The sequence below is a fragment of the Psittacula echo genome (genome assembly GCF_963264785.1).
Source record: "Psittacula echo genome assembly, chromosome: 8".
In the NCBI taxonomy this organism is placed as follows: domain Eukaryota; kingdom Metazoa; phylum Chordata; class Aves; order Psittaciformes; family Psittacidae; genus Psittacula; species Psittacula echo.
Window position 1 is genome coordinate 1,290,801 of NC_137744.1, and position 70,976 is coordinate 1,361,776.

The following is a 70,976-nucleotide window of genomic DNA, read 5'->3' on the forward strand; positions in this document are numbered from 1 at the left end:
TAGGCCTGTGGATTCAGGGGGAAAGAACCTGACACTCCCCAACACCCTCCCAAAAAAACCCCCATGCACTGAAGTTATCTGCACCGGGGAGCAGGGAGAAAAGTGGGAAGGGTGGGGTGAGTCCTGCAGCTATTCTTGAAGGCTCTTCTCTACTTGGGGGCTGCTTTTAAAGAGAAAGAAAGGGAGAAAAGTGCAATTGGCCTCCCCGGTTGTGTGTTATTCAAAACAAAAGGCAGAAATGAGTTCATTTCATTGCCATTTATTGCAGGCATCCCAGAGGCTGAAATCCACTGAAACTGAGAGCCTATTAAACCTGGGAGGAAGATGGGGTTGACTCAGCCAAGTGAGAAACACCCAGACCCACCTCTAATGGGTGGAAAGAGCATCCTTGCTGCTGCGCTGGGACATTTCAAAGGACCTGGAAGGGAGAGGAGGAGGAAGGTGTTGAGCGTCTCTGGAGCCAGGGGCTCTGGTGCCCCACACGCCTGGCAGAAGCGAGGGCTGCGGTGACCTCTCTCTGTGCCAAACCTTGCATGGCCCAAAGACAGAACAAGACCCTACAAATGGCTGTGGGTGCGATACTGGTTCCACTGTATCTCAGGATGGTTTTGGCTTGGACAAAGAGAAGTTGCCTGAGGTCCATGAGGTTGTGGTGCCCCACGGGCATTCCCTCAGAAAGCTGGCTGAGCCCAAAGGCACCCACAGCATGGCTGAAATCCAAAGGGCTGCAGTGAAGGGCTTCTTCCCTGTGAGGGTGCTGAGGTGCTGGCACAGCGTGCCCAGAGAAGCTGTGGCTGCCCCATCCCTGGCAGTGTTCAAGGCCAGGTTGGACACAGGGGCTTGGAGCAACCTGCTCCAGTGGAAGGTGTCCCTGTCCCAGTCAGGGGGTTGAAACTGGACAAGCTTGAAGGTCCCTTCAACCCAACCCATTCTAGGATTCTATAATTCTATGAAACCAGCAGGAATTAAGGCTTAAAGATGCCAGGCTGAGGCCATGAGGGAAGAAATCTGTGGGGAGATTTGAGCAGGGACTCAAGCGCCTTGCTGGATGGAGACCTCCACGGAGTTACCCACTGAACCCACTGTGAAATCAGGGGCTGCGATTTCTTTTCTTTTCTTTTCTTTTCCTTTCCTTTCCTTTCCTTTCCTTTCCTTTCCTTTCCTTTCCTTTCCTTTCCTTTCTTTTCTTTTCTTTTCTTTCCTAACATTTTTCCTTTTTCTTGGTGGCCAGTAGCTCCCACATCTGTAACAAATTCTTTTCTCTCTGATTTAACACTGAATACGTTGCTCCTGTACCCACTAAAATTCCACTTTCTTTCCTCTAGTCCCTAGTTTTAATTTAACCAGTGGATCTGCTAGAGGAGATTCCCCAGGTCCCTGTCAGTCTAGTTCCAATTCAGTCACTGGAGCCACCCCATGGCGCTCCCCCCACCAGGGCAGTCTCACTTCCAATGTGCAAATTCCCCATAGCACGCACACCGATCTCGTTCCACAGAAGAGGAGCCCACTCCCCCACCTCTGTCCGACATTCCTCATCCCACACTCAAACGCAGGAGCTGCGCGAGCTCCGCTCCTTTCCCTCTTGGTTTTTTTTTTATCACCCCCCCTGGGAAAATGAGAATGGGGTCCCTCCCCTGGAGGGACAGACACTCTGTGATGGGGCAGCATCTGCACCGTCCCCTTCCCTCCATGGGGACAGGGGCAGGCGAGCCTGGACACAGCCAATGCCTCCCCCCTGTGCTGGGTGAATGCTCCTCCTGCCCAGGGCAGCAATCTGGGAAGGGGGAGAGGGGCTCCCTGGGATGAGTGGAAGGAGGTGGTGATTCAGGTGGGAGCCACACAGAGACTGGCCCATTCAACCCAGGACCTCAGTGGCTCCCTGAGTCTGAGCTGAGGGTTGGAGTCTCACTGTGACCCATGTCTCGTGTCCCCAGCTCTCCTATGGCTCCTTCATGGAGCAGGGATTCTGGAGCTCTGCCTGCTCCCGGCTCCGTCCCCCTTGGGCATCCCTGGGGTCTCCCCTCAGCTCCCCCCTGCCCCAGGAATACCCTTCACCCCAGGGTCACTGCTTTGGCTGCTGCACAGCCCCTTTCCCCTTCCAACCTGACTTTCCCACTGCCTGCAGCACAGCATGGCCCTGCCCCAGGCTTTCCGTGGCCCCTTGGGTCCCGCTTGGAGCAGAGGAATGTGGCTCAGCAGCCTGGGGGCTCTTTGTCCCAGTGAGTGACCCTGGAGGGGTGTTGGGGTCAGGATGCTTGGCACAAAGGCAGACACTGGTGTTGCCCCCATCCAGGCAAGCCCCTGAGCTCAGCCCACCCAGGCAGGGCAGCATGGACCAGCAGCAGCTGTGGGGAGCATCCCTGGACTGCCGGGACATACCTGACTACTGTGGGAATCGCGGAACCCCAGCCTGGTTTGGTTGAAGGGAGCTTAAAGCTCCTCCAGTTCCAACCCCAGCCATGAGCAGGGACCCCTTCCACTGGAGCAGCTTGCTCCAAGCCCCTGTGTCCAACCTGGCCTTGAACACTGCCAGGGATGGGGCAGCCACAGCTTCTCTGGGCACCCTGTGTCAGCGCCTCAGCACCCTCACAGGGAAGAGCTTCTGCCTCAGAGCTCATCTCAGTCTCCCCTCTGGTAGGTGAAAGCCATTCCCCTTGTCCTGTCCCTACAGGCCCTTGTCCAAAGCCCCTCTCCAGGTTTCTTGTCAGCTCTTCTGGGGGACCACGGCAAGGGATGGATGAGGGTTTGTGAGACCTGCAGCAGAGCATCTGCTCACCACGAGTCTGAGCATCACTCCCCCACCCCGCTGGCTCTGCCTGGGGAAACCCTCTGGCTGTGCTGGAGCTGGGACCAGACATGGAGTCCCTCCACCTCCGAGGCATCACTTGCAGCTTGAGGGCTTCATTTTGGGCATGTCTCCTGTGCCATGCACTGGGTGGCCGTGCAGAGCAAGCGCTAATGGGGAGGTGGGATGTGCTGGGGGCAGTGAGGGGTGTCGGGGGGGGGGTTGCAGCCGTGGGGCAGAGCCTCTGCCTCAGCTGAGGAAGTGAGGAGGTGAGAGAAGGTCAGGGAAGTTTTAGCCTGGCCCAAAGCGCTGGGGCAGGAGGGGCTGAGCTCCACGTAACCACTGTTATTTAATTTGTTTTTTCTAAATAAAACAAAGGAAGGAAGTTAATAAATAATGGAAAGTGGAGAATGCATTAATGAAAGAGGGAACGAGGTAGAGAGGGGGAGAGAGGAAGGGACAGGGCAGAGGGAGAGCGCGGGGCGGGGGAGAGATATTCCTGCCTGCATCGATGGGAACCTCATGCCGGTGCAATAGGAGGGAGAGGTGCCCAGTGCTTCTCAGGAGCTCCGGCCCGGCAGCTCCTCTTTGGCTGCTCTGAAATCTTGATGTGGGGCAGCGGGGGCAGACGCAGGGGAAACACCGTCTGGTGCAGCCCCAGCATCTTGCTGTTGAGGCTGCCCTTGCTGCCCGCTGCCAGCATTGCTGGCAGGTGCTCTGCCGCTTGCCCACCGCTCCTCAGTGTGTGCTGAGTGCCTGGGGCCTTGCTGCTGTTGGCTGCACGGACAGTGTCTGTTCTTGTTTGTGCCCCTGGAGCCCTGCTGTGTGCTGGGTCCGGCCGTGCTGCTGGCTGCTAGCGGGGTCCCTGGCTCCCCATCACAGGTAGCAGCCTGCAGCACCTGCTGACAGCTCTCTCTGACCGAAGTGGTGCCATTGTCACCAACGGTGGCAGACGGAGTGTCTGCTCCTGTGTTGTCACGCTCTTTTGTGCCCCAAGCCCACATCTCCCACAGCCCAGTGCTGGCAGGAGCGGGAGCAGGGGCAGGGTAGGGGCTGGCAGGTCGAACGCAACCTGCCACAGCACCTGCTGGATTGGCATGCACAGCCAACAGCTCCGAGATAACAGATCCCAAGTTCCTACATGGGGGCTGGAGTGCTGATAACATGCTCCTGACATCATTATACCTCTGGGTGCAGCACCTCCCGTGAGTGGCTCTCCCCACCCAGTTCAGCCTGTGCTTTCCAAACACGTGCAAGTGCACCTCCTCCATTGCTCCCATAATTTAGTTCCTTATCTCTGGCCTTAGTAACTCCAAGCCTCGCTCCTTATTCTCATATCCCTTCTGCATCCCTCTCATTCCGGTCACTGGGCTGCAGCACGTAGCAGGCTTCAAAAGCCAGCTGACGTGGGAGCCACTCCATCACACACTGTTTCATCCCATCGGGATGCGCTTTTCCTGCATGGGCAGCACACGCTGCCAAGAGCCAGCAGGACTGCAAGCTCATCAGCTGGGAAGTGCTGCAAGGAAAGAGGTTGCTCCGCAGGCTTCTCCACTACTGACATGAGGGAAAACCTGGCAACAGCATGCAGCATACTCCCCTTTCAAAGCCAGCAATGCACAGCTACAGGACAAAGTTATTTAGCTTAGAACAGTCTGACTTTATTGCTGCAAAGATCAGAACTGTAGCTGACTGGCAATATTCTCATGTACTCAGAGGAAGGAGTCTGAAGGGGAAGGGGTGCACACAGACAGTGGCCCCCGCTGCCCTCCTCACACCTATTGTGGTGTTTCTTTTCCAGAGTTTAGTCTTCGTGGATGTTGAAAAGCTTTGCTACTTCAGTGAGATCATCGTGCTCCTCCCCATCTTTGATGATCTGATGGAAGGAAGAACACAGTAAAACCTGTACATACATTAAAGAACCAGTGCTGCAAGGCTGTACCTGTCACCCATCAACACAATGAATTCCTTAGATCTCTGAAGCTCTGCTGATGATAACTTAGGCAGCCCACAACACAACAGTACTTACTACAGCCAAATTTATATGGGAGTCTTAAACACATTATTATCTGCCTAGAGGCTGGAGTTGAAACAATCTCACTACCCCTGTAGGATTTCTTTCCGATGCCTGGGTTTCCCTTTACAGATCCGAAGAACAAGTACCTTCAACAAGTGATTCACCTCAGCTCTGAGAGGATGAGCCAGCTTGGCTCTTTGCATGACTTAGAGGAGCCCATATAGATGGCTTAAACTTGCAAACCTACCTTTTAGATGATGAGATGAAGAGGGCAAGGTACACACTTGGCCCTCTGATTTAGAGGAATGGCTGCTACAAGAAGGAAGGAAAGGATCTCTTTCATGGGGATGGAAGTAGTAATAGGTTTAAAGTGCATCCTGAAGGCTTCTGATTAGGTACCAACGGAAACTTCCACCACTAAGAATAGTTCATTTTGGGACAGATCACCTGGAGATGGTATGGAATCTCTCTCAAAGTACTGAAATTCTCCAGATGTTAACAAGTGACCTAAGTATAGCTGATCTTACCTTGGAGGATGGAGACAGACTATGGGGGATGGAGACCTACTCCTAAGCACCTACTCAAGGCTGCTCCTAACCTGACGTTTTATGGCAGGGTATCTAGGATGACAGTTTAAGGCTGTTTTAGACACTTGTACATCAGAAAAAGCAGCAGAAATATAGGACTTTTCATGCTGATGCTCAGCCCATTGTGATTCTTGCCTGTACTTACTACAGGCCTGAAATTTCAGCCCTGCAAAGGCAAGGCTTGAAACATAAACCTGACTCAAGGTGGCTTTTGTAAGACTTTTGAACAAACATGCAGAAAAGCACAAGGACATCTCCCATAATTCAACAAGAACAGACACTGTCCGTGCAGTCAACAGCAGCAAGGCCCCAGGCACTCAGCACACACTGAGGAGCGGTGGGCAAGCGGCAGAGCACCTGCCAGCAATGCTGGCAGCGGGCAGCAAGGGCAGCCTCAACAGCAAGTTGCTGGGGCTGCAGCAGACGGTGTTTCCCCTGCGTCTGCCCCCGCTGCCCCACATCAAGATTTCAGAGCAGCCAAAGAGGAGCTGCCTGGCCGGAGCTCCTGAGAAGCACTGGGCACCTCTCCCTCCTATTGCACCGGCATGAGATTCCCATCAATGCAGGCAGGAATATCTCTCCCCCGCCCCGTGCTCTCCCTCTGCCCTGTCCCTTCCTCTCTCCCCCTCTCTCCCTCGTTCTCTCTTTCATTAATGCATTCTCCACTTTCCATTATTTATTAACTTCCTTCCTTTGTTTTATTTAGAAAAAACAAATTAAATAACAGTGGTTACGTGGAGCTCAGCCCCTCCTGCCCCAGCGCTTTGGGCCAGGCTAAAACTTCCCTGACCTTCTCTCACCTCCTCACTTCCTCAGCTGAGGCAGAGGCTCTGCCCCACGGCTGCAACCCCCCCCCCGACACCCCTCACTGCCCCCAGCACATCCCACCTCCCCATTAGTGCTTGCTCTGCACGGCCACCCAGTGCATGGCACAGGAGACATGCCCAAAATGAAGCCCCCAAGCTGCAGTGATGCCTCGGAGGTGGAGGGACTCCATGTCTGGTCCCAGCTCCAGCACAGCCAGAGGGTTTCCCCAGGCAGAGCCAGCGGGGTGGCGGAGTGATGCTCAGACTCGTGGTGAGCAGATGCTCTGCTGCAGGTCTCACAAACCCTCATCCATCCCTTGCCGTGGTCCCCCAAAAGAGCTGACAAGAAACCTGGAGAGGGGCTTTGGACAAGGGCCTGTAGGGACAGGACAAGGGGAATGGCTTTAACCTGCCAGAGGGGAGACTGAGATGAGCTCTGAGGCAGAAGCTCTTCCCTGTGAGGGTGCTGAGGCGCTGGCACAGGGTGCCCAGAGAAGCTGTGGCTGCCCCATCCCTGGCAGTGTTCAAGGCCAGGTTGGACACAGGGGCTTGGAGCAAGCTGCTCCAGTGGAAGGTGTCACTGCCCATGGCCGGGGATTGGAACTGGATGAGCTTGAAGGTCCCTTCCAGTCCAAACCAGGCTGGGATTCTGTGCTTTCTCATGCCATGGGTGCTCATTTGACCTCAGGGCAGGGCAGTGATCAGGGACATCACCTGTAGTCTCTATTGCTGCAAGAACTGGAATAGGCACCTCTCCTGGAAGCAGGTGGGTTATTCTCCTTGCTTTGGCCTCGTCAATCAAGCTCAGCATTTCCTTCCGTGGGGGCTGCTCCCAGGGCTTCCCTGACCAATAGGGAGAGCCTTGGGATCTGCTCACCGGGAGCTGCGGCTCCCCGCTGCCGTGTGGGCAGGGATCAGGCAGCTCTGCTTTCCCACTTGCAGCAGCATCAGAGGACGCAGGGGCAAGAGCCGGGAGCTGCCACTGGGAAGCCTCCGGGAAGCGTCCCCAGGCAGAGGAGCGGGAGAGGAGAGGAGCAGTCGTCAGGAAAACAGGCTGGGATTACCCCCAGCGCTGCATCAGGAGCACCGGACCTCCTCTCCCAGTACAGCCTGAGCCGTTCTCACAGCAGGCACTCCTGAAGGGCTGTTGGGAAAGCAGGGCAGTTCTGAGCCATGTTTCCCTGGCAGATGCTGACGTGTCATCCTACGGAGCTGCTGGGGGCCGGCTGGGTGCTCCTTGCAGGTAAGCAGTCCGCAGGCTGGGCTGGGTGCTGATGCTGTCTGCGTCCAGATCCTTGCCTGGTGCAAGCCCACAGAGAGCCTGAGGCTTCAGCAGAGCTTTGCAGATGAGCAGGGGGATGTGCGGTCAATAGGAGGCTTTTTAGAGGGGACAAATGCTTCACCTGAAAGGGAAGGATGTCTGCTTCACTGTGCAAAGACAGAGAAGGCAGAAGCAGCCCAAGAACCAAGTACAGTGCCAAGGCTAGAAGCCTGCTGCAGATTTATGCTGGGGCTGATGTATGTAATAACACAACATTTATTGCAGTTTTACTTATGTGAGAAGCCTCAGTGTGGGCCTTATATATGCAGTGGCTGCCTTGAAGTGCACAGGCACAAAGAGTTTTCAGGGTGAGCATCTAAAAGAGAAAAGAAGCCTGTTAGAATGTACGTAGATTTCCGATGCTGTGGTGTTAGTGAGCTCCAAGTGCCTATTGGATGAGCTTCGGATATTGCAGTTGTGAAAGCTGCCTGCCATGAAGTGTTTCCTCTTCCCTTCTGCTGGTGGTGCCGCATTTTCTGTATGAAGAGTGTTTTCCTAGAGCGAGGGGACCTTTAGCCATGAGGCTGTTTCTTCCTCTCAGGCTGGGTAACAGCGGGTAGCGGCAGGAGCCGTCTCTCGATGCTGTGGGGATGAGAGATGGAAGGCATCAGGTGAGCTGGATTCACTGGTTCCTTTCCCACCTGCAGAGCTGCCGGGAGCAGCAGCAGGACGCAGGGGCCGCTCTCGGGCTGTCTGCACGGGCAGCAAACACTCGTGAGCATCCACTGATGAGGCGGAAACGGGGGCACCGGGAAGCAAACAGGGTGTGTGGGGAGCCAGGGCGCCGTGCCCCAGCGGCCCAGCGTCCCAGCGCTGCTGGAGCCTGTGTCCCGGCGGGAAGGCTGGCTGCGGGGCTGGGGCTGGGATGGGCTGATGCTGGTCCCTGTCTCTGTGAGCCTCGGAGCTGATGCTCCCGTGGAGCAGTTACACGGGAGAGGAGGAGCTTTAGGAGAAATCCTGGCACTCCAACAGAGCAGCCCCCCAGGAGCACCAGGAACATTGCTAGCAAGTAGCTGGACCACTGCCTGTGCAGATAAACACCTTTCCTTCTGCTTCCTCTGCTTGAGGCTGGCTCCTTGCTTTAAACCCTTTACATTCACCCTTTAAAACATGTATCTTTTTCCCAAACCAGAGCTTTAGTTGTGATTCTGCCTGGCTTTTCTAGAAAGCTCTTGTTGTTTTTTTTTTTTTTTTGGGGGGGGGGAGTGGACAAGAAACGAAGAGGGGGACACTATGACTTACTCCTCCTGAAGTCCCCAAGTGCCTCTTAGAGCCCAAGTCACGACAAGCCCAGAAATCACCCTGTGATGTGGGGGAGGCAGCTCTTCTGGGAGTGGATGGACACCTTCAGCCTCAAAGAGGCTGGGGATTGGGAATGAACCATGGAAACTAGGCCAGAATTAGAAAATTTGTTTTTGGCATGGACTGGTAGGGAACTCCACATAAAACACGCACAAAAGTGGAGTAGAACAAGCTTGCAGCGCTGCAAGCAGAGCTCCAAGCATCCTGGGCTGTGTTTCGGCATCTGTATGTGCTCCAGCTGGAATGTCTCCCTGCCTGGAAGTGTGATGGGAGATGGCTTTGTGAGAGGCTGTGACCAAGTAGTCCAGGTACCACGTGTGTGCCCGTGGCATCCGGGTACCAAAGCCTCTCCTCAGCCATGCCAACCTGCTCCATCTCCCCGGCTCATCTTCTCTTCTCCTGCACTCCAGGGCTGCTGGTGCCTTTGCAACAGGCTGCAGAAGTCTTGGAACCCTTCCAGAGTAAAGTTGCTGCTGTGGGATCACCAGTGCTGCTTCCTGGGCTGGGTAACATCACACAGGTCTACTCCATGCAGTGGGAATACCTCAATGGCACCAGCTCCCACACCATCCTGCAGTACTACAGGGGGTCCCACAGCCCAGCCATCCACGTGCCCTACGCAGGACGAGCTGTTTTCCATCCATCCAATGGATCCCTCCTGCTAGAGGGTGTCCAGGAAAGTGACAGTGGCATCTCCAAAGTGACTGTCAACATGGGAGACAGGGAGAGCCTGAAAATGCTGCTGGAAGTCCTCAGTAAGTGGTGAGCATGGGAGGAAAGAACAGGGTAATGGGTGCAAGCAGGGCAGGGGCGTTACCTAGAATCATAGAATAGTTAGGGTTGGAAAGGACCTTCAGATCATCAAGTTCCAACCCCACTGCCATGGGCAGGGACACCCCACACTAAACCATGCCACCCAAGGCCTCATCCAACCTGGCCTTGAACACCGCCAGGGATGGAGCATTCACAACCTCCCTGGGCAACCCATTCCAGTGCCTCATCACCCTCTGAGTAAAGAATTTCTTCCTTAGATCCAATCTAAACTTCCCCTGTTTAAGTTTGAACCCGTTACCCCTTGTCCTGTCACTACGGTCCCTGATGAACAGTCCATTCCCAGCATCCCTATAGATCCCTTCAGATACTGGAAGGCTGCTCTGAGGTCTCCACGCAGCCTTCTCTTCTCCAGGCTGAACAGCCCCAGCTTTCTCAGCCTGTCTCCATACGGGAGGTGCTCCAGTCCCCTGATCATCCTCGTGGCCTCCTCTGGACTTGTTCCAACAGTACCAAGTCCTTTTTATGTTGAGGACACCAGAACTGCACACAATACTCCGAGTGAGGTCTCACGAGAGCAGAGTAGAGGGGCAGGATCACCTCCTTCGACCTGCTGGTCACGCTGCTCTTGATGCAGCCCAGGATACGGTTGCTTTCTGGGCTGCGAGCACACACTGCAGCTGGCTCATGTTCATTTTCTCATCAACCAGCACCCCCAAGTCCTTCTCTGCAGGGCTGCTCTGAATCTCTTCTCTGCCCAACCTGTAGCTGTGCCTGGGATTGCTGCGACCCAGGTGTAGGACCTTGCACTTGGCATGGTTAAACTTCATAAGGTTGGCATCAGCCCACCTCACAAGCATTTCAAGGTCCCTCTGGATGGCATCCCTTCCCTCCGGTGTATCAACTGAACCACACAGCTTGGTGTCATCGGCAAACTTGCTGAGGGCGCACTCAATCCCACTATCCATGTCGCTGACAAAGATGGTGAACAAGACCGGTCCCAACACCCATCCCTGAGGGACACCACTCGTTACCGGTCTCCAGCCGGACACCGAGCCATTGACCACAACTCTTTGCATGCGGCCATCCAGCCAGTTCTGTATCCACCGAGTGGTCCATCCATCAAATTGATGTCTCTCCAATTTAGAGACAAGGATGTCGTGTGGGACAGTGTCGAACGCTTTGCACAAGTCCAGGTAGATGACATCAACTGTTCTGCCCCCGTCCATCAGTTCCATAGCCCCATCATAGAAGGCCACCAAATTGGTCAGGCAGGATTTCCCTTTAGTGAAGCCACGCTGGCTGTCACCAAGCACCTTGTTGTTTTTCATGTGCCTTAGCATGCCTTCCAGGAGAATCTGCTCCAAGATTTTGCCAGGCATGGAAGTGAGACTGACTGGTCTGTAATTCCCTGCGTCATCCATTTTCCCCTTCTTGAAAATGGGGGTTATATTTCCCTTCTTCCAGTCGTCGGGAACTTCACCTGACTGCCATGATTTTTCAAATACGATGGACGAACTGATAACTGACTGTTTATGGACTATCAGCCTGTCATGCATGGAGACATCACCAGGGAGACTCTGGGAAGAGGTTCCCAACATGTCCTAGGGGAGCAGATTTGGTGATGCTGCCCAAGGAGACCTTCCAGGCTGTGACAGAGGGCTGGGCTCCATCCTGGAAACACAATTCCCTCCCTTTCTTTCTATTCTCAGTGCAAGGAGGGAGGGACTTGGGGGATGCTGTGTGTCAGTGCCTGCTGCAGAGGGTACTTCCAGCACTTCTGGAGGGCAGACCAGGATGAGCCCATGGAGCTTTATGGAGAAGACAGGACAAAGTCCTCGGCCTCAGGCCGCGCTGTCTGATGGTCTGTTTGCAATCTGCAGGTGCCAGATGCTGCTGCAGAGATAAGAGCGGACTTGAAATAACACAGAAGTTCCTCCTCGATATCACTCCCAGCAATTTCTTTCATTTACTTTGGCATTATCCCTTCACTGCTGTCATAATGCTGCTGCCATAATGCTACCACAGCCCTTCACCACCCACTTCTTCCAACCACACATAAATCGGAATGGGATCAGCATCTTTTTCCTCTTTTTTTTTTTTTTCTTTCCCTCATTTCCTGACATGTTTTAAAATGCCCTTTATTTACCCAAATGCAATAAAAGCAATGACTCAGCTAGCAATAAACCAGCCCAAACCCATGAGCATGGCAGCCCCAGGGGCTCCCAAGGAAAATGCACCCGTGGCTGCACTGCTGCAGGCACACGGATGCTGCGGTGACAATCGCAGCCCATCACCGATGCTCCAGGTGATGTCTGAGAGAGGTTCTGGTATTCCTGTCCCCTTCCCAGAGCCCGTGTCTCGCCCCAGCTCCGGAGCAGTGCTCTCATGGCCCAGGCCACCGGCGAGGTGCTGTGTGAGGTGGCAGAGGGGAGGGTGGACACCATCACCTGGAAGAAGGACGGGCAGCCCCTGCCCCCGGACAGAGGCTTCCTCCTCTCCAGCAGCCGCAGCGTTCTGTACCTGAGGTCAGCGGGGAAATCGGACTGCGGCTCCTACTCCTGCAACGCCAGCAACAGGATAAGCTGGGAAGAAACCTCCCTGAACATCACGGTTACAGGTGATGGCTGCTGTGGTTTCGCCTCCCATCACTCTTCCTTCTCTCACCCTTCCCTGGGGATCCCTGGGTGGTTTCATCCCATGCCTCTGCCTCCATCCCCCAAGGTTCAGCTGCCCTCTCATGAGGTTGTGCCCCACGTGCTGTTAACAGGAGCTCCCCATGGTAGGATGATCAGCAGCAATTCCCAGTCTCTGATCCCACCAAAGCACAATCCTTGGCAGGACGGATGGCAGGAGATTGGCTGCTCCCTCTCAGAGAAGGTCCCAGGTTGATGGCCCTTGGCCAAGGTGATGGTGAGCAGAACATGGGGGGTGAGGGGGGGTGGCCAAGAAAGCCTGTGGGCAACACTTGTCCCAGGTTGGACATTCCATGGACCACAGCCTGCAGCACAAAGCGCTGATTCGACACCAAGTGGCAAATGAATTGACTGTGTCCTGGTGACAGAGAAGCCCCATGGCCCACCAGAGCCACCCTTGCTGGGCCCAGCGATGGTCGCACTCCCAACTCCTCGGGTTTGTGTTTTCCAGGTCTCTCCCCTCCCTTGCAGGATGTGCTGAGGATCGCGGTGGTTGCTGTGGTCTTTGCTGCTGTCTCAGCATGGGGACTGATCATTCCCGTCTGCCAGTCTGAAAAGCTCCGGATAAGTGAGTCCAGTCAGGGCAACTGAACCCTCATGTGGTTTGTGTTGGAAGGGGCCTTCAAGCTCATCCAGTTCCAATCCCCTGCCATGGGCAGTGACACCTTCCACTAGAGCAGCTTGCTCCAATCCCCTGTGTCCAACCTGGCCTTGAACACTGCCAGGGATGGGGCAGCCACAGCTTCTCTGGGCACCCTGTGCCAGCGCCTCAGCACCCTCACAGGGAAGAGCTTCTGCCTCAGAGCTCATCTCAGTCTCCCCTCTGGCAGGTTCAAGCCATTCCCCTTGTCCTGTCCCTGCAGGCCCTTGTCCAAAGCCCCTCTCCAGGTTTCTTGTAGCCCCTTTAGGCACTGGGGGCTGCTCTAAGGTCTCCTCTTAAGGAGCCTTCTCTTCTCCAGGCTGAACAAGCTTGGTTAGATCCTGGTACTTCCCAAACATTTTTATTCCAGGCAGTTGAGGTGCTGACTGACACCTTTGCGGAAAAAAACATTTCTCGGGATTTTAATTTTTGGTTTTTGTGGGGTTTATGTTTTACTATTACAAGGCTCCACTTTCAAGAGGTTGTGTTTAATTCTCATCCTGGGGGGAAACAGAGCCCTTTCCAGCTCCCCTCACTAAAGAGCAGGTCCAACCCAGAAGGGATCCCCCAGCACCCTGGGTGGGCACAGGCTGCACCCCAAGCTGAGGCAGGGACCCAGCAGGGGCTGGCGCAGGAAGCCCTGGGGCTCGCAGCTCACCCCGCGCTGCTCTGGTGCGCAGGGGGGGAACTATGGCGATGGCTCAGCGCCTACACCTGCGGGCTGGTGTGCATCGCCTCCGTCCTGGCTGGCGTCGCGGGCGGCCTCTGGATGCGAGAGGAAGGTAGGACGTGGCTGCGGGTGGCTGGGGGCAGGGGGTGGTGCTAGGAAGACTTTACCCTGGAGCACAGAGAAACAATCTCTGACCTGCAGACCATGTGGGGTGAAGACCTCATGGGAGATGTCTGGTGGGGTCAGGCAGGAAGGCAGTGCCCCCAGAGGGAGGGTCACACAGCTAAACTCATGGGATAGACCCAGCCAGAACAACCCGTGTCTTTCCCCATGTGTGATCTCAGCTAGTCATGGGGGCCTGCACCTCCATACGCATTACAAACCCATGCATGCAATTAATATAGTTACTCCCCTTTCCCCAGAGCCCTTGGGAGGGCTAATTGCATAAGGCAGTTACAGTGACCAAGAGATGGAAAGGCTGCTTGCAAGAACAGCTTGAAAAGGCTGTGAGAGAGTGGGAAAGGGATATGATGGAGGGTTACAAAGTGATGAAGGTGGTAGACAGATGCTCTGCCCTGTCCTGTTTTCTTTCAGGCCCTTCTGTTGCAATCATATTGCCAGAGATTGCCCTTACGTACATCATGGTGGTAACCTTCCTTGTCTCCACCACCGTCACCTGCCAACCTACAAATCTCACCCAGCTGAAAAGCAAAGCAGGTGATCTGTTCCACCAAGGATGGCAAGGAGGAAAGGAGGGAGGGGAAAATGGTCCATTGGGGGTTATTTTGCCCCAAATCTCATTCTTCCTTTTTTTTTAAACTGAAAACTGTATTTCTGCATCTGTGCTCCTCAGGCTGGTGGGTTCCACACCAGATCACAGGTGAGGGCAGAGCCCCATCTGCATCCCGTACCACATGCTAACATGACTCTGTTGTCTTCCCCTGGGCAGCGCAGCGCACAATGGGCTACGCTGCTCCCGGAGGAGTGGTTGTGGTGGTGCTGACGACCAGCTTCCTCATCAAGAGCATCTGCCATCGCCACGGTGAGAGGGGTTGCTCCAGGGACCACCCCACACACTGAGGCTAAAGCTTGTACGTGATACGTAAATCCCAACGTCCCTTCAACTTGGCCGCTGGGAGTTAGACTCAAACCAAATCCAGCAAATTGGGGTTTTCAGGGAAGTGAAATCTTTGCAAAAGCAAAACTAGGTTTTCAGCACCCCCCTCTTCATTTATTTTCCCTTGTTTTGCACATGTGCATGTTTCACAGTGATTTGCCTTTCCCCTCTATCACCTTCTGCCTCAATGGTGTTTAGTGCTGACTCCTGGCTTTTCTGCCCACAGAAGAAGGATGCACGGACTTCATGGACGTGACCATCCTCACGGTCAGCACAGCGGCCGTGTTGGCCCTCCCACTCCTCGCCATCTTCCTCTGCTGTAAGTCTCCTGCTCCTTCAGTTCCCTGCCCCTCCAAGTGCTCTATATCCAGCCAGCTGGTCTCCCTCTGACCCCATGGGATCAAGCAGCCATCAGAATCATTTAGGAACTATTTATTTGGCTTTCGTGAAGACCCCAAGACCTCTCCGTTGCCCCTTTCCCTTCCCTGGAGAGCCCCAGGCACCATTCCAAGCACAACATCCCATCCTGTGCGTTCGGTGCCTCCTGTACGCTTTCTCCTGCTGCCTGAGAACAGACTTGTCCTTTCACAGATCACACAACTCAGGGGTGGCTGAAGGAACGTGACACCCGTTGGGCGGACATGGAGAGGTAGAGCCTCTATTGCCTTTTTCCAAATAAATTCATACCATCTAGAAGTAAAAAGAGCGGGATATGGAAACTACCCTGTGCTTTGCGTTAAGTCCTAGACCCCAAGAAAGACGCAGCCCAGTGCTGCTGTCGCAGCCCCTGATTTCACAGTGGGTTCAGTGGGTAACTCCATGGAGGTCCCCAACCAGCAAGGCGCTTGAGTCCCTGCTCAAATCTCCCCACAGATTTCTTCCCTCATGGCCTCAGCCTGGCATCTTTAAGCCTTAATTCCTGCTGGTTTCATAGAATAATAGAATCCTAGAATGGTTTGGGTTGAAGGGACCTTCAAGCTTGTCCAGTTTCAACCCCCTGACTGGGACAGGGACACCTTCCACTGGAGCAGGTTGCTCCAAGCCCCTGTGTCCAACCTGGCCTTGAACACTGCCAGGGATGGGGCAGCCACAGCTTCTCTGGGCACGCTGTGCCAGCACCTCAGCACCCTCACAGGGAAGAAGCCCTTCACTGCAGCCCTTTGGATTTCAGCCATGCTGTGGGTGCCTTTGGGCTCAGCCAGCTTTCTGAGGGAATGCCCGTGGGGCACCACAACCTCATGGACCTCAGGCAACTTCTCTTTGTCCAAGCCAAAACCATCCTGAGATACAGTGGAACCAGTATCGCACCCACAGCCATTTGTAGGGTCTTGTTCTGTCTTTGGGCCATGCAAGGTTTGGCACAGAGAGAGGTCACCGCAGCCCTCGCTTCTGCCAGGCGTGTGGGGCACCAGAGCCCCTGGCTCCAGAGACGCTCAACACCTTCCTCCTCCTCTCCCTTCCAGGTCCTTTGAAATGTCCCAGCGCAGCAGCAAGGATGCTCTTTCCACCCATTAGAGGTGGGTCTGGGTGTTTCTCACTTGGCTGAGTCAACCCCATCTTCCTCCCAGGTTTAATAGGCTCTCAGTTTCAGTGGATTTCAGCCTCTGGGATGCCTGCAATAAATGGCAATGAAATGAACTCATTTCTGCCTTTTGTTTTGAATAACACACAACCGGGGAGGCCAATTGCACTTTTCTCCCTTTCTTTCTCTTTAAAAGCAGCCCCCAAGTAGAGAAGAGCCTTCAAGAATAGCTGCAGGACTCACCCGACCCTTCCCACTTTTCTCCCTGCTCCCCGGTGCAGATAACTTCAGTGCATGGGGGTTTTTTTGGGAGGGTGTTGGGGAGTGTCAGGTTCTTTCCCCCTGAATCCACAGGCCTATGTGCTGCATGCCCCCATTAGCACAGGGCAGCATCCCCAGGGGACTGCTGTCCTCCAGATATGAGGCTGGGGGGATGGGGGGGCAGCAGCTGATTTGAGCCTTCTCTTTAACCATGCAAATCCCTCTGGGCAGCCCTGGCCTGTGCTGGGTGCTCTGGCATCATCTCCTGCCAGGAGGGGCTCTGCAGTGGAGGGGAATTGCGGTGCCAGGGGGGGTAGGGTTTGGATGCTGCCTGTGGCTGGGTGGGGAGGGCTCACTCTTTGGGCTCAGCAGGAAACTGAAACCTTATGAACTCTATTGTGGTCCTTGTTTTTTTTCCTGTCTGAAAAGGCAGAGCCACATCCACACCCCAGCGCTGCCTCCCTGCGCACCGAGAGAAGCATTACTGCTGGGCGCCAAAAAGGGCCGACGTGGGCTCAGTCAGCACCTCAGCACCACACAGCCATTTGCTCACCCCTTCATGTTCCTTGCCCACTTCTGATAAGAAAAGTCCGATAAATAAAGTATAAGACTACTACTAACGATAAGGGAAATAACAAGAGGAGAGAATACAAAACTAAAAGGGCAAAGGAAAAAAACGATCAAAACAAGTGATGCACAGTACAACTACTCAGCACCCGCCGACCCATACCCAGCCCGACCCAAGCAGCAGTTAGTCCCTTACAGGTAATTCCCCCCAGTTTCTATACTGGGCATGATGTGCTGTGGTATGGAATATCCCTTTAGCTAATTTGGGTCAGGTGTCCTGTCTCTGCTCCCTCCTGGCTTCTTGGGCCCCTCCTGGCTGGCAGAGCATGAGACTGAAAAGTCCTTGATCAGGATAAGGGCTAATGAGCAGCAACTGTGTGTTATCAGTGTTACCTGTGTTACCAGACTGAAGCCCAAACAAAGCACTGCACCAGATACAAGGAAAGAGAAAAAAATAACTGTTTCAGCTGAACCCAGGAGCCAGAGGTCCAGAGGATGGGGATGGGCTGGAGATGCTTCCTAGAGCTGAACTGTGTCTCATGGAGTGGAAAGCTGAAGGTCCAGGTGGCTGCAGCAGCGGGTGCAGAGGGAGCATCTCTGTGGGTGGTGGTCCCATTGCTGAGGCTGCGGCTGAGCCACGGGACAGAAACGGGATCACCGCAGCTTCCCGAGTGAAGCCAGCGGAGGGAGCGCGGAGGCTGCAGGGGGCATGGAGCAGGGTGGTCCCTTCACACACACGGCGGGAGCCAGACGCAGGCTCCCCGCCCGCTTCCTCTCGCCGCAGAAGCGGCGGCACAGTCCGGGCGCTGCAGTCAGTGTTGTGTCGTGTGGCAGGGGTTGGCTCCGGGCTGCAGGCCCAGGGGAGGAGGGGCCGATGGCCGGTGGGGTGGTGGAAACAGCGGCTGCACCTGTGGGGCTGGGGACTGGGGCGGTGGGGATGGGAACTGCAGCGATAGGGATGCCGACTGAAGCAGTGGGCACCGAGGGATCTCCCCCTCACCCCCCTGCTCCCTGCCAGGAGCTGCTCTCTGCTCCCCAGGCACAGCTTCCCCCTCCTACCCAGTCCCAGAAACATGAACTCAAAGGCAGGCAGGCAGGCAGGCGGAGTCATCATAGGCCCTCAAGGTACTGTTCACACAGCTCCTAAAGAGCCCCCATTCTCCCCTCCCCAGCCCTTGGGCGGGGTAGCCTTTGCACGTGTAGTTTGGGGTACTCAGTCCCAGGGCTCTGATGAGCTCCATTCACCCTTTACTGCAGGATGGGGAGAGCATCAGGCAAGGCCAGAGCGAGGTCACAGAAGCCTCTGAATTAGCTCCTTATTGGTCTATGAGGAAGGTGGTTTTCTTGGTTTGCTCATTTATCCCTGACAGTTCAGGGCCAGGTTGGATGGGGCTTGGAGCAAGCTGCTCTAGTGGAAGGTGTCCCTGCCCGTGGCAGGGGTTGGAGCTTGGAGGAGCTTTAAGGTCCCTTTCAACCCAAACCATTCTATGGTTCTATCATGATTCTACAGCTGTGATGGTTTCCCCAAGCTGTTCTCCAAGCAACCTTTTTGCCTCAGCCTGTGCTGCTGGTGGAATGAATTGGCAGAACTCATTGAAAGGGCTTTAAACTAGGTTTGAAGGGGGAAGGGGATGCAGCTGGGCTGACTGGAAGCAGGTCCAGTGGTAATCAGCCTGGGTCGGTGGTGAAGTCGGTGGACCAGCTGAGGTGTATGTATACTAATGCATGTAGTATGAGGAATAAACAAGAAGAGCTGGAAGCCATGGTGCAACAATATAGTTATGATGTAGTCGCCATCACAGAAATGTGGTGGGACGAGTCAAATAGCTGGAACATCATATTGGATGGCTACAAGCTCTTCAGAAGAGATAGAAAAGGGAGAAGGGGTGGAGGGGTGGCCCTTTATATTAGGGAGGTTTTAGATGTTATAGGTATTGAAATTAACGATGATGAAGTTGAATGTTTATGGGTAAGAATCAAGGGGAAGGCCGGTAAGGCTGATATCCTATTGGGGGTTTGTTATTGTCCACCGAACCAGAAAGAAGAAGTGGACAACTTGTTTTATAAGCAACTGGAGAATGTTTCTGGATCTTCAGCCCTTTTTCTTGTAGGCGACTTCAACCTACCAGATATATGTTGGGAATTTCATACAGCTCAAAAAAGGCAGTCCAGAAAGTTTTTAGAGTGTGTGGAGGATAACTTTCTGTCACAGCTGGTGAGTGAGACTACCAGGGGAGGGTCTATGTTAGACCTGTTGTTCACTAATAGAGAGACTGGTGGGTGAGATGGAGGTTGGAGGTTGCCTGGGGCACAGTGATCATGAAATTGTAGAATTCTCAATACTCAGGGAAATCAGGAGGAATATCAATAAGACCTATACCTTGGACTTCCGGAGGGCAGATTTTGCCCTGTTTAAGAGACTCATTTGGAGAATTCCTTGGGAAACTGCCCTTGAAAACAAAGGAGTTCAGGAAAGATGGGTGTGCCTCAAAACAGAGATCTTGAGAGCACAGGAAAAGTCTGTTCCTGTGTGCCGAAAGATGAGCCGACAAGGCAAGCGTCCAGCCTGGATAGGTACTGAGGTTATGAAGGAACTTAGAAATAAAAAGAAGGTGTATCATCTTTGGAAGGAGGGTAGGGTTTCTCAGGGAGTGTTTAAGGAGGCTGCTGGGGTATGTAGAAAGAAAATTAGGGAGGCCAAAGCTCAGTTTGAACTTAAATTGGCAACTTCCGTAAAGAATAATAAAAAAAGTTTTTATAAATATATCAATGGTAAAAGGAAGGGTAAGACTGATCTTTGCTACTTACTGGATGAGGCAGGAAACTTAGTAACTAAAGATGAGGAGAAAGCAGAAGTGCTTAATGCCTTTTTTGCCTCAGTTTTCAGTAGGAAGACACCTTGCCCTCAAGATAACTGTACTTTGGGGTTGGTAGGTGGTGTTAGGGAGCAGAATGGTCCTCTTGTTATTCAAGAAGAGGAAGTTAGAGAGAATTGTTGAAGCACCTGAACATTTACAAATCAATGGGACCAGATAGGATCCATCCCAGGGTGATGAGGGAGATGGTGGATGAGCTTGCAAAGCCACTCTCCATCATTTACCAACAGTTGTGGCTCACTGGTGAGGTTCCAGATGATTGGAAGCTGGCCAATGTGACGCCCATCTATAAAAAGGGTAGGAGGGAGGATCCTGGCAATTATAGGCCAGTTAGTCTGACCTCAGTGCTGGGAAAGTTAATGGAAAAGTTCATACTGAGTGCTATTAAGCAGCACTTAAGAAGTGGCCAGGGTACGACACCCAGCCAGCATGGGTTTATGAAGGGTAGGTCATGCTTGACCAACCTGATTTCCTTTTATGATCAGGTGACCCGCCTGGTGGATGTGGGAAGGGCTGTGGATGTTGTCTATTTGGATTTCAGCAAGGCTTTTGATACTGTCCCCCATAACATACTCCTGGAAAAGCTAGCAGCTCACGGCTTGGACAGGAGCACTCTTTGCTGGGTCAGTAACTGGCTGGATGGCCGGGCCCAGAGGGTGATGGTGAACGGTGTTGCATCCAGCTGGCAACCAGTCACCAGTGGTGTCCCTCAGGGGTCTGTGCTGGGACCGGTGTTGTTCAATATTTTTATTGATGACACGGATGAGGGTACTGAGTCCTTCATCAGTAAGTTTGCAGATGACACTAAGCTGGGAGCTTGTGTTGATCTTTTGGAAGGAAGGAGGGCTCTGCAGAGAGACCTGGATAGGTGGGATAGGTGGGCAGAATCCAATAAGATGAAATTTAATAAGTCTAAGTGCCGAGTCCTACATTTTGGCCATAAAAACCCTTTGCAATGTTACAAGCTGGGGACAGTGTGGCTGGATAGTGTCCAGGCAGAAAGGGATCTGGGGGTATTGGTGGATGGCCAGCTGAATATGAGCCGGCAGTGTGCCCTGGTGGCCAAGAAGGCCAATGGCATCCTAGCCTGCATTAGGAATGGTGTGGCCAGCAGAAACAGGGAGGTTATTCTTCCCCTGTACTCAGCACTGGTGAGGCCGCACCTTGAGTACTGTGTCCAGTTCTGGGCTCCTCAGTTTAAGAAGGAAGAGGAAATGATTGAGCGTGTCCAAAGGAGGGCAACGAGGCTGGTGAGGGGCTTGGACCACAAGCCCTACGAGACGCGATTGAGGGAGTTGGAGTTGTTTAGCCTGGAGAAAAGGAGACTCAGAGGTGACCTTATCACTCTCTACAACTTCCTGAAAGGAGGTTGTAGACAGGTGGGGGTGGGTCTCTTTCACCAGGCAGCAACTGACAGAAGGAGAGGACACAGTCTCAAACTGCGCCAAGGAAGGTACAGGTTGGATATTAGGAAGAAATTTTTCACAGAAAGAATAATAAAATATTGGAACGGTCTGCCCAGGGGGGTGGTGGAGTCACCATCCCTGGATGTGTTTAAAAAGAGACTGGATGTGGCACTTGGTGACATGGTTTAGTCGAGGTGTAGGGCATGGGTTGGACTCGATGATCTTGAAGGTCCCTTCCAACCTGGTAATTCTGGTAATTCTGATTCTGGAGATGCCAGTGCTGTGGGGACATGTGGAGAAGGTTGGGGGTTCCCCCATCCCTGCACCAAGCAGCCTTCACCTTTCCCAATCCCTGTGTAGCAGATGCCAACGGTGAACTGTCACGGAAGGGACTCAGTCGGAAATCAATGTGATCAGACAAAGCCATTTATCCTAGAAAACTAACTCTTTATATACTATTTCTTAAAGTTGTTTTCACTAACTTGGCACATTGTGATTGGATACATATCTGTGAGGCCCTTAACAACTAACATATAATTGGTTAAGCACAGGTGGGAGAACCTGACCTTCAAAGTTTTCCAACAGTCCTCAATTTAGCAACTCAGTAAATTCCAGCTCCTTCTTATCTTGCTGGGATTCTCACTCCCAGTGCCTCGCTCTCATCTTCCTACACCTTTTGTTGTTCCTTGGTTCATGTCGAACTCCATGTAGGCACTTGCTGATCTGGGTATGTGGCTGTTCTTTGCCAGAAAATCATCCACAGTGGACCCCTGTGAAGCAGATGCCTTTCACACTGTTCTTCAGAGACCCGGCCACCATGTTTGGAGCAGCCACAGCAAGAGCCCCTCAGTGCAGAGAGCGTTCATCCCTTATGCTGGTCTGAAGGAGCTTTCAGGGCTTCACCATGTTACCCTGCCTGCTGGTGGACATCATGTGCTGTGAGTATGAAAAGGGACTTGTGTGGGGCTTGCACTGGCCATGCACCAACTTGGAGAGCTCATCCTTGCAGCATTCCTGTGCTTTCCTTCCCTCCCTGCTCCATCCAGGCTGTGGCAGTGCTGGTGAAGGTTTCTCCTTTGGGGAGCCATCCTGGTGAGTGCCTCCTTCCTCCAGTGCCGTACCTGGGTACCACCACCTCTTAAAGCAGCTTTCATCCACTTCATCCTTAAGGATTGCTCCCTGTGAGTCTCTTCTCTGCTCTCAGACCTTGCCTTGAGCTTCTTCACCTCCTCTCCGTCATCTTCCCTCTTTGCTTAGACTAGTTTTCCTTTTGGTTTCTGCTCTTTTAGCTTGTCTACTCTTCAGGAACCAGCACAGCCTTTTTTAACATGCTAAAAATATCTCCAAGGTGACGGTTCTGTCAGATTTAGGGGCTGGAAATATTAGATGTGACTTTCCTCTTGGTAAGTCCTTTTCTGCCAGTGGGGCTACAACAGGGTTCTCATGCCTGGGTTTTGTACAGCGCATTTCAGGGTTGCACTTGCAGCCTGGCCCTGATGCATAAGGTCACTGGGCATGTAGCTAAGTGGGAGCAGCAGCTTTGCAGGGTTTAACCTCTTCTCGAGGAGGGGGGTGGGACACACAGGCTGACTATGCCTGCTGGTTCTAGCAGTGTTCAGACAGGTCAGCTCTCACACACCAAGACTGTCAGCAGACTTATTTAGCAGCCAGGACTACAGAATCCCAGCAAAGTGCGTCTCAGAGTTTGTTTTCCAAGCAATGCTCTTCTTTTCAGGTGCTGAGACCCAGGGGGGAGGTCACTCTGAGACAGCATCTGCTGATGTGCTTAAAGCCCTAGAAAGTCCAGATTTCCATCATTTTCATCCCAAAGGGCAAGACGTCATCTTAACCAGCTAAGAAGTGGTTTTATTACACAAACCAACAGTTTTATCTTACCAAAGGAGGAAAGGAATCAGGCATGTGGTTTAACAGGTGTCAGGAAGTCAGTTGAAAACTTGTGGCAAGAATAAGTAAGATAAAATAGGGTGTACAAGGAGATGAAATTGCTCATTGGCTTTGCTTCAAAACTAACCCGCTCTGGCATCCCTCCTGTTTCCAGACCTGTTGGTAATTTGGCAGGGGTCCTCAGCCGTGGGGAGAATCACGGAAAGGAGACTTGCAGCTGAAGGATCCGATGTACTGATGCATGCGCCGGATATCAATAACATGAGCATCACTGAGTGGGAATATATAAGAAACACCACATCTGAAATCATCCTGCAGCACTATGCAGATGAGCAGTCTCCAGCAGTTTACCAAGGCAGAGTGATCATCTATCCAAAGAACAGCTCGATTCTTCTGCAGAGGGTACAAGAGGGAGACAGTGGCATCTATAAGCAATGGTTGATCTGATGCATGATAAAGACAGGACAACCCTCCTTGCAGTTATCAGTAAGCCAAAGGTGTTGAGAGGATGGTTTTCACAGAGATTCACCAGTCCGTGCAGCAGACAGCTCATAGAATCACGGAGTGGTTTGGGTTGAAGGGCCATTAAAGCTCATCCAGTTCTAAACCCCTGCCACGGCAGGGGGGCAGAGACACTTTCCACCAGAGCAGGTTGCTCTAATCCCTGTCCAACCTGGCCTTGAACACCTCCAGCTCCACAAGATGGAAACCAGAATAGTCATAGTATCATGTAGTATCTTGAGTTGGAAGGGACCCATAAGGATCACTGAGTCCAACTCCCTGCTCCTCGCAGAACTACCTAACACTAAACCATATGACTAAGAGCATCATCCAGATGCGTCTTGACTTCAGACAGGCTTGGTGCCATGACTTCCCTGGGCAGCATGTTCCAGGGACTTACGTCCCTCCCAGTATAGAACTTTTTCCTCTTACCCAGTCTAAACTTGCCCTAACACAGCCTCGTCCCATTTCCTTGTGTCCTATTGCTGGTCACCAGCTCCCCCCACGTAGCTCCAGACTTTGCAGACTCTTCCTTCAAAGCAGCATTGCCATTCTCTGTCTCTGAATTTCCTTGAAAACTAAACAGAAACAAGAGCTAACCCTGTTTTGAACTGCCCTTTCCTAGAGCTCTGCATCACCACAGGAGCATACCTCATGTAGGATATTCAGGGACGAAGGAGCTCAGGCGCATGGTGTTGCTATCAAGTGGAAGTCCAGATGTACTTAAGAGCAGGTACTTAGGGGTGAGCTGAGGGATGGAGCCAGTCCTCCTTCTGCAAGGGCAGGGGTCTCCAGCATGCCAGGCTTGCTTCTCTGTGCTCCAGCCCATATGGGGCTGGACCAGTTTAACTGCAGGGAGCAGCAGTGTCCCACGTTGCTGCTTTTTTGGCAGAACTTCATGACTTCTTTGCCCCCTCCTATACTTTCCCCTGTCACTGCTGCGTGGGAAAAGCCCTCTCCTCTTGGGACACCCAGTGACCGGCAGTGTCTGGAAAGTTCCTGTCACTCCTTCCAGGCATAATCCCAACTGGCATCTCTTTTAGGTCGGTATCTGTACGCCCAGGGTGCTGTGCCTCATCCCCAAGCATTGGTAGTATCCATCCTAGGGGCAGTGGGGTGGCAGGGATGGGAACATCTAATTTCTGCTTGAACTTGGTGGATGTTTTCCTGCTCCTGCAGTATCTTCTCTCCCTCCAAAACGTCCAGAAGTGTAAATTGGACCTGCTCATTCCCAAGGGGCTTGGGGTTCCTGCATGTTGGCCAGTTTTCAGGTCCAAAGCAAGGAGCAACTCATGCTCCCAGGAGTGCTACCATGCTTTTCAGAGCCCATGCCCCAGCCTGAGCTTCAGTGCAATTTGAACCTGGCAGGTTTACCCATCGAGCTGGTCTGTGTGGTGGGAATGGTGGCTTCCGTATCCTGGAAGAAGGATGGATGTCTCCTTCCCCCTGAAAAGCACTTCCTGCTCTCTGGAAACCTCACTGAACTGCAGATACGGAATGGAGAGAAGTTGGACTGCGGCTCCTACTCCTGCAGCCTCAGCAAGCCCATAATGTGGAAGAAGGCAGCTCTGAACCTGGTGGTCATAGGTTAGCCTTGGCTGGGCCGGTGGTTGTCCTGTTGTCACATGTCCCCCTTGCAGGGTACAACTGTCTATCATGGGTTTTCCCAAGCCAGGAAGACCCAGGGCTCATCCCTGGAGTTTTCCAGTGTTTTGCTGTTTCCTGGGATAGCTGATCTGGGTGTGGGGGTTGTCCCCAGCATGGGGTTTCCCCCCTGCTCTTGAGGTCTCACCTTGCAGGTCTCATCCCTCCCCTATGCTACGTGCAGAGGTTGGTTGTGGTCGCGCTGATGTTCAGCATCGTCTCTGCCCCCGGCTTCATCATCCTGCTATGCCAGCTGGGGAAGCAGAGCTTGGGTGAGTGCCAGAAGTCCCCAGGCAAACCCTCCTCTCCGTACCGTGGCCAGGGCAGACAGCAGAAAGCCTCAGCTCCTTCTGCCCCGTCATCCTAATTCCCTCTGGCAGTGGTCGGCTATGTACTGAGCTCCCGCATTCCTTCACATGCCTCTGCAGCTTGCACAGAAAATAAAACTCCCAGAAGCAGCTGATCCCAAATGGAGCCAAAAATATTCGGAGTACCAAGCGAATGAGTCTTTCCCATTCCTTGGGCATCCCTGGGAAGTTTTAACATGTGCAGGCTGCATGGGAAGAGCCTTCCTGCCTACAGTTGGCCAAAGTCTCATGTGTTTTGATGGGGTTTGGGGTTTTTGCTCATCTCCTGGGTTTTGGTGACCAAGCACACTGGTGTTTGGGTCATGACACTGAGTCTCTAACCCAGAGGTGTGCAGGTTAACATAGGTGCTTCAGTAGCAATATACATATTGATTAACAGAAAACAAACCTAAAGACATCGCCAGCACCCACACAGTAATCTGTGAGTGTGTTCTCCCTACCAGGAGTAATCCCCAGACTAAAGGAGACCATCTGGAGAGCAGAAGTGAAGGCCTTCAGCTGGCTGGGAAGTTCTCCCATGTGTGTTTGTCTCTCAGCATTAACACTGGGGACATGCACAGGCTGTGTATTGCCTTTGGGGGTAATGTCTCCGTGCTTAAGGCTTGTGGAAAGAGCTTGTGTCATGGGGGTTTCAACCATGAAATGGGTCTCCAGAGGAAATCCAGCATGTGTCAGGTTATTGTAAGAGGCAAAAAAATTCAGGCAGAAGTGTTGGAAAAGTGTCTCACGAGGTGGAATTGGGTATTCCTTAAATATTAGGATTAAATTCTTTCTGTGAGGGTGCTGAGGCGCTGGCACAGGGTGCCCAGAGAAGCTGTGGCTGCCCCATCCCTGGCAGTGTTCAAGGCCAGGTTGGACACAGGGGCTTGGAGCAAGCTGCTCTAGTGGAAGGTGTCCCTGCCCATGGCAGGGGCTTGGAACTGCAGGAGCTTTAAGGTCCCTTCCCACCCAAACCAGGCTGGGATTCTATGATGAACTGGTGTCTGGTTCAGTGTGGTACCTCTTTCTTTAGTTTCAGTAGCAATTAGCAAATCATCAACATATGGTAGCAAAGTTCCTGCCTGAGTGGGCGTATTTCATGATTCTAGTTCTTGAGCTAATGGATTTCCAAATATCATCGGGCTATTTTTGAATCCTTGAGGTAATACTGTCCAAGTTAACTGGGTTTTTCTTCCCATATTGGGGTTTTCCCATTCAAAAGCAAACAAATTCTGGCTTGCTTTGGCCAACGACGGACAGAAAGACGTGCCCTTTAAGCCCATGATGGTAAACCATTTTTGGTTATTGTTCAATTTGGTTAATAAGGTATACGGATTAGCTACTACTGGATGAATATCCTCCATAATTTTGTTGATTGCCCTTAATCTTGAACTAACCTGTAACTTTTTCCATCAGGTTTCTTTACTGGTAAGACAGGGGTGTTATATTCTGATTCACATTCAATTAACAATCCATACTCTAAAAATTTATCAATGATTTCTTTGATTCCCTTCTGATCCTCTAATCTTAAGGGATATTGTTTTATCTGAACTGGGCAGGCCCCCCTTTTTATTTGTACTTTAACAGGCAAAGCATTTTTCACCTCACCTGGAACTTCTGATGCCCATTCTCCTGGATACACCTGATTAAAGACTTCTTCTATTTCAGGGAGGTCCTCTCTTTTGCTTTTCTGTTGAATTAAAGATAAACTCAGGACTTCAATTAATTGTTCATCCTTAACTCTTAATTCCATTTCTCCTTCCTTAAACATTATAGTCACTTCCAAATGTTCTAGTAAATCTTGCCCTAGGAAAGATTTTGGAGAATTTGGCAAGTCTGAAAAAATATGCATTCCTATTTGTTTTCCCAATTGGTACTCTAAAGGTTTCAGAAAGAACACTTTTTCTTGGCGCCCAGTAGCTCCCACAACTGTAACAAATGCTTTTCCCAATGGAGTCAGACTCTGATTTAGCACCGAATAGTTTGCTCCTGTAGCCACCAAAATTTCCACCTCCTTTCCTCTGGTCCCTAGCTTTAATTTAACCAGTAAATCCGCTGGGGTAGATTCCCCAGGTCCCCGTCAGCCTAGTTGCTATTCAGCCGTTGAAGCCACCTGCGGATTCCTTTTAGGGCAATCATGTTTCCAATGTCCAAATCCCCTACAGTACACACACTGACCTGGTCCCACAGGAACAGAATTTACTCCTCCACCCCTGCCTGACATTCTTCTTCTGCCTCTGCCTCCTACTCGCATATTAGACCCTCTACCAGTTTCTACTTGTCCCAAAGCTGCCACCATAGCCGTGGCTATGGAACAACCCAACTTTTTCTTCTCCACCTGTTCCCGATTTCTAGACACTCTCCATGCTTCTTTTATCAACTTTTCTGTGTCATGATTACTGGTTCTTTAAACTTCTGAAGCTTCTTTCTAATATCTTCTGATGATTGCCCTGAAAATCAATTGGCTATCTGGTGCTTCCTATCCTTTGAGGAGGGATCTAATATAGTGAACTTTCGCATTGCTTCTCTCAACCTGTCCAAAAACTCAGTTGGTGTTTTGGCTTGCCCTTGTTTTATGACAAATAGGGCTGATCAATTTACTGGTTTTGGAATTGCATTTTCCAGTCCAAATTTTATCCAATTTTGATATATTTTCAGAGCGACATAATCCGTAGGCTCGTCATAATCCCAGTCTGGTTTTGTGGTGAGAATATGGTCTTCCACTCTGACTGCTAATGCTCCTGCAGTAGTCTGAGCATTCACATCAGTGCGGGCAGTTCTTAACACCAGCTGTTTTTCCGTTTCAGTTAATGCATCCAGCATTACATCTATATCTCTCCAGTCAGGATCTTGGCTTTGAACAATCCACTGAAACCTTTTTGCCACTCCTATTGGATCATCTCGATAGTCTTTCACAGCTAACTTCCAAGCATCTAAAGCTCCCATTGAAAAATTCACCTTTATTCTTATCTGACCCTCTGGTCCCATTGCCTGTCTTAAAGGTGCCTCAGTTACTGGTCCTGTTTTACTAGGAATGTGTGCAGCAATTCGGGTAACATTTTCAGGTCCTTCAGCTCTGTTGTCAGCAACACCAACCCCTTCCTCCTCATTAGCATCAGAAGGATTCGCGGCAGGGGATGCTCCTCATGGAGGTCCCGGTGATACATAAGCCTCCACCCTATCTTCCTGATTACTCTTTTATCTTAATTTTAAACATCTTTCTCCAATATTACAGGCTGAGCAACATCTATCCACTTGAGATCCCTGTTTTCCCCTGTCCTTTTCCAAAGCTAAAATTAAGGGATCCAGAGGAGCTACATTAATCCCGCAGTCTCTCTGCCACTCCGGGTGGTTTCTTAACGTGAAAAATGTATCTGCATACATTGCTTCATTCGATGTCTTTGGGTCCCAATCAGGATCAGACACAAGGGCATGGACTCATGGCCCCACTGCCTTTGTGCCTTTTTTATTGCTCCCCCCTTTTTTGGGGGGGTTGGTTTTTTGGTAGTTTTTTTGGTTTGGGGGTTTTTTCCAAGTCACACACCTTGCTCTGCAGCAGCTACAAATGCCTGCCTCTGCAACAGCACTTCTGCTTTAACCCTTTCTAACTCAGAATGTAAAGCTGCTGCTTTAAGTTTCTATCTTATCCCACAATGCGCTCCACGGTTCCTGCACTCACCGCGGTGGCTCCACAGGAGGAGCCACAGCCCGAGGCTCTTTCTTATGAAACATAGCGATCGTATATTATACAAAAACTTCAACGCGGCCCTGACAACAAAAATACAAGGAACAGCATCTCTTGATGCAGCTACGCGCCTCACTGACCAAGCCCTGTCCTCAACACACACACACATGCAAGGGATCCCCCAAGCACACTCCACACAGCTGCGATACTTACAACACAAACAAAATCCTGGCAAACAATCATTAATAATGCACTTGAACATACAGTACAGCATTAATCGTATCATATCGTCAATACCAAAATCGTTACCGTGCTAATCCACAAAACTAGGTCAAATACCAGCAAGTCACAGAGAGAGTTGCAGACAAATACCAATACCAAAATCGTTACTGTGATAATTTGCAAAACGTGGTCAAACACGGATGAGACACAAACAGATCCAGATGTATGCCAAGCGGGCACTAGCACCCGGGTATACGTCTTCCTGAGAAAATTTTATGTTTCGATTTAAAGAAAGCTTCAGACAGAAGGTTAACCCAATCCAGACAGACAGATTCCCGCACAGGACGTCTCCTGCGATTTACAGAATAATAACCAGAAAACAATATTCACAAAAGAATACCTTTGCAATGATCATCCTTGTCTGCTCCCGCAGTGATCTGAGTGAGTTGAAGGGTCCCACCAGGAAAAGTTCCCGAGGGCCCTAGGAAGCCCTGTCCTCAGGGTGTCCTGCAGCTGAGCAGAGAGCGTCCGATCTGGGTTGCCAAATTGGTTCATGGAACTTGTTGAGAGCTCACCAACAAAGTTTAACTTGACAAGCAGGTATTCCTTATTGCAGCGCTGGGAGACACAGGGGACATGTCCTCCTAATGTGTCCTGTCTGAGCATCAAACAGACCGTGATTATATTGTGGCTTAACATACATATTCATTACATTTCCGGTAAACAACATACATATTCATCAGTTTTCCAAGAACAATTTCACATAATTGCACACCCATTTTCACATACTCAGTAGATAAATGCTTATGCCAGCTTAACTGGTTCGGTAACACATATGTGAATGATTTCTTCCTATCCTTCTACTTACCAGTTAACTGAGCTACAGCACATCCTGAACGTCTGCTAGTTTTAGATACTCTTTATCTACGTGTTCTGTTTTGCTTACAATTAATATTGTATGAAGATCATAAGGTTCTAAAACTGTGTCAGCTACAACAATTTATCTTATACAAGGATCCTTATTATGTTCTATGGTTGGGCTTTTTAGGTTTGGAAAGTTCTGCTGTTATGTCAGCAACCACTAGTCCGGTTCTGGCTGATTCTTGTGATATATTTACCTAAGATACTTTCCACTGCTGTTGTTACAAAGCCACCAAGCTTATTTACAAAGGATTATATTTCATTTTGTACTTGCTTGTCTCAATTTGCCACTTCTTTGGGCAACCTGTGGCAGTGCCTCTATCTTTCAAAGCAGAATCTCCTCCTGCTATCCCCCACCACTCTTTCTTGGCTGTACTCACAGTTATGCTCTTGATTGGTGCTGAAAGGGGTTGTTGCTCCCTTGTGGTGCCTTTTGCCTCATTAGCCCCCTGCCGAGCTGTGAAGTGGTTCTGGGTGGGGACATTGCGGTCTGGAGGAAACCCCTTGCTGGTATTTGTTCGCTTCCTCCTCTTACTGTGTTTTTTTCTGGCACCAAGTCACCAACCCCCTGGAATAATGTCCTCTTTCCTTTCTGTTTGTGCTAGGGGAGACGCTTGTGGTCCCTGCACAACTTGGGCTTGGAGCCAGCAGCTCAGCTCTCTCTCAGCTTTCCTAATGTCTCTTAATCTCTTGTCTGTCAACAAGACCGCTCACTACTGGTGTCCCCCAGGGCGTGGTATTGTGGCAAGCGTTGCATAATTTCTTCATTAGAATCATAGAATCCCAGAACCAGACCATTGATGATGGGGGACGTCACTGTGGGGATCTGTTACGGACCGCCTGATCAAGAGGAATCTGTGGATGAAGTCCTCTATAGGCAGATAGGAACAGCCTCACGCTCACAGGCCCTTGTTCTCATGGGGGACTTCAACCACCCTGACATCTGTTGGAATGAAGGTACGGCCCGGCACAAGCAATCCAGGAGGTTCCTTGATTGTGTGGAAGACAACTTCCTTCTGCAAGTAGTAGAGGAGACGACAAGGAGAGGTGCCATGCTTGACCTCGTGCTCACCAACAGCGAAAGGCTGGTTGGAAATGTGACGCTCCAGGGCAGCCTTGGTTGCAGTGACCACGAGATGGTCGAATTCGAGATCCTCGGGACAGTGAGAAGAGCGTGCAGCAAGCTCACTGCCCTGGACTTCAAGAGAGCAGACTTTGGCCTCTTCAGGAGCCTGCTTAGTAAGGTTCCATGGGATACAGCCCTAAAGGGCAGGGGGGCCCAAGACTGTTGGTTGTTATTCAAGGATCACCTGCTACAAGCTCAGGAGTGTTACGTCCCAACTAGAAGGAAGTGCAGCAGGAAGGCCAGGAGACCTCCTTGGATGGATAAGGAGTGCTCAGGAAAATTCAAAGGAAAAAAGAGGCTTATAGAAGGTGGAAGCAGGGACAGGCGGCCTGGGAAGAATACAGGGATGTTGTCCGGGAAGCCAGGGACCAGGTTAGGAAAGCTAAGGCACAGTTAGAATTGAACTTGGCTAGGGATTTGAAGGATAACAGGAAGGGATTCTATAGTACATAGCGAATGAAAGACAGACTAGGGGCAACATAGGCCCCCTCCGGAAGATATCGGGAGAACTGGCTACCCTGGATTTGGAGAAGGCTGAGGTTCTTAATGATTTCTTTGCCTCGGTCTTCACTGGCAACGTCTCTGACCACACCACCCAAGTCTTGGAAGGCGGACGCATGGACTGTGAGAATGAAGACCCTAGGCCCACTGTAGGAGAGGATCTGGTTCGAGACCATCTTAAAAACCTAAACATGGGACCTGACGAAATCCATCCGTGGGTCCTGAAGGAGCTGGCGAATGAAGTTGCTAAGACACTGGCCATCGTATTTGAAAAATCATGGCAGTCAGGTGAAGTTCCCGACGACTGGAAGAAGGGAAATATAACCCCCATTTTCAAGAAGGGGAAAATGGATGACCCGGGGAATTACAGACCAGTCAGTCTCACCTCCGTGCCTGGCAAAGTCTTGAAGCAGATTCTCCTGGAAGGCATGCTAAGGCACATGAAAAACAACAAGGTGCTTGGTGACAGCCAGCATGGCTTCACTAAAGGGAAATCCTGCCTGACCAATTTGGTGGCCTTCTATGATGGGGCTATGAAACTGATGGACGGGGGCAGAGCAGTTGATGTCATCTACCTGGACTTGTGCAAAGCGTTCGACACTGTCCCACACGACATCCATCAATTTGATGGATGGACCACTCGGTGGCTAAAGAACTGGCTGGATGGCCGCACGCAAAGAGTTGTGGTCAATGGCTCGGTGTCCGGCTGGAGACCGGTAACGAGTGGTGTCCCTCAGGGATGGGTGTTGGGACCGGTCTTGTTCAACATCTTTGTCGGTGACATGGACAGTGGGATTGAGTGCGCCTTCAGCAAGTTTGCCGATGACACCAAGCTGTGTGGTTCGGTTGATACACCGGAGGGAAGGGATGCCATCCAGAGGGACCTTGAAATGCTTGTGAGGTGGGCTGATGCCAACCTTATGAAGTTTAACCATGCCAAGTGCAAGGTCCTACACCTGGGTCGCAGCAATCCCAGGCACAGCTACAGGTTGGGCAGAGAAGAGATTCAGAGCAGCCCTGCGGAGAAGGACTTGGGGGTGTTGGTCGATGAGAAAATGAACATGAGCCGGCTGCAGTGTGTGCTCGCAGCCCAGAAAGCAACCGTATCCTGGGCTGCATCAAGAGCAGCGTGACCAGCAGGTCGAAGGAGGTGATCCTGCCCCTCTACTCTGCTCTCGTGAGACCTCACTCGGAGTATTGTTCTGGTGTCCCCGACATAAAAAGGACATGGAACTGTTGGGACACGTGCAGAGGAGGCCACAAGGATGATCAGGGGACTGGAGCACCTCCTGTATGAAGACAGGCTGAGAAAGTTGGGGCTGTTCAGCCTGGGGAAGAGAAGGCTGCGTGGAGACCTCAGAGCAGCCTTCCAGTATCTGAAGGGGTCTATAGGGATGCTGGGAATGGACTGTTCATCAGGGACTGTAGTGACAGGACAAGGAATAACAGGTTCAAACTTAAACAGGGGAAGTTTAGATTGGATATAAGGAAGAAATTCTTTACTGAGAGGGTGATGAGGCACTGGAATGGGTTGCCCAGGGAGGTTGTGAATGCTCCATCCCTGGCGGTGTTCAAGGCCAGGTTGGATGAGGCCTTGGGTGGCATGGTTTAGTGTGGGGTGTCCCTGCCCATGGCAGTGGGGTTGGAACTTGATGATCTTAAGGTCCTTTCCAACCCTAACTATTTTATGATTCTATGATCTAGATGAGAGGGTCAAGTGCCCTCTCAGTAAGTTTGTGGAGGACACCAAGTTGAGTGGGAGTGTTGATCTGCCGTAGGGCAGGAAGCTCTGCAGAGGGATCTGGACAAGCTGCATCAATGGGCTGTGGCCAGTGGTATGAGGTTCAACAAGGCAAAATGCTGGGTCCTGAACTTGGCTGGGAGCATCCTGGCCTGTATCAGCACCGGTGTGGCCAGCAGGACCAGAGCAATGATTGCCCCCTGTACTGGGCTGCCCCTCGAGACCTGTGTTCAGACCTGGGCTCCCGCTACAGGAGAGTCATTGAGGTGCTGGAGCTGGGCCAGAGAAGGGCAAAGGATCTGGTGAAGGGCCTGGAGCACAGGTGTGATAAGGAAAGGCAGAAGGACTAGAGGAGGTTTAGTCTGGAGAAGAGAAGGATCAAGGGGGACCTTATTGCCCTCTACAGCTACCTGAAAGGAGGCTGGAGCCAGAAGGTGCCTGGTCTCCTCTCCCAGGGAACGAGGGATAGAACAAGAAGAAATGGCCTCAAGCTGAGCAAGGGGAGGTTTAGACTGGAGATCAGGAGATCACTTCAGGTGTAGTCAGGCATTGGAACAGGCTGTCCAGGGCAGTGCTGGAGTCGCCCTTCCTGGAATGTTCACATGCTGTGTAGATGAGGCCCTCAGTGCCATGGGTCAGTGGTGGCCTTGGCAGTGCTGGGGAACGTTTGGACTTGATGATCTGAAAGGTCTTTTCCAACCCGGTTGACTCTACGACTGCCTGGAGCAGCCCTGGTGTGCCCAGTGCTCATTGACACAATGGAAACGTCTTCCCGACCCCACAGAGATGCTGACGGCCGGGCGGCGGGTGCAGGAGGGAGCAAGCTGAGCCCCCCATGCCGTGCCCCGCAGGCTGCTCGGGCATGCCGCAGGGGCTCTGGGCAGTGGCCGTGGGCTGTGGGTGGCCAGCCCTCTCCCCAGCCGGCTCTGGGAGCAGGTGGCAGCCGCCTGTGGGGCTGAGTCCTGCCCTGGGGCTGGCAGGGGAGCCCAACTGCCTGAGCTCAGCCAGCTGGGATGCGGGCGCAAGGGACAACATCACACAGCCTCTCTGCTCGGCTTCTTTTGCAGATGGGCAGCCTTGGGCACCGAGTGGTACTGTCCAGCACCAGCGGGTTGAGACAGGAGCAGACACTCCATCTGTCACCATTGGTGACAATGGCACCCCGGCCGCCACCTCGCTCAGGGAGAGCAGTCGGCAGCTGCTGCAGGCTGCCACCTGGAACACCAGCAGCCTCTGTGGCTTCTGGCAATGTGAGCAACTAGGCTGTTGGCAGCGCAAGCAGCAACCAACAGCAGCTTCTCAAAACTGCTGCCCAGCTGTGCCGTGTCCCCCGTTACGGCAGCAGAGATACATGGCCAGAGACCTGTCAGCCTGCTCTAGGCAGGTCCAAAGCCTCTGCTCCCACAACTAAGAACTCAGGCAGCACGAGCACAGTGCCGCACAGGTACAGCACTGGGAGCCAGGGACCCCACCAGCAGCCAGTTGCATGCCAGGAGCCAGCACAAGGCAGGGCTGCAGGGACACAAGCAAGAAGAGACACTATTCGTGCAGCCGACGGCAGCAGGGCCCCAGTCACTCAGCCCACACTGAGAAACACTGGGCGAGCAGCAGAGCACCTGCCAGCAATTCAAGCGGCACGCATCGCTATGTGCAACAACAACAACCTCCTCAGTGTGCACTCCAGGCCTGTTGCACAGCATCTGCTCTCTCTGCCCAGCAAGATCAGGCCTTTGGAGTAGATGAACAGGAGCTGCCTGGTCAGAGCTCCTGAGAAAGAGAAGCACCAGGCACATCTCATTCCTATGGCACCGGCACGGGCTTCTAATAACATTGGCAAGAAGGAGGCAGCACCAGAGAGACAGAGACATGCACTTGACCTACAGAATGTCGAAGTCAGGGACGCAGCTGTGCAGGTCACATCCACGTTCAAAAAGATGAAGCCGCTGCTCCCGCCTGTGGCTGTGGTCCAGAGAACCACCAAGAAGCAGGAGGAACAGCAAGAGAGAAGCCAAAGATTGAATGTGGCGATGGCAGCATTGTCACATGCAGCACCTAAGGACATGGAGACGCCTATGGCTGTAGAGCCTCGAGGAGAGCCCAGCTCAGCCCCATTCGCCCCAGCAGCAGATGAGGCTACAGAAGACATGGTGTCTCCCGTGTCTGGAGACCATCAACAGGAGGCCAGCAGAGCCATTGTCTCCCCAGCACAACATGAGGAGGAAATTCTGGCTTCAATGACAATGATCCCTGGGGCAGAGTCTGGGATACCTCACCTTGCGCCTGGAGCCCATGATGAAGGAGAAGCAGCAGCTTCACCTTTGACTCAGGGCTCTCAGCCCCAGGTGAGTGACACCCACGTGGCCGGCACTGGGGATCCCAAGGTGCTGGAGGCAGTCCCAGATCCCAAAATGCATGTGCCAGGGACATTGCTGGTGCTCCCTGTGCCACCCCGCTGAACATTCCCTCCCTCCCCTGCCTATGCTCTTGCTCTCCCATCTGGCACCCCTCCTCTGGAGCAAAGGCACTGAAGGAGAGCAGCCCGGGAGGGACCTCCCCAGTCAGCAGCCACCAGCAGCAGCCCCAGAGCCCAGGTGACAGGCCAATGCACCACCCAGCCCTGGTGCTGGTCACAGGGCAGCAGGGGAGAAAGCAGCCCACAGCACAGCACCCACACAGCTACCTGCAGCCTTCGGAGGGACAGGGCTGGGGAGAGCTGTCAGCTCCTGAAGTTCTGCTGTGTGTTTACAGGAGGAGACAGCGGCCTTCCCTGAGGAGAAGGATGAAGAGGTGAAGGAGGAGTTGGAATGTGTTAGTGACAAAGAGCTACCCCAAGGGGAAGCCGTCACCATGTACAACATCTGCATCAGCCCTTTGGTGCCAGAGCTCTTCCAGGACCCCCGAGCGGACATCCAGGTGGGATCCAGCATCCGCAGCAATGTGGGCACAGATGCGACATCAGAGGCAGCTGGAGACCTGCAGAGCGTGCCTCTTGTCCTGGCTGGTCCCACGGACACCGAGCTGGCAGCTCCTCCCCTGGCTGGAGCTGATGAGGAAGAGCAGCACCGCGCACCTCTCGCTTCCGTGGAACAAGAGCAGAAGTAGGCACCGGCACCACCTTCCCCTGGCTTTGGCAAGCAGGAGGCAGAAGCAGAGGCCCAGAGAAAGTCATTTGCTCTGCTCAGCCCCACTGCCTACGAGCTCTTTATGCAGGAAACAGCCAGGCGCTTTGTGATGGACGTTGGGTGCAAAGCTATGTCTGCCATGCAGGAAACAGATGAGCAGCCTCAGGAGCAGGAGGATGTGGGCCAAAGCCATGTGGATGTGTCAAAGACACCAGTGATGCCACTAACACTTGAGGACATGGAGACTCCTATGGCTATAGAGCCTCGAGGAGAGCCCAGCTCAGCCCCTTTCGCCCCAGCAGCAGATGAGGCTGGAGAAGACACGGTGTCTCCCGTGTCTGGAGACCATCAACAGGAGGCCAGCAGAGCCGTTGTCTCCCCAGCACAACATGAGGAGGAAGTTCTGGCTTCAATGACAATGATCCCTGGGGCAGAGTCTGGGATACCTCACCTTGCGCCTGGAGCCCATGATGGAGAAGCAGCAGCTTCACCTTTGACTCAGGGCTCTCAGCCCCAGGTGAGTGACACCCACGTGGCTGGCACTGGGGATCCCAAGGTGCTGGAGGCAGCCCCAGATCCCAAAATGCATGTGCCAGGGACATTGCTGGTGCTCCCTGTGCCATCGTGCTGACATTCCCTCCCTCCCCTGCCTGTGCTCTTGCTCTCCCATCTGGCACCCCTCCTCTGGAGCAAAGGCACTGAAAGAGAGCAGCCCGGGAGGGACCTCCCCAGTCAGCAGCCACCAGCAGCAGCCCCAGGGCCCAGGTGACGGGCCAATGCACCACCCAGCCCTGGTGCTGGTCACAGGGCAGCAGGGGAGAAAGCAGCCCATGGCACAGCACCCACACAGCTACCTGCAGCCCTGGGAGGGACAGGGCTGAGGAGAGCTGTCAGCTCCTGAAGTTCTGCTGTGTGTTTACAGGAGGAGCCAGCAGCCTTCCCTGAGGAGAAGGATGAGGAGGTGAAGGAGGAGTTGGAAAGTGTTAGTGACAAAGAGCTACCCCAAGGGGAAGCCGTCACCATGTACAACATCTGCGTCAGCCCTTTGGTGCCAGAGCTCTTCCAGGACCCCCGAGCGGACATCCAGGTGGGATCCAGCATCCGCAGCAATGTGGGCACAGATGCGACATCAGAGGCAGCTGGAGACCTGCAGAGCGTGCCTCCTGTCCTGGCCGGTCCCACGGACACCGAGCTGGCAGCTCCTCCCCTGGCTGGAGCTGATGAGGAAGAGCAGCACCGCGCACCTCTCGCTTCCGTGGAACAAGAGCAGAAGGAGGCACCGGCACCACCTTCCCCTGGCTTTGGCGAGCAAGAGGCAGAAGCAGAGGCCCAGAGAAAGTCATTTGCTCTGCTCAGCCCCACTGCCTACGAGCTCTTTATGCAGGAAACAGCCAGGCGCTTTGTGAGGGACATTGTGTGCAAAGCTATGTCTGCCATGCAGGAAACAGATGAGCAGCCTCAGGGGCAGGAGGATGTGGGCCAAAGCCATGTGGATGTGTCAAAGACACCAGTGATGCCACTAACACTTGAGGACATGGAGACTCCTATGGCTATAGAGCCTCGAGGAGAGCCCAGCTCAGCCCCTTTCGCCCCAGCAGCAGATGAGGCTGGAGAAGACACGGTGTCTCCCGTGTCTGGAGACCATCAACAGGAGGCCAGCAGAGCCCTTGTCTCCCCAGCACACCATGAGGAGGAAGTTCTGGCTTCAATGACAATGATCCCTGGGGCAGAGTCTGGGATACCTCACCTTGCGCCTGGAGCCCATGATGAAGGAGAAGCAGCAGCTTCACCTTTGACTCAGGGCTCTCAGCCCCAGGTGAGTGACACCCATGTGGCTGGCACTGGGGATCCCAAGGTGCTGGAGGCAGCCCCAGATCCCAAAATGCATGTGCCAGGGACATTGCTGGTGCTCCCTGTGCCATCGTGCTGACATTCCCTCCCTCCTCTGCCTGTGCTCTTGCTCTCCCATCTGGCACTCCTCCTCTGGAGCAAAGGCACTGAAGGAGAGCAGCCCGGGAGGGACCTCCCCAGTCAGCAGCCACCAGCAGCAGCCCCAGGGCCCAGGTGACGGGCCAATGCACCACCCAGCCCTGGTGCTGGTCACAGGGCAGCAGGGGAGAAAGCAGCCCATGGCACAGCACCCACACAGCTACCTGCAGCCCTGGGAGGGACAGGGCTGAGGAGAGCTGTCAGCTCCTGAAGTTCTGCTGTGTGTTTACAGGAGGAGCCAGCAGCCTTCCCTGAGGAGAAGGATGAGGAGGTGAAGGAGGAGTTGGAAAGTGTTAGTGACAAAGAGCTACCCCAAGGGGAAGCCGTCACCATGTACAACATCTGCATCAGCCCTTTGGTGCCAGAGCTCTTCCAGGACCCCCGAGCGGACATCCAGGTGGGATCCAGCATCCGCAGCAATGTGGGCACAGATGCGACATCAGAGGCAGCTGGAGACCTGCAGAGCGTGCCTCCTGTCCTGGCCGGTCCCACGGACACCGAGCTGGCAGCTCCTCCCCTGGCTGGAGCTGATGAGGAAGAGCAGCACCGCGCACCTCTCGCTTCCGTGGAACAAGAGCAGAAGGAGGCACCGGCACCACCTTCCCCTGGCTTTGGCGAGCAAGAGGCAGAAGCAGAGGCCCAGAGAAAGTCATTTGCTCTGCTCAGCCCCACTGCCTACGAGCTCTTTATGCAGGAAACAGCCAGGCGCTTTGTGAGGGACATTGTGTGCAAAGCTATGTCTGCCATGCAGGAAACAGATGAGCAGCCTCAGGAGCAGGAGGATGTGGCCCAAAGCCATGTGGATGTGTCAAAGACACCAGTGATGCCACTAACACTTGAGGACATGGAGACTCCTATGGCTATAGAGCCTCGAGGAGAGCCCAGCTCAGCCCCTTTCGCCCCAGCAGCAGATGAGGCTGGAGAAGACACGGTGTCTCCCGTGTCTGGAGACCATCAACAGGAGGCCAGCAGAGCCGTTGTCTCCCCAGCACAACATGAGGAGGAAGTTCTGGCTTCAATGACAATGATCCCTGGGGCAGAGTCTGGGATACCTCACCTTGCGCCTGGAGCCCATGATGAAGGTGAAGCAGCAGCTTCACCTTTGACTCAGGGCTCTCAGCCCCAGGTGAGTGACACCCATGTGGCTGGCACAGGGGATCCCAAGGTGCTGGAGGCAGCCCCAGATCCCAAAATGCGTGTGCCAGGGACATTGCTGGTGCTCCCTGGGCCATCCCGCTGACATTCCCTCCCTCCCCTGCCTGTGCTCTTGCTCTCCCATCTGGCACCCCTCCTCTGGAGCAAAGGCACTGAAGGAGAGCAGCCCGGGAGGGACCTCCCCAGTCAGCAGCCACCAGCAGCAGCCCCAGGGCCCAGGTGACGGGCCAATGCACCACCCAGCCCTGGTGCTGGTCACAGGGCAGCAGGGGAGAGAGCAGCCCACGGCACAGCACCCACACAGCTACCTGCAGCCCTGGGAGGGACAGGGCTGAGGAGAGCTGTCAGCTCCTGAAGTTCTGCTGTGTGTTTACAGGAGGAGCCAGCAGCCTTCCCTGAGGAGAAGGATGAGGAGGTGAAGGAGGAGTTGGAAAGTGTTAGTGACAAAGAGGTACCCCAAGGGGAAGCCGTCACCACGTACAACATCTGCGTCAGCCCTTTGGTGCCAGAGCTCTTCCAGGACCCCCGAGCGGACATCCAGGTGGGATCCAGCATCCACAGCAATGTGGGCACAGATGCGACATCAGAGGCAGCTGGAGACCTGCAGAGCGTGCCTCCTGTCCTGGCCGGTCCCACGGACACCGAGCTGGCAGCTCCTCCCCTGGCTGGAGCTGATGAGGAAGAGCAGCACCGCGCACCTCTCGCTTCCGTGGAACAAGAGCAGAAGGAGGCACCGGCACCACCCTCCCCTGGCTTTGGCGAGCAAGAGGCAGAAGCAGAGGCCCAGAGAAAGTCATTTGCTCTGCTCAGCCCCACTGCCTACGAGCTCTTTATGCAGGAAACAGCCAGGCGCTTTGTGAGGGACATTGTGTACAAAGCTATGTCTGCCATGCAGGAAACAGATGAGCAGCCTCAGGAGCAGGAGGATGTGGGCCAAAGCCATGTGGATGTGTCAAAGACACCAGTGATGCCACTAACACTTGAGGACATGGAGACTCCTATGGCTATAGAGCCTCGAGGAGAGCCCAGCTCAGCCCCTTTCGCCCCAGCAGCAGATGAGGCTGGAGAAGACACGGTGTCTCCCGTGTCTGGAGACCATCAACAGGAGGCCAGCAGAGCCCTTGTCTCCCCAGCACAACATGAGGAGGAAGTTCTGGCTTCAATGACAATGATCCCTGGGGCAGAGTTTGGGATACCTCACCTTGCGCCTGGAGCCCATGATGAAGGTGAAGCAGCAGCTTCACCTTTGACTCAGGGCTCTCAGCCCCAGGTGAGTGACACCCACGTGGCTGGCACAGGGGATCCCAAGATGCTGGAGGCAGCCCCAGATCCCAAAATGCATGTGCCAGGGACATTGCTGGTGCTCCCTGTGCCATCGTGCTGACATTCCCTCCCTCCCCTGCCTGTGCTCTTGCTCTCCCATCTGGCACCCCTCCTCTGGAGCAAAGGCACTGAAGGAGAGCAGCCCGGGAGGGACCTCCCCAGTCAGCAGCCACCAGCAGCAGCCCCAGGGCCCAGGTGACGGGCCAATGCACCACCCAGCCCTGGTGCTGGTCACAGGGCAGCAGGGGATAGAGCAGCCCACGGCACAGCACCCACACAGCTACCTGCAGCCCTGGGAGGGACAGGGCTGGGGAGAGCTGGCAGCTCCTGAAGTTCTGCTGTGTGTTTACAGGAGGAGCCAGCAGCCTTCCCTGAGGAGAAGGATGAGGAGGTGAAGGAGGAGTTGGAATGTGTTAGTGACAAAGAACTACCCCAAGGGGAAGCCGTCACCACGTACAACATCTGCGTCAGCCCTTTGGTGCCAGAGCTCTTCCAGGACCCCCGAGCGGACATCCAGGTGGGATCCAGCATCCGCAGCAATGTGGGCACAGATGCGACATCAGAGGCAGCTGGAGACCTGCAGAGCGTGCCTCCTGTCCTGGCCGGTCCCACGGACACCGAGCTGGCAGCTCCTCCCCTGGCTGGAGCTGATGAGGAAGAGCAGCACCGCGCACCTCTCGCTTCCGTGGAACAAGAGCAGAAGGAGGCACCGGCACCACCTTCCCCTGGCTTTGGTGAGCAAGAGGCAGAAACAGAGGCCCAGAGAAAGTCATTTGCTCTGCTCAGCCCCACTGCCTACGAGCTCTTTATGCAGGAAACAGCCAGGCGCTTTGTGAGGGACATTGTGTGCAAAGCTATGTCTGCCATGCAGGAAACAGATGAGCAGCCTCAGGAGCAGGAGGATGTGGCCCAAAGCCATGTGGATGTGTCAAAGACACCAGTGATGCCACTAACACTTGAGGACATGGAGACTCCTATGGCTATAGAACCTCGAGGAGAGCCCAGCTCAGCCCCTTTCGGCCCGGCAGCAGATGAGGCTGGAGAAGACACGATGTCTCCCGTGTCTGGAGACCATCAACAGGAGGCCAGCAGAGCCCTTGTCTCCCCAGCACAACATGAGGAGGAAGTTCTGGCTTCAATGACAATAATCCCTGGGGCAGAGTCTGGGATACCTCACCTTGCACCTGGAGCCCATGATGAAGGAGAAGCAGCAGCTTCACCTTTGACTCAGGGCTCTCAGCCCCAGGTGAGTGACACCCATGTGGCTGGCACTGGGGATCCCAAGGTGCTGGAGGCAGCCCCAGATCCCAAAATGCATGTGCCAGGGACATTGCTGGTGCTCCCTGTGCCATCGTGCTGACATTCCCTCCCTCCTCTGCCTGTGCTCTTGCTCTCCCATCTGGCACTCCTCCTCTGGAGCAAAGGCACTGAAGGAGAGCAGCCCGGGAGGGACCTCCCCAGTCAGCAGCCAACAGCAGCAGCCCCAGGGCCCAGGTGACGGGCCAATGCACCACCCAGCCCTGGTGCTGGTCACAGGGCAGCAGGGGAGAAAGCAGCCCATGGCACAGCACCCACACAGCTACCTGCAGCCCTGGGAGGGACAGGGCTGAGGAGAGCTGTCAGCTCCTGAAGTTCTGCTGTGTGTTTACAGGAGGAGCCAGCAGCCTTCCCTGAGGAGAAGGATGAGGAGGTGAAGGAGGAGTTGGAAAGTGTTAGTGACAAAGAGCTACCCCAAGGGGAAGCCGTCACCATGTACAACATCTGCGTCAGCCCTTTGGTGCCAGAGCTCTTCCAGGACCCCCGAGCGGACATCCAGGTGGGATCCAGCATCCGCAGCAATGTGGGCACAGATGCGACATCAGAGGCAGCTGGAGACCTGCAGAGCGTGCCTCCTGTCCTGGCCGGTCCCACGGACACCGAGCTGGCAGCTCCTCCCCTGGCTGGAGCTAATGAGGAAGAGCAGCACCGCGCACCTCTCGCTTCCGTGGAACAAGAGCAGAAGGAGGCACCGGCACCACCTTCCCCTGGCTTTGGCGAGCAAGAGGCAGAAGCAGAGGCCCAGAGAAAGTCATTTGCTCTGCTCAGCCCCACTGCCTACGAGCTCTTTATGCAGGAAACAGCCAGGCGCTTTGTGAGGGACATTGTGTGCAAAGCTATGTCTGCCATGCAGGAAACAGATGAGCAGCCTCAGGAGCAGGAGGATGTGGCCCAAAGCCATGTGGATGTGTCAAAGACACCAGTGATGCCACTAACACTTGAGGACATGGAGACTCCTATGGCTATAGAGCCTCGAGGAGAGCCCAGCTCAGCCCCTTTCGCCCCAGCAGCAGATGAGGCTGGAGAAGACACGGTGTCTCCCGTGTCTGGAGACCATCAACAGGAGGCCAGCAGAGCCGTTGTCTCCCCAGCACAACATGAGAAGGAAGTTCTGGCTTCAATGACAATGATCCCTGGGGCAGAGTCTGGGATACCTCACCTTGCGCCTGGAGCCCATGATGAAGGTGAAGCAGCAGCTTCACCTTTGACTCAGGGCTCTCAGCCCCAGGTGAGTGACACCCATGTGGCTGGCACAGGGGATCCCAAGGTGCTGGAGGCAGCCCCAGATCCCAAAATGCGTGTGCCAGGGACATTGCTGGTGCTCCCTGGGCCATCCCGCTGACATTCCCTCCCTCCCCTGCCTGTGCTCTAGCTCTCCCGTCTGGCACCCCTCCTCTGGAGCAAAGGCACTGAAGGAGAGCAGCCCGGGAGGGACCTCCCCAGTCAGCAGCCACCAGCAGCAGCCCCAGGGCCCAGGTGACGGGCCAATGCACCACCCAGCCCTGGTGCTGGTCACAGGGCAGCAGGGGAGAGAGCAGCCCACGGCACAGCACCCACACAGCTACCTGCAGCCCTGGGAGGGACAGGGCTGAGGAGAGCTGTCAGCTCCTGAAGTTCTGCTGTGTGTTTACAGGAGGAGCCAGCAGCCTTCCCTGAGGAGAAGGATGAGGAGGTGAAGGAGGAGTTGGAAAGTGTTAGTGACAAAGAGGTACCCCAAGGGGAAGCCGTCACCACGTACAACATCTGCGTCAGCCCTTTGGTGCCAGAGCTCTTCCAGGACCCCCGAGCGGACATCCAGGTGGGATCCAGCATCCACAGCAATGTGGGCACAGATGCGACATCAGAGGCAGCTGGAGACCTGCAGAGCGTGCCTCCTGTCCTGGCCGGTCCCACGGACACCGAGCTGGCAGCTCCTCCCCTGGCTGGAGCTGATGAGGAAGAGCAGCACCGCGCACCTCTCGCTTCCGTGGAACAAGAGCAGAAGGAGGCACCGGCACCACCTTCCCCTGGCTTTGGCGAGCAGGAGGCAGAAGCAGAGGCCCAGAGAAAGTCATTTGCTCTGCTCAGCCCCACTGCCTACGAGCTCTTTATGCAGGAAACAGCCAGGCGCTTTGTGAGGGACATTGTGTGCAAAGCTATGTCTGCCATGCAGGAAACAGATGAGCAGCCTCAGGAGCAGGAGGATGTGGCCCAAAGCCATGTGGATGTGTCAAAGACACCAGTGATGCCACTAACACTTGAGGACATGGAGACTCCTATGGCTATAGAGCCTCGAGGAGAGCCCAGCTCAGCCCCTTTCGCCCCGGCAGCAGATGAGGCTGGAGAAGACACGATGTCTCCCGTGTCTGGAGACCATCAACAGGAGGCCAGCAGAGCCCTTGTCTCCCCAGCACAACATGAGGAGGAAGTTCTGGCTTCAATGACAATGATCCCTGGGGCAGAGTTTGGGATACCTCACCTTGCGCCTGGAGCCCATGATGAAGGTGAAGCAGCAGCTTCACCTTTGACTCAGGGCTCTCAGCCCCAGGTGAGTGACACCCACGTGGCCGGCACTGGGGATCCCAAGGTGCTGGAGGCAGCCGCGGATCCCAAAATGCATGTGCCAGGGACATTGCTGGTGCTCCCTGTGCCATCGTGCTGACATTCCCTCCCTCCCCTGCCTGTGCTCTTGCTCTCCCATCTGGCACCCCTTCTCTGGAGCAAAGGCACTGAAGGAGAGCAGCCCGCGAGAGACGTCCCCAGTCAGCAGCCACCAGCAGCAGCCCCAGGGCCCAGGTGACGGGCCAATGCACCACCCAGCCCTGGTGCTGGTCACAGGGCAGCAGGGGAGAAAGCAGCCCACGGCACAGCACCCACACAGCTACCTGCAGCCCTGGGAGGGACAGGGCTGGGGAGAGCTGGCAGCTCCTGAAGTTCTGCTGTGTGTTTACAGGAGGAGCCAGCAGCCTTCCCTGAGGAGAAGGATGAGGAGGTGAAGGAGGAGTTGGAATGTGTTAGTGACAAAGAGCTACCCCAAGGGGAAGCCGTCACCATGTACAACATCTGCGTCAGCCCTTTGGTGCCAGAGCTCTTCCAGGACCCCCGAGCGGACATCCAGGTGGGATCCAGCATCCGCAGCAATGTGGGCACAGATGCGACATCAGAGGCAGCTGGAGACCTGCAGAGCGTGCCTCCTGTCCTGGCCGGTCCCACGGACACCGAGCTGGCAGCTCCTCCCCTGGCTGGAGCTAATGAGGAAGAGCAGCACCGCGCACCTCTCGCTTCCGTGGAACAAGAGCAGAAGGAGGCACCGGCACCACCTTCCCCTGGCTTTGGCGAGCAGGAGGCAGAAGCAGAGGCCCAGAGAAAGTCATTTGCTCTGCTCAGCCCCACTGCCTACGAGCTCTTTATGCAGGAAACAGCCAGGCGCTTTGTGAGGGACATTGTGTGCAAAGCTATGTCTGCCATGCAGGAAACAGATGAGCAGCCTCAGGAGCAGGAGGATGTGGCCCAAAGCCATGTGGATGTGTCAAAGACACCAGTGATGCCACTAACACTTGAGGACATGGAGACTCCTATGGCTATAGAGCCTCGAGGAGAGCCCAGCTCAGCCCCTTTCGCCCCGGCAGCAGATGAGGCTGGAGAAGACACGGTGTCTCCCGTGTCTGGAGACCATCAACAGGAGGCCAGCAGAGCCGTTGTCTCCCCAGCACAACATGAGGAGGAAGTTCTGGCTTCAATGACAATGATCCCTGGGGCAGAGTTTGGGATACCTCACCTTGCGCCTGGAGCCCATGATGAAGGTGAAGCAGCAGCTTCACCTTTGACTCAGGGCTCTCAGCCCCAGGTGAGTGACACCCACGTGGCCGGCACTGGGGATCCCAAGGTGCTGGAGGCAGCCGCGGATCCCAAAATGCATGTGCCAGGGACATTGCTGGTGCTCCCTGTGCCATCGTGCTGACATTCCCTCCCTCCCCTGCCTGTGCTCTTGCTCTCCCATCTGGCACCCCTTCTCTGGAGCAAAGGCACTGAAGGAGAGCAGCCCGCGAGAGACGTCCCCAGTCAGCAGCCACCAGCAGCAGCCCCAGGGCCCAGGTGACGGGCCAATGCACCACCCAGCCCTGGTGCTGGTCACAGGGCAGCAGGGGAGAAAGCAGCCCACGGCACAGCACCCACACAGCTACCTGCAGCCCTGGGAGGGACAGGGCTGGGGAGAGCTGTCAGCTCCTGAAGTTCTGCTGTGTGTTTACAGGAGGAGCCAGCAGCCTTCCCTGAGGAGAAGGATGAGGAGGTGAAGGAGGAGTTGGAATGTGTTAGTGACAAAGAGCTACCCCAAGGGGAAGCCGTCACCATGTACAACATCTGCGTCAGCCCTTTGGTGCCAGAGCTCTTCCAGGACCCCCGAGCGGACATCCAGGTGGGATCCAGCATCCGCAGCAATGTGGGCACAGATGCGACATCAGAGGCAGCTGGAGACCTGCAGAGCGTGCCTCCTGTCCTGGCCGGTCCCACGGACACCGAGCTGGCAGCTCCTCCCCTGGCTGGAGCTAATGAGGAAGAGCAGCACCGCGCACCTCTCGCTTCCGTGGAACAAGAGCAGAAGGAGGCACCGGCACCACCTTCCCCTGGCTTTGGCGAGCAGGAGGCAGAAGCAGAGGCCCGGAGAAAGTCATTTGCTCTGCTCAGCCCCACTGCCTACGAGCTCTTTATGCAGGAAACAGCCAGGCGCTTTGTGAGGGACATTGTGTGCAAAGCTATGTCTGCCATGCAGGAAACAGATGAGCAGCCTCAGGAGCAGGAGGATGTGGCCCAAAGCCATGTGGATGTGTCAAAGACACCAGTGATGCCACTAACACTTGAGGACATGGAGACTCCTATGGCTATAGAGCCTCGAGGAGAGCCCAGCTCAGCCCCTTTCGCCCCGGCAGCAGATGAGGCTGGAGAAGACACGGTGTCTCCCGTGTCTGGAGACCATCAACAGGAGGCCAGCAGAGCCCTTGTCTCCCCAGCACAACATGAGGAGGAAGTTCTGGCTTCAATGACAATGATCCCTGGGGCAGAGTTTGGGATACCTCACCTTGCGCCTGGAGCCCATGATGAAGGTGAAGCAGCAGCTTCACCTTTGACTCAGGGCTCTCAGCCCCAGGTGAGTGACACCCACGTGGCCGGCACTGGGGATCCCAAGGTGCTGGAGGCAGCCGCGGATCCCAAAATGCATGTGCCAGGGACATTGCTGGTGCTCCCTGTGCCATCGTGCTGACATTCCCTCCCTCCCCTGCCTGTGCTCTTGCTCTCCCATCTGGCACCCCTTCTCTGGAGCAAAGGCACTGAAGGAGAGCAGCCCGCGAGAGACGTCCCCAGTCAGCAGCCACCAGCAGCAGCCCCAGGGCCCAGGTGACGGGCCAATGCACCACCCAGCCCTGGTGCTGGTCACAGGGCAGCAGGGGAGAAAGCAGCCCACGGCACAGCACCCACACAGCTACCTGCAGCCCTGGGAGGGACAGGGCTGGGGAGAGCTGTCAGCTCCTGAAGTTCTGCTGTGTGTTTACAGGAGGAGCCAGCAGCCTTCCCTGAGGAGAAGGATGAGGAGGTGAAGGAGGAGTTGGAATGTGTTAGTGACAAAGAGCTACCCCAAGGGGAAGCCGTCACCATGTACAACATCTGCGTCAGCCCTTTGGTGCCAGAGCTCTTCCAGGACCCCCGAGCGGACATCCAGGTGGGATCCAGCATCCGCAGCAATGTGGGCACAGATGCGACATCAGAGGCAGCTGGAGACCTGCAGAGCGTGCCTCCTGTCCTGGCCGGTCCCACGGACACCGAGCTGGCAGCTCCTCCCCTGGCTGGAGCTAATGAGGAAGAGCAGCACCGCGCACCTCTCGCTTCCGTGGAACAAGAGCAGAAGGAGGCACCGGCACCACCTTCCCCTGGCTTTGGCGAGCAGGAGGCAGAAGCAGAGGCCCAGAGAAAGTCATTTGCTCTGCTCAGCCCCACTGCCTACGAGCTCTTTATGCAGGAAACAGCCAGGCGCTTTGTGAGGGACATTGTGTGCAAAGCTATGTCTGCCATGCAGGAAACAGATGAGCAGCCTCAGGAGCAGGAGGATGTGGCCCAAAGCCATGTGGATGTGTCAAAGACACCAGTGATGCCACTAACACTTGAGGACATGGAGACTCCTATGGCTATAGAGCCTCGAGGAGAGCCCAGCTCAGCCCCTTTCGCCCCGGCAGCAGATGAGGCTGGAGAAGACACGGTGTCTCCCGTGTCTGGAGACCATCAACAGGAGGCCAGCAGAGCCGTTGTCTCCCCAGCACAACATGAGGAGGAAGTTCTGGCTTCAATGACAATGATCCCTGGGGCAGAGTTTGGGATACCTCACCTTGCGCCTGGAGCCCATGATGAAGGTGAAGCAGCAGCTTCACCTTTGACTCAGGGCTCTCAGCCCCAGGTGAGTGACACCCACGTGGCCGGCACTGGGGATCCCAAGGTGCTGGAGGCAGCCGCGGATCCCAAAATGCATGTGCCAGGGACATTGCTGGTGCTCCCTGTGCCATCGTGCTGACATTCCCTCCCTCCCCTGCCTGTGCTCTTGCTCTCCCATCTGGCACCCCTTCTCTGGAGCAAAGGCACTGAAGGAGAGCAGCCCGCGAGAGACGTCCCCAGTCAGCAGCCACCAGCAGCAGCCCCAGGGCCCAGGTGACGGGCCAATGCACCACCCAGCCCTGGTGCTGGTCACAGGGCAGCAGGGGAGAAAGCAGCCCACGGCACAGCACCCACACAGCTACCTGCAGCCCTGGGAGGGACAGGGCTGGGGAGAGCTGTCAGCTCCTGAAGTTCTGCTGTGTGTTTACAGGAGGAGCCAGCAGCCTTCCCTGAGGAGAAGGATGAGGAGGTGAAGGAGGAGTTGGAATGTGTTAGTGACAAAGAGCTACCCCAAGGGGAAGCCGTCACCATGTACAACATCTGCGTCAGCCCTTTGGTGCCAGAGCTCTTCCAGGACCCCCGAGCGGACATCCAGGTGGGATCCAGCATCCGCAGCAATGTGGGCACAGATGCGACATCAGAGGCAGCTGGAGACCTGCAGAGCGTGCCTCCTGTCCTGGCCGGTCCCACGGACACCGAGCTGGCAGCTCCTCCCCTGGCTGGAGCTAATGAGGAAGAGCAGCACCGCGCACCTCTCGCTTCCGTGGAACAAGAGCAGAAGGAGGCACCGGCACCACCTTCCCCTGGCTTTGGCGAGCAGGAGGCAGAAGCAGAGGCCCGGAGAAAGTCATTTGCTCTGCTCAGCCCCACTGCCTACGAGCTCTTTATGCAGGAAACAGCCAGGCGCTTTGTGAGGGACATTGTGTGCAAAGCTATGTCTGCCATGCAGGAAACAGATGAGCAGCCTCAGGAGCAGGAGGATGTGGGCCAAAGCCATGTGGATGTGTCAAAGACACCAGTGATGCCACTAACACTTGAGGACATGGAGACTCCTATGGCTATAGAGCCTCGAGGAGAGCCCAGCTCAGCCCCTTTCGCCCCGGCAGCAGATGAGGCTGGAGAAGACACGGTGTCTCCCGTGTCTGGAGACCATCAACAGGAGGCCAGCAGAGCCGTTGTCTCCCCAGCACAACATGAGGAGGAAGTTCTGGCTTCAATGACAATGATCCCTGGGGCAGAGTTTGGGATACCTCACCTTGCGCCTGGAGCCCATGATGAAGGTGAAGCAGCAGCTTCACCTTTGACTCAGGGCTCTCAGCCCCAGGTGAGTGACACCCACGTGGCCGGCACTGGGGATCCCAAGGTGCTGGAGGCAGCCGCGGATCCCAAAATGCATGTGCCAGGGACATTGCTGGTGCTCCCTGTGCCATCGTGCTGACATTCCCTCCCTCCCCTGCCTGTGCTCTTGCTCTCCCATCTGGCACCCCTCCTCTGGAACAAAGGCACTGAAGGAGAGCAGCCCGGGAGGGACCTCCCCAGTCAGCAGCCACCAGCAGCAGCCCCAGGGCCCAGGTGACGGGCCAATGCACCACCCAGCCCTGGTGCTGGTCACAGGGCAGCAGGGGAGAAAGCAGCCCACGGCACAGCACCCACACAGCTACCTGCAGCCCTGGGAGGGACAGGGCTGGGGAGAGCTGTCAGCTCCTGAAGTTCTGCTGTGTGTTTACAGGAGGAGCCAGCAGCCTTCCCTGAGGAGAAGGATGAGGAGGTGAAGGAGGAGTTGGAATGTGTTAGTGACAAAGAGCTACCCCAAGGGGAAGCCGTCACCATGTACAACATCTGCGTCAGCCCTTTGGTGCCAGAGCTCTTCCAGGACCCCCGAGCGGACATCCAGGTGGGATCCAGCATCCGCAGCAATGTGGGCACAGATGCGACATCAGAGGCAGCTGGAGACCTGCAGAGCGTGCCTCCTGTCCTGGCCGGTCCCACGGACACCGAGCTGGCAGCTCCTCCCCTGGCTGGAGCTAATGAGGAAGAGCAGCACCGCGCACCTCTCGCTTCCGTGGAACAAGAGCAGAAGGAGGCACCGGCACCACCTTCCCCTGGCTTTGGCGAGCAGGAGGCAGAAGCAGAGGCCCGGAGAAAGTCATTTGCTCTGCTCAGCCCCACTGCCTACGAGCTCTTTATGCAGGAAACAGCCAGGCGCTTTGTGAGGGACATTGTGTGCAAAGCTATGTCTGCCATGCAGGAAACAGATGAGCAGCCTCAGGAGCAGGAGGATGTGGCCCAAAGCCATGTGGATGTGTCAAAGACACCAGTGATGCCACTAACACTTGAGGACATGGAGACTCCTATGGCTATAGAGCCTCGAGGAGAGCCCAGCTCAGCCCCTTTCGCCCCGGCAGCAGATGAGGCTGGAGAAGACACGGTGTCTCCCGTGTCTGGAGACCATCAACAGGAGGCCAGCAGAGCCGTTGTCTCCCCAGCACAACATGAGGAGGAAGTTCTGGCTTCAATGACAATGATCCCTGGGGCAGAGTTTGGGATACCTCACCTTGCGCCTGGAGCCCATGATGAAGGTGAAGCAGCAGCTTCACCTTTGACTCAGGGCTCTCAGCCCCAGGTGAGTGACACCCACGTGGCCGGCACTGGGGATCCCAAGGTGCTGGAGGCAGCCGCGGATCCCAAAATGCATGTGCCAGGGACATTGCTGGTGCTCCCTGTGCCATCGTGCTGACATTCCCTCCCTCCCCTGCCTGTGCTCTTGCTCTCCCATCTGGCACCCCTTCTCTGGAGCAAAGGCACTGAAGGAGAGCAGCCCGCGAGAGACGTCCCCAGTCAGCAGCCACCAGCAGCAGCCCCAGGGCCCAGGTGACGGGCCAATGCACCACCCAGCCCTGGTGCTGGTCACAGGGCAGCAGGGGAGAAAGCAGCCCACGGCACAGCACCCACACAGCTACCTGCAGCCCTGGGAGGGACAGGGCTGGGGAGAGCTGTCAGCTCCTGAAGTTCTGCTGTGTGTTTACAGGAGGAGCCAGCAGCCTTCCCTGAGGAGAAGGATGAGGAGGTGAAGGAGGAGTTGGAATGTGTTAGTGACAAAGAGCTACCCCAAGGGGAAGCCGTCACCATGTACAACATCTGCGTCAGCCCTTTGGTGCCAGAGCTCTTCCAGGACCCCCGAGCGGACATCCAGGTGGGATCCAGCATCCGCAGCAATGTGGGCACAGATGCGACATCAGAGGCAGCTGGAGACCTGCAGAGTGTGCCTCCTGTCCTGGCCGGTCCCACGGACACCGAGCTGGCAGCTCCTCCCCTGGCTGGAGCTAATGAGGAAGAGCAGCACCGCGCACCTCTCGCTTCCGTGGAACAAGAGCAGAAGGAGGCACCGGCACCACCTTCCCCTGGCTTTGGCGAGCAGGAGGCAGAAGCAGAGGCCCAGAGAAAGTCATTTGCTCTGCTCAGCCCCACTGCCTACGAGCTCTTTATGCAGGAAACAGCCAGGCGCTTTGTGAGGGACATTGTGTGCAAAGCTATGTCTGCCATGCAGGAAACAGATGAGCAGCCTCAGGAGCAGGAGGATGTGGGCCAAAGCCATGTGGATGTGTCAAAGACACCAGTGATGCCACTAACACTTGAGGACATGGAGACTCCTATGGCTATAGAGCCTCGAGGAGAGCCCAGCTCAGCCCCTTTCGCCCCGGCAGCAGATGAGGCTGGAGAAGACACGGTGTCTCCCGTGTCTGGAGACCATCAACAGGAGGCCAGCAGAGCCGTTGTCTCCCCAGCACAACATGAGGAGGAAGTTCTGGCTTCAATGACAATGATCCCTGGGGCAGAGTTTGGGATACCTCACCTTGCGCCTGGAGCCCATGATGAAGGTGAAGCAGCAGCTTCACCTTTGACTCAGGGCTCTCAGCCCCAGGTGAGTGACACCCACGTGGCCGGCACTGGGGATCCCAAGGTGCTGGAGGCAGCCGCGGATCCCAAAATGCATGTGCCAGGGACATTGCTGGTGCTCCCTGTGCCATCGTGCTGACATTCCCTCCCTCCCCTGCCTGTGCTCTTGCTCTCCCATCTGGCACCCCTTCTCTGGAGCAAAGGCACTGAAGGAGAGCAGCCCGCGAGAGACGTCCCCAGTCAGCAGCCACCAGCAGCAGCCCCAGGGCCCAGGTGACGGGCCAATGCACCACCCAGCCCTGGTGCTGGTCACAGGGCAGCAGGGGAGAAAGCAGCCCACGGCACAGCACCCACACAGCTACCTGCAGCCCTGGGAGGGACAGGGCTGGGGAGAGCTGTCAGCTCCTGAAGTTCTGCTGTGTGTTTACAGGAGGAGCCAGCAGCCTTCCCTGAGGAGAAGGATGAGGAGGTGAAGGAGGAGTTGGAATGTGTTAGTGACAAAGAGCTACCCCAAGGGGAAGCCGTCACCATGTACAACATCTGCGTCAGCCCTTTGGTGCCAGAGCTCTTCCAGGACCCCCGAGCGGACATCCAGGTGGGATCCAGCATCCGCAGCAATGTGGGCACAGATGCGACATCAGAGGCAGCTGGAGACCTGCAGAGCGTGCCTCCTGTCCTGGCCGGTCCCACGGACACCGAGCTGGCAGCTCCTCCCCTGGCTGGAGCTAATGAGGAAGAGCAGCACCGCGCACCTCTCGCTTCCGTGGAACAAGAGCAGAAGGAGGCACCGGCACCACCTTCCCCTGGCTTTGGCGAGCAGGAGGCAGAAGCAGAGGCCCGGAGAAAGTCATTTGCTCTGCTCAGCCCCACTGCCTACGAGCTCTTTATGCAGGAAACAGCCAGGCGCTTTGTGAGGGACATTGTGTGCAAAGCTATGTCTGCCATGCAGGAAACAGATGAGCAGCCTCAGGAGCAGGAGGATGTGGCCCAAAGCCATGTGGATGTGTCAAAGACACCAGTGATGCCACTAACACTTGAGGACATGGAGACTCCTATGGCTATAGAGCCTCGAGGAGAGCCCAGCTCAGCCCCTTTCGCCCCGGCAGCAGATGAGGCTGGAGAAGACACGGTGTCTCCCGTGTCTGGAGACCATCAACAGGAGGCCAGCAGAGCCGTTGTCTCCCCAGCACAACATGAGGAGGAAGTTCTGGCTTCAATGACAATGATCCCTGGGGCAGAGTTTGGGATACCTCACCTTGCGCCTGGAGCCCATGATGAAGGTGAAGCAGCAGCTTCACCTTTGACTCAGGGCTCTCAGCCCCAGGTGAGTGACACCCACGTGGCCGGCACTGGGGATCCCAAGGTGCTGGAGGCAGCCGCGGATCCCAAAATGCATGTGCCAGGGACATTGCTGGTGCTCCCTGTGCCATCGTGCTGACATTCCCTCCCTCCCCTGCCTGTGCTCTTGCTCTCCCATCTGGCACCCCTTCTCTGGAGCAAAGGCACTGAAGGAGAGCAGCCCGCGAGAGACGTCCCCAGTCAGCAGCCACCAGCAGCAGCCCCAGGGCCCAGGTGACGGGCCAATGCACCACCCAGCCCTGGTGCTGGTCACAGGGCAGCAGGGGAGAAAGCAGCCCACGGCACAGCACCCACACAGCTACCTGCAGCCCTGGGAGGGACAGGGCTGGGGAGAGCTGTCAGCTCCTGAAGTTCTGCTGTGTGTTTACAGGAGGAGCCAGCAGCCTTCCCTGAGGAGAAGGATGAGGAGGTGAAGGAGGAGTTGGAATGTGTTAGTGACAAAGAGCTACCCCAAGGGGAAGCCGTCACCATGTACAACATCTGCGTCAGCCCTTTGGTGCCAGAGCTCTTCCAGGACCCCCGAGCGGACATCCAGGTGGGATCCAGCATCCGCAGCAATGTGGGCACAGATGCGACATCAGAGGCAGCTGGAGACCTGCAGAGCGTGCCTCCTGTCCTGGCCGGTCCCACGGACACCGAGCTGGCAGCTCCTCCCCTGGCTGGAGCTAATGAGGAAGAGCAGCACCGCGCACCTCTCGCTTCCGTGGAACAAGAGCAGAAGGAGGCACCGGCACCACCTTCCCCTGGCTTTGGCGAGCAGGAGGCAGAAGCAGAGGCCCAGAGAAAGTCATTTGCTCTGCTCAGCCCCACTGCCTACGAGCTCTTTATGCAGGAAACAGCCAGGCGCTTTGTGAGGGACATTGTGTGCAAAGCTATGTCTGCCATGCAGGAAACAGATGAGCAGCCTCAGGAGCAGGAGGATGTGGCCCAAAGCCATGTGGATGTGTCAAAGACACCAGTGATGCCACTAACACTTGAGGACATGGAGACTCCTATGGCTATAGAGCCTCGAGGAGAGCCCAGCTCAGCCCCTTTCGCCCCGGCAGCAGATGAGGCTGGAGAAGACACGGTGTCTCCCGTGTCTGGAGACCATCAACAGGAGGCCAGCAGAGCCGTTGTCTCCCCAGCACAACATGAGGAGGAAGTTCTGGCTTCAATGACAATGATCCCTGGGGCAGAGTTTGGGATACCTCACCTTGCGCCTGGAGCCCATGATGAAGGTGAAGCAGCAGCTTCACCTTTGACTCAGGGCTCTCAGCCCCAGGTGAGTGACACCCACGTGGCCGGCACTGGGGATCCCAAGGTGCTGGAGGCAGCCGCGGATCCCAAAATGCATGTGCCAGGGACATTGCTGGTGCTCCCTGTGCCATCGTGCTGACATTCCCTCCCTCCCCTGCCTGTGCTCTTGCTCTCCCATCTGGCACCCCTTCTCTGGAGCAAAGGCACTGAAGGAGAGCAGCCCGCGAGAGACGTCCCCAGTCAGCAGCCACCAGCAGCAGCCCCAGGGCCCAGGTGACGGGCCAATGCACCACCCAGCCCTGGTGCTGGTCACAGGGCAGCAGGGGAGAAAGCAGCCCACGGCACAGCACCCACACAGCTACCTGCAGCCCTGGGAGGGACAGGGCTGGGGAGAGCTGGCAGCTCCTGAAGTTCTGCTGTGTGTTTACAGGAGGAGCCAGCAGCCTTCCCTGAGGAGAAGGATGAGGAGGTGAAGGAGGAGTTGGAATGTGTTAGTGACAAAGAGCTACCCCAAGGGGAAGCCGTCACCATGTACAACATCTGCGTCAGCCCTTTGGTGCCAGAGCTCTTCCAGGACCCCCGAGCGGACATCCAGGTGGGATCCAGCATCCGCAGCAATGTGGGCACAGATGCGACATCAGAGGCAGCTGGAGACCTGCAGAGCGTGCCTCCTGTCCTGGCCGGTCCCACGGACACCGAGCTGGCAGCTCCTCCCCTGGCTGGAGCTAATGAGGAAGAGCAGCACCGCGCACCTCTCGCTTCCGTGGAACAAGAGCAGAAGGAGGCACCGGCACCACCTTCCCCTGGCTTTGGCGAGCAGGAGGCAGAAGCAGAGGCCCGGAGAAAGTCATTTGCTCTGCTCAGCCCCACTGCCTACGAGCTCTTTATGCAGGAAACAGCCAGGCGCTTTGTGAGGGACATTGTGTGCAAAGCTATGTCTGCCATGCAGGAAACAGATGAGCAGCCTCAGGAGCAGGAGGATGTGGCCCAAAGCCATGTGGATGTGTCAAAGACACCAGTGATGCCACTAACACTTGAGGACATGGAGACTCCTATGGCTATAGAGCCTCGAGGAGAGCCCAGCTCAGCCCCTTTCGGCCTGGCAGCAGATGAGGCTGGAGAAGACATGGTGTCTCCCGTGTCTGGAGACCAAAAGGAAGCCAGAAGAGCCCTTATATCTCTGGCAGAAGACAAGCAGGAAGAAGCAGCTGCCTTGACAGAGATCCCTGGGGCAGAGGGTGAGAAACCCCACCTTGCCGCAGGAACAGATGAACAGACAACATCTGTGGCACAAGAGCAGAAGGAGGCACTGGCATCAGCCTCCCCTGGCTTTGACGAGCAGGAGGCAGAAGCAGAGGCACAGAGAAAGCCGTTTAGCCTGCTCAGCCCTACTGCCTCTGAGCTGATACAACCGGAAACAGCCAGGAGCTTTGTGAGAGGCGTCCTGCGCAAGCCTATGGCTGTCATCCACGAAACGGACGAGCAGCCCCTGGAGCAGCAGGACATTGATGAAAACCATGTGGGTGCACCAATGGCAGCAACGAGGCCTGCAGCAGTTGAGGACACGGAGTCTTCCGCGGCTGCAGAGCTTCAGGCAGAGCCCAGCACAGCCCCTCTTGTCCCAGCAGCAGGTGAGGCTGGAGAAGACATGGTGTCCACCGTGTCTAGAGAACATCAAGAAGAGCCTGTAAAGGCAGATATCTGTCCAGCTGCTGAGGAAGGGAAGCATCACGCACCTCTCGCTGCCATGGCAAAAGAGAAGCCACCGGCACGAGCTTCCCATGCCTTTAGCAAGCAGAAGGAAGAAGAGGAATCCCAGAGTACGATACTTTCTCTGCTCAGCCCCATAGCCTCTGATTTGGTTCCACAGGAAGTAGCCAGCCACTTTGCAAGGGACATCATTCGCAGGAATTTTGCTATGATCGAGGAAACTATCCAGCAACGTCTGGAAGAGCAGAACATGGCTGAAGCAGTGCATGTGTCAATGGCAGCAAGGAGACCTGCAGAAGTTCAGCACACCAAGTCTCCTGTGCCAACACTAGCACAGGCCCAGAGAGAGACATCAGCACAGGCCAGGCGCCTGCGCACAGACAGGAAGGGACCAGGGCAGGCCTGGGCACAAGGACCAGTACCGAGCTGGAGCCAGCAAGCACCACAGGCCCCGAGACAGGACCCACAAAGTGTCTTAGTTGTTGACAGAGCTCTGCAAGTTGTATTCGGGCGCAAAAAGAGGAAAACACCTGAAGAGCATCAAGGAGAGGCCAGCAGAACCTTTGCCTCCCCGCGATTCTACAGGGATGAAGAGGCAGTGCCTGCAGCAGCTCAGGACACCAAGGAGGAGCCAACTACATCCTCGACTCGAGTGGCACCCAGGCCAGGCTGGTGGCACCCTTTGCAGAAGTTCAGCAGTGCCAGGGCCTCCCCTACGTGGGAGAGGACTGAAAGCCAGCAGTGGAAAACCCCCACGAAAATGCAGAAGTGGCAGCCGCAAACACAACGTAACCTGCTACCCGTCTATCCCCGCTCCACCAGCCATACTTGGGGAACCGCCAACCCAAACGAAGCATTGCATGACACCAGTGAGAAACACGTCCAAGAGCAACAACTATCCCGCTTCAGAAGGGCGCTGAAGGCTCTGCGCAGGGCTTTCCGCAGATCCTGAATCAGCCCCCAAGTGGAGAGATAGTGCCCCACTGCCAGCTGCAGGCGCGAGGGAGCTGCGCTGAGGACATCGTGCTGCAGCCTGCGCTCGCTGTGGACCCTTTCTCTGAACAATAAACCAGATCCCTTTCCCCCCAGTGCTCGCCTCTGCCTGCTCCAGCTTTTCCCTTGTGTCAGTAGCAGAGAAGCCTGCGGAGCGACCTCTTTCCTTGCAGCACTTCCCAGCTGCTGAGCTTGCAGTCCTGCTGGCTCTTGGCAGCGCATGCTGCCCATGTAGGAAAAGTGCATCCCGATGGGATGAAACAGTGTGTGATGCAGTGGCTCCCACGTCTGGAAGGAACCTTAAAGCTCATCCAGTTCCAACCCCCTGGCAACAGGCAGGGATACCTTCCACTAGAGCAGCTTGCTCCAAGCCCCTGTGTCCAACCTGGCCTTGAACACTACCACGGATGGGGCAGCCACAGCTTCTCTGGGCACCCTGTGCCAGCCCCTCAGCACGCTCACAGGGAAGCGCTTCTGCCTAATGTCTTCATGTGAATCTCCCTCAAAAGCCCCTCTGTGTGGATTCAGCTGAGATAACACCCGAGGTCCCTCCATAAACACCAGCTTTAATGGAACAGATATTCTGTAAATGGTCACCCTCTCCCAGTTAGACTCCACCTGAGCTCTGCGGCTTCATGAGAAATCGAGGTAGGCCTTGTGTTACTCAGCAGCTTTCAAAAAAGAGAGAGAGAGAGAAAGGGGGGGGGTGGGGCAGCAGAGAAAGGGGAGAGATCACCAGTCTGCCAATGGGGGTGTTTGGTGTGGAGAGAGTGCCCCAGGGGCTCTCACGTGCCCTTGTTTATTGGCCCCGGTTCCTGCACTTCTGGAAGCTTCTCTCGCCCAGTTCCAGGAGTGACTGACACAGCAGTCAGTCAAGAGAAGCTGCTCCAGGCCCCTCCCCATGACTTCCCTTTCTGCCTTTGGGGACCTTCTGTCGATGCATTCTGTCTCTGCCTTCACAGCCACAGAGCCCGAGCGAGGAAATAGCCGGGCACATGAGGGCAGGGAGGGAAGCGAAGGCCATGCGCGAGCTCACGCTACAGCTTCCCAGACACAGTCTTTAGAGCTGGTTTCCAGCAAGATCAAGTTGTTCTCCGCTTGCTCCAGTTGCACTGCGGAGCTCCGCGTGCCAGCCCCACACAGGGTGGCCGGGAGTGCAAGGTGGTTTCCCAACCCCAAACACAAACCAAGAGCTGTGTGCGCATTCCTGCACAAGTACAGCTGCAGCTTCAGGCCCACCTCCCTGTCCTTCCTCTGCTGCAGCCCTGGGGACACGAGGCCACGGCTCAGGGCAGCTGCAAGACCCCTGCACCCAGTTGGTCGTAAGCTGTAGGATGGGGCCGGGGGGGATTGAGTGGGGTCACCCATCTGCTGCCCATTTACAGTTCTGCTTCTGGAAACACTGCCAGCTTGACAGCAAAGTGGTTCTGGGTGGGGACAACAGGTTTAGGAAGAAGCCCCCTGCTTTTAATTGTCTTCTTCCTCCTTTTTTTGTTTGGTTTTTTTTTGGTGTGGTGTTTTTGTTGTTGTTGTTGCTTTTTCTATTTCCCAGCTTCCTGGGTTAACAGCCTCCTTCTTTCCTCAATGAGCTACAATGGATTTTTGGGGCCCCTGCACAGCCCGGGCCTGGAGCAAGCAGTCCTGCTTCCTCTCAGCTTCCCTTACATCTTTTAGCCTATTGACAGCATCCTGCAGCTCAGCCCCTGCTGCATGAGGACCTGCACCAGGCAGCACTGACTGCAGCCCTGCCCATTGCACACCCTCGCCTCAGGAGAGCAGTGCAGGCACTCTCTACACTCCGAGCTCTGCACTGCAGCCTCCCCTCTCATCGGCTCTGTCTGGGTGCCTACGTTGGCCACCGCCGGGGCAGCCAGAGCAGAGCTCCCAGGTCGGGCCCTGGTCATGCGGCCAGCGCTCACCACACCCCTCACCATCCCGCTCGCCTGCCCGCGCAAACTGCCTCGGCCCGCCCCCTTCCCCCTCCTCTTTGCCTCGCTTCCGGTCGCTCGCGCTCCCTGGGGCGGGTTTTTACCCAGTCAGGGCTGGTGCCGCCCCTCCTGGCTCCGCCCCCTGTGAGTCCCTGCTCGCCTCCGCCGAGCTCCCGGCTCCGGCGCAAGTCCTGTCCGGGACGTGAGGCTCGCTCAGTGGCTTTCGCCGCTTTGAGTTGAGGCTCCTGAGCGCTGAGCTTCCCCCCGGTGCTGAGGGCGTCCTCTCTCGAGGTACTCGCCTCAGCAATTCAGCTACTCACCTCAGCAATTGTCAGGGTTGTGCTTCAGGTTAGGATTGCTTCATTCTCCTGTTATTGAAACCTAACTTTTGCTGTATGCACCTCAAAGGAGGATGCCTCAGGCTGTTACAGAACCTCACTCTTTAGTCTGCTTTCACAATGACAACAAAAGCTGCTGCTTTTTTCCGCACTGGATGTTCGCTATCTCATATCTTTGCATTAGGGACGGGTATTCGATCAGAGAGCGAGACAGAAGCAGAAGCCTCAGAAGTTGACGTTTCTCCAAGCTCTTCACCAGCGCCTCAAGTTCCAAAGCAAGGAGAAGACTATGGCAAAGGTGTCATTTTCTACCTCAGGGATAAAGTTGTGGTTGGAATTGTATTGTGGAACATCTGCAACAGGATGCCTATTGCTCGAAAGGTCAGTACAGGACTAGTGTGCTGAACAGGGAGGCTTGCTTAGGTCAGGGATTTTCATGTGGACAAATCAATCTACCAGTTGAAAATTAGGATGAATAAATGCAGATGCTGTGTCTGGAACGGCGCTGTGCAACATCCAATGGTAGCCCTGCCTCAGGTGAATTATGGGAGATGTCCTTTTGCTTTTCAGCATGTTTGTTCAAAAGTCTTACAAAAGCCACCTTGAGTCAGGTTTATGTTTCAAGCCTTGCCTTTGCAGGGCTGAAATTTCAGGCCTGTAGTAAGTACAGGCAAGAATCACAATGGGCTGAGCATCAGCATGAAAAGTCCTATATTTCTGCTGCTTTTTCTGATGTACAAGTGTCTAAAACAGCCTTAAACTGTCATCCTAGATACCCTGCCATAAAACGTCAGGTTAGGAGCAGCCTTGAGTAGGTGCTTAGGAGTAGGTCTCCATCCCCCATAGTCTGTCTCCATCCTCCAAGGTAAGATCAGCTATACTTAGGTCACTTGTTAACATCTGGAGAATTTCAGTAGTTTGAGAGAGATTCCATACCATCTCCAGGTGATCTGTCCCAAAATGAACTATTCTTAGTGGTGGAAGTTTCCGTTGGTACCTAATCAGAAGCCTTCAGGATGCACTTTAAACCTATTACTACTTCCATCCCCATGAAAGAGATCCTTTCCTTCCTTCTTGTAGCAGCCATTCCTCTAAATCAGAGGGCCAAGTGTGTACCTTGCCCTCTTCATCTCATCATCTAAAAGGTAGGTTTGCAAGTTTAAGCCACCTATATGGGCTCCTCTAAGTCATGCAAAGAGCCAAGCTGGCTCATCCTCTCAGAGCTGAGGTGAATCACTTGTTGAAGGTACTTGTTCTTCGGATCTGTAAAGGGAAACCCAGGCATCGGAAAGAAATCCTACAGGGGTAGTGAGATTGTTTCAACTCCAGCCTCTAGGCAGATAATAATGTGTTTAAGACTCCCATATAAATTTGGCTGTAGTAAGTACTGTTGTGTTGTGGGCTGCCTAAGTTATCATCAGCAGAGCTTCAGAGATCTAAGGAATTCATTGTGTTGATGGGTGACAGGTACAGCCTTGCAGCACTGGTACTTTAATGTATGTACAGGTTTTACTGTGTTCTTCCTTCCATCAGATCATCAAAGATGGGGAGGAGCACGATGATCTCACTGAAGTAGCAAAGCTTTTCAACATCCACGAAGACTAAACTCTGGAAAAGAAACACCACAATAGGTGTGAGGAGGGCAGCGGGGGCCACTGTCTGTGTGCACCCCTTCCCCTTCAGACTCCTTCCTCTGAGTACATGAGAATATTGCCAGTCAGCTACAGTTCTGATCTTTGCAGCAATAAAGTCAGGCTGTTCTAAGTTAAATAACTTTGTCCTCTAGCTGTGCATTGCTGGCTTTGAAAGGGGAGTATGCTGCACGCTGTTGCCAGGTTTTCCCTCATGTCAGTAGTGGAGAAGCCTGCGGAGCAACCTCTTTCCTTGCAGCACTTCCCAGCTGCTGAGCTTGCAGTCCTGCTGGCTCTTGGCAGCGTGTGCTGCCCATGCAGGAAAAGCGCATCCCGATGGGATGAAACAGTGTGTGATGGAGTGGCTCCCACGTCAGCTGGCTTTTGAAGCCTGCTGCGTGCTGCAGCCCAGTGACCAGAATGAGAGGGATGCAGAAGGGATGTGAGAATAAGGAGCGAGGCTTGGAGCTACTAAGGCCGGAGATAAGGAACTAAATTATGGGAGCAATGGAGGAGGTGCACTTGCACGTGTTTGGAAAGCACAGGCTGAACTGGGTGGGGAGAGCCACTCACGGGAGGTGCTGCACCCAGAGGTATAATGATGTCAGGAGCATGTTATCAGCACTCCAGCCCCCATGTAGGAACTTGGGATCTGTTATCTCGGAGCTGTTGGCTGTGCATGCCAATCCAGCAGGTGCTGTGGCAGGTCGCGTTCGATCTCCCAGCCCCTACCCTGCCCCTGCTCCCGCTCCCGCCAGCACTGGGCTGTGGGAGATGTGGGCTTGGGGCCCAAAAGAGCGTGACAACACAGGAGCAGACACTCCGTCTGCCACCGTTGGTGACAATGGCACCCCAGCCACCACTTCAGTCAGAGAGAGCTGTCAGCAGGTGCTGCGGGCTGCTACCTGTGATGGGGAGCCGGGGAGCCAGGGACCCCACTAGCAGCCAGCAGCACGGCCGGACCCAGCACACAGCAGGGCTGCAGGGGCACAAACAAGAACAGACACTGTCCGTGCAGCCAACAGCAGCAAGGCCCCAGGCACTCAGCACACACTGAGGAGCGGTGGGCAAGCGGCAGAGCACCTGCCAGCAATGCTGGCAGCGGGCAGCAAGGGCAGCCTCAACAGCAAGTTGCTGGGGCTGCAGCAGACGGTGTTTCCCCTGCATCTGCCCCCGCTGCCCCACATCAAGATTTCAGAGCAGCCAAAGAGGAGCTGCCTGGCCGGAGCTCCTGAGAAGCACTGGGCACCTCTCCCTCCTATTGCACCGGCATGAGGTTCCCATCGATGCAGGCAGGAATATCTCTCCCCCGCCCCGCGCTCTCCCTCTGCTCTGTCCCTTCCTCTCTCCCCCTCTCTCCCTCGTTCTCTCTTTCATTAATGCATTCTCCACTTTCCATTATTTATTAACTTCCTTCCTTTGTTTTATTTAGAAAAAACAAATAACAGTGGTTACGTGGAGCTCAGCCCCTCCTGCCCCAGCGCTTTGGGCCAGGCTACAACTTCCCTGACCTTCTCTCACCTCCTTCTCTTCCTCAGCTGAGGCAGAGGCTCTGCCCCACGGCTGCAACCCCCCCCCGACACCCCTCACTGCCCCCAGCACATCCCACCTCCCCATTAGTGCTTGCTCTGCACGGCCACCCAGTGCATGGCACAGGAGACATGCCCAAAATGAAGCCCCCAAGCTGCAGTGATGCCTCGGAGGTGGAGGGACTCCATGTCTGGTCCCAGCTCCAGCACAGCCAGAGGGTTTCCTCAGGCAGAGCCAGCGGGGTGGGGGAGTGATGCTCAGACTCGTGGTGAGCAGATGCTCTGCTGCAGGTCTCACAAACCCTCATCCATCCCTTGCCGTGGTCCCCCAAAAGAGCTGACAAGAAACGTGGAGAGGGGCTTTGGACAAGGGCCTGTAGGGACAGGACAAGGGGAATGGCTTTCACCTACCAGAGGGGAGACTGAGATGAGCTCTGAGGCAGAAGCTCTTCCCTGTGAGGGTGCTGAGGCGCTGTCACAAGGTGCCCAGAGAAGCTGTGGCTGCCCCATCCCTGGCAGTGTTCAAGGCCAGGTTGGACACAGGGGCTTGGAGCAAGCTGCTCCAGTGGAAGGTGTCACTGCCCATGGCAAGGGCTGGAACTGGAGGAGCTTTAAGGTCCCTTCCAGTCCAAACCAGGCTGGGATTCTGTGCTTTCTCATGCCACGGGTGCTCATTTGACCTCAGGGCAGGGCAGTGATCAGGGACATCACCTGTAATCTCTATTGCTGCAAGAACTGGAATAGGCACCTCTCCTGGAAGCAGGTGGGTTATTCTCCTTGCTTTGGCCTCCTCAATCAAGCTCAGCATTTCCTTCCGTGGGGGCTGCTCCCAGGGCTTCCCTGACCAACAGGGAGAGCCTTGGGATCTGCTCACCGGGAGCTGCGGCTCCCCGCTGCCGTGTGGGCAGGGATCAGGCAGCTCTGCTTTCCCACTTGCAGCAGCATCAGAGGACGCAGGGGCAAGAGCCGGGAGCTGCCACTGGGAAGGCACCGGGAAGCGTCCCCAGGCAGAGGAGCAGGAGAGGAGAGGAGCAGTCGTCAGGAAAACAGGCTGGGATTACCCCCAGCGCTGCATCAGGAGCACCGGACCTCCTCTCCCGGTACAGCCTGAGCTGTTCTCACAGCGGGCACTCCTGAAGGGCTGTTGGGAAAGCAGGGCAGTTCTGAGCCATGTTTCCCTGGCAGATGCTGACGTGTCATCCTACGGAGCTGCTGGGGGCCGGCTGGGTGCTCCTTGCAGGTAAGCAGTCCGCAGGCTGGGCTGGGTGCTGATGCTGTCTGCGTCCAGATCCTTGCCTGGTGCAAGCCCACAGAGAGCCTGAGGCTTCAGCAGAGCTTTGCAGATGAGCAGGGGGATGTGCGGTCAATAGGAGGCTTTTTAGAGGGGGCAAATGCTTCACCTGAAAGGGAAGGATGTCTGCTTCACTGTGCAAAGACAGAGAAGGCAGAAGCAGCCCAAGAACCAAGTACAGTGCCAAGGCTAGAAGCCTGCTGCAGATTTATGCTGGGGCTGATGTATGTAATAACACAACATTTATTGCAGTTTTACTTATGTGAGAAGCCTCAGTGTGGGCCTTATATATGCAGTGGCTGCCTTGAAGTGCACAGGCACAAAGAGTTTTCAGGGTGAGCATCTAAAAGAGAAAAGAAGCCTGTTAGAATGTACGTAGATTTCCGATGCTGTGGTGTTAGTGAGCTCCAAGTGCCTATCGGATGAGCTTCGGATATTGCAGTTGTGAAAGCTGCCTGCCATGAAGTGTTTCCTCTTCCCTTCTGCTGGTGGTGCCGCATGTTCTGTATGAAGAGTGTTTTCCTAGAGCGAGGGGACCTTTAGCCATGAGGCTGTTTCTTCCTCTCAGGCTGGGTAACAGCGGGTAGCGGCAGGAGCCGTCTCTCGATGCTGTGGGGATGAGAGATGGAAGGCATCAGGTGAGCTGGATTCACTGGTTCCTTTCCCACCTGCAGAGCTGCCGGGAGCAGCAGCAGGACGCAGGGGCCGCTCTCGGGCTGTCTGCACGGGCAGCAAACACTCGTGAGCATCCACTGATGAGGCGGAAACGGGGGCACCGGGAAGCAAACAGGGTGTGTGGGGAGCCAGGGCGCCGTGCCCCACCGGCCCAGCGTCCCAGCGCTGCTGGAGCCTGTGTCCCGGCGGGAAGGCTGGCTGCGGGGCTAGGGCTGGGATGGGCTGATGCTGGTCCCTGTCTCTGTGAGCCTCGGAGCTGATGCTCCCGTGGAGCAGTTACACAGGAGAGGAGGAGCTTTAGGAGAAATCCTGGCACTCCAACAGAGCAGCCCCCCAGGAGCACCAGGAACATTGCTAGCAAGTAGCTGGACCGCTGCTTGTGCAGATAAACACCTTCCCTTCTGCTTCCTCTGCTTGGGGCTGGCTCCTTGCTTTAAACCCTTTACATTCACCCTTTAAAACATGCATGTTTTTAAGACTCCGCTTCCCAAACCAGAGCTTTAGTTGTGATTCTGCCTGGCTTTTCTAGAAAGCTCTGGTTTTTTGGTTTGTTTTTTTTTTTTTTTTTTTTTTTTTGGGGGGGGGGAGTGGACAAGAAACGAAGAGGGGGACACTATGACTTACTCCTCCTGAAGTCCCCAAGTGCCTCTTAGAGCCCAAGTCACGACAAGCCCAGAAATCACCCTGTGATGTGGGGGAGGCAGCTCTTCTGGGAGTGGATGGACACCTTCAGCCTCAAAGAGGCTGGGGATTGGGAATGAACCATGGAAACTAGGCCAGAATTAGAAAATTTGTTTTTGGCATGGACTGGGAGGGAACTCCACCTAAAACACACACAAAAGTGGAGTAGAACAAGCTTGCAGTGCTGCAAGCAGAGAGCTCCAAGCATCCTGGGCTGTGTTTCGGCATCTGTATGTGCTCCAGCTGGAATGTCTCCCTGCCTGGAAGTGTGATGGGAGATGGCTTTGTGAGAGGCTGTGACCAAGTAGTCCAGGTACCACGTGTGTGTCCGTGGCATCCGGGTACCAAAGCCTCTCCTCAGCCATGCTAACCTGCTCCATCTCCCCGGCTCATCTTCTCTTCTCCCGCACTCCAGGGCTGCTGGTGCCTTTGCAACAGGCTGCAGAAGTCTTGGAACCCTTCCAGAGTAAAGTTGCTGCTGTGGGATCACCAGTGCTGCTTCCTGGGCTGGGTAACATCACACAGGTCTACTCCATGCAGTGGGAATACCTCAATGGCACCAGCTCCCACACCATCCTGCAGTACTACAGGGGGTCCCACAGCCCAGCCATCCACGTGCCCTACGCAGGACGAGCTGTTTTCCATCCATCCAATGGATCCCTCCTGCTAGAGGGTGTCCAGGAAAGTGACAGTGGCATCTCCAAAGTGACTGTCAACATGGGAGACAGGGAGAGCCTGAAAATGCTGCTGGAAGTCCTCAGTAAGTGGTGAGCATGGGAGGAAAGAACAGGGTAATGGGTGCAAGCAGGGCAGGGGCGTTACCTAGAATCATAGAATAGTTAGGGTTGGAAAGGACCTTCAGATCATCAAGTTCCAACCCCCCTGCCATGGGCAGGGACACCCCACACTAAACCATGCCACCCAAGGCCTCATCCAACCTGGCCTTGAACACCGCCAGGGATGGAGCATTCACAACCTCCCTGGGCAACCCATTCCAGTGCCTCATCACCCTCTCAGTAAAGAATTTCTTCCTTATATCCAATCTAAACTTCCCCTGTTTAAGTTTGAACCTGTTACCCCTTGTCCTGTCACTACAGTCCCTGATGAACAGTCCATTCCCAGCATCTTTGTAGGCTGCTCTGAGGTTTCCATGCAGCCTTCTCTTCTCCAGGCTGAACAGCCCCAGCTTTCTCAGCCTGTCTCCATACGGGAGGTGCTCCAGTCCCCTGATCATCCTCGTGGCCTCCTCTGGACTTGTTCCAACAGTTCCATGTCCTTTTTATGTTGAGGACACCAGAACTGCACACAATACTCCGAGTGAGGTCTCACGAGAGCAGAGTAGAGGGGCAGGATCACCTCCTTCGACCTGCTGGTCACGCTGCTCTTGATGCAGCCCAGGATACGGTTGGCTTTCTGGGCTGCGAGCAAACACTGCAGCCGGCTCATGTTCATTTTCTCATCAACCAACACCCCCAAGTCCTTCTCTGCAGGGCTGCTCTGAATCTCTTCTCTGCCCAACCTGTGGCTGTGCCTGGGATTGCTGCGACCCAGGTGTAGGACCTTGCACTTGGCATGGTTAAACTTCATAAGGTTGGCATCAGCCCACCTCACAAGAGTGTCGAGGTCCCTCTGGATGGCATCCCTTCCCTCCGGTGTATCAACTGAACCACACAGCTTGGTGTCATCAGCAAACTTGCTGAGGGCGCACTCAATCCCACTGTCCATGTCGCTGACAAAGATGTTGAACAAGACCGGTCCCAACACCCATCCCTGAGGGACACCACTCGTTACTGGTCTCCAGCCGGACACCGAGCCATTGACCACAACTCTTTGCGTGCGGCCATCCAGCCAGTTCTTTATCCACCGAGTGGTCCACCCATCAAATTGATGTCTCTCCAATTTAGAGACAAGGATGTCGTGTGGGACAGTGTCGAACGCTTTGCACAAGTCCAGGTAGATGACATCAACTGCTCTACCCCCGTCCATCAGTTCCATAGCCCCATCATAGAAGGCCACCAAATTGGTCAGGCAGGATTTCCCTTTAGTGAAGCCATGCTGGCTGTCACCAAGCACCTTGTTGTTTTTCATGTGCCTTAGCATGCCTTCCAGGAGAATCTGCTCCAAGATTTTGCCAGGCATGGAGGTGAGACTGACTGGTCTGTAATTCCCCGGGTCATCCATTTTCCCCTTCTTGAAAATGGGAGTTATATTTCCCTTCTTCCAGTCGTCGGGAACTTCACCTGACTGCCATGATTTTTCAAATACGATGGCCAGTGTCTTAGCAACTTCATTCGCCAGCTCCTTCAGGACCCGCAGATGGATTTCGTCAGGTCCCATGGCCTTGTGTACGTTTAGGTTTTTAAGATGGTCTCGAACCAGATCCTGTCCTACAGTGGGCCTAGGGTCTTCATTCTCACAGTCCATGCGTCTGCCTTCCAAGACTTGGGTGGTGCGGTCAGAGACTTTGCCAGTGAAGACCGAGGCAAAGAAATCATTAAGAACTTCAGCCTTCTCCAAATCCAGGGTAGCCAGTTCTCCCGATATCTTCCGGAGGGGGCCTATGTTTCCCCTAGTCTGTCTTTCATTCGCTATGTACTATAGAATCCCTTCCTGTTATCCTTCAAATCCCTAGCCAAGTTCAAGTCTAACTGTGCCTTAGCTTTCCTAACCTGGTCCCTAGCTTCCCGGACAACATCCCTGTATTCTTCCCAGGCCGCCTGTCCCTGCTTCCACCTTCTATAAGCCTCTTTTTTCCTTTGAATTTTCCTGAGCACTCTTTATCCATCCAAGGAGGTCTCCTGGCCTTCCTGCTGCACTTCCTTCTAGTTGGGACGTAACACTCCTGAGCTTGTAGCAGGTGATCCTTGAATAACAACCAACAGTCTTGGGCCCCCCTGCCCTTTAGGGCTGTATCCCATGGAACCTTACTAAGCAGGCTCCTGAAGAGGCCAAAGTCTGCTCTCTTGAAGTCCAGGGCAGTGAGCTTGCTGCATGCTCTTCTCACTGTCCCGAGGATCTCGAATTCGACCATCTCGTGGTCACTGCAACCAAGGCTGCCCTGGAGCGTCACATTTCCAACCAGCCCTTCGCTGTTGGTGAGCATGAGGTCAAGCATGGCACCTCTCCTTGTCGTCTCCTCTACTACTTGCAGAAGGAAGTTGTCTTCCACACAATCAAGGAACCTCCTGGATTGCTTGTGCCGGGCCGTACCTTCATTCCAACAGATGTCAGGGTGGTTGAAGTCCCCCATGAGAACAAGGGCCTGTGAGCGTGAGGCTGTTCCTATCTGCCTATAGAGGACTTCATCCACAGATTCCTCTTGATCAGGCGGTCCGTAACAGATCCCCACAGTGACGTCCCCCATCATCAATGGTCTGGTTCTGGGATTCTATGATTCTAATGAAGAAATTATGCAACACTTGCCACAATACCACGCCCTGGGGGACACCAGTAGTGAGCGGTCTTGTTGACAGACAAGAGATTAAGAGACATTAGGAAAGCTGAGAGAGAGCTGAGCTGCTGGCTCCAAGCCCAAGTTGTGCAGGGACCACAAGCGTCTCCCCTAGCACAAACAGAAAGGAAAGAGGACATTATTCCAGGGGGTTGGTGACTTGGTGCCAGAAAAAAACACAGTAAGAGGAGGAAGCGAACAAATACCAGCAAGGGGTTTCCTCCAGACCGCAATGTCCCCACCCAGAACCACTTCACAGCTCGGCAGGGGGCTAATGAGGCAAAAGGCACCACAAGGGAGCAACAACCCCTTTCAGCACCAATCAAGAGCATAACTGCGAGTACAGCCAAGAAAGAGTGGTGGGGGATAGCAGGAGGAGATTCTGCTTTGAAAGATAGAGGCACTGCCACAGGTTGCCCAGAGAAGTGGTAAATTGAGACAAGCAAGTACAAAATGAAATATAATCCTTTGTAAATAAGTAAATTCAGTTCCAAGTAATGTTAAGCTTGGTGGATCCCTTGCATGTGTGTGTGTGTGTGTTGAGGACAGGGCTTGGTCCGTGGGGCGCGTAGCTGCATCGAGAGATGCTGTTCCTTGTATTTTTGTTGTCAGGGCCGCGTTGAAGTTTTTGTATAATATACGATCGCTATGTTTCATAAGAAAGAGCCTCGGGCTGTGGCTCCTGTGGAGCCACAGGGGTGGGTACAGGAACCGTGGAGCGCATTGTGGGATAAGATAGAAACTTAAAGCAGCAGATTTACATTCTGAGTTAGAAAGGGTTAAAGCAGAAGTGCTGTTGCAGAGGCAGGCATTTGTAGCTGCTGCAGAGCAAGGTGTGTGACTTGGAAAAAACCCCCAAACCAAAAAAACTACCAAAAAACCAACCCCCCAAAAAAGTGGGGAGCAATAAAAAAGGCACAAAGGCAGTGGGGCCATGAGTCCATGCCCTTGTGTCTGATCCTGATTGGGACCCAAAGACATCGAATGAAGCAATGTATGCAGATACATTTTT